The 72,089-nt window shown below is 43.6% G+C and overlaps 2 protein-coding genes across 2 annotated transcripts; both read right to left on the minus strand.

The window, feature by feature from the left end:
• Window positions 1-11,383: 11,383 nt before the first annotated feature.
• Window positions 11,384-23,929, minus strand: C2H5orf15 (chromosome 2 C5orf15 homolog). Its single transcript, XM_063087147.1, has 3 exons — window positions 23,755-23,929; window positions 14,337-14,863; window positions 11,384-12,865 (listed from the first exon to the last, which is right to left on the minus strand). Exons 1-3 carry the CDS (start codon window positions 23,891-23,893, stop codon window positions 12,734-12,736), a joined length of 798 nt encoding a protein of 265 aa, XP_062943217.1. The 5' UTR covers window positions 23,894-23,929; the 3' UTR covers window positions 11,384-12,733.
• A 2,589-nt stretch (window positions 23,930-26,518) lies between these two features.
• Window positions 26,519-52,254, minus strand: VDAC1 (voltage dependent anion channel 1). The gene is made up of 9 exons (XM_063085412.1): window positions 52,144-52,254; window positions 42,196-42,268; window positions 41,528-41,577; window positions 40,687-40,839; window positions 40,539-40,591; window positions 32,195-32,422; window positions 29,681-29,831; window positions 28,377-28,434; window positions 26,519-27,478 (listed from the first exon to the last, which is right to left on the minus strand). Exons 2-9 carry the CDS (start codon window positions 42,260-42,262, stop codon window positions 27,387-27,389), a joined length of 852 nt encoding a protein of 283 aa, XP_062941482.1. The 5' UTR covers window positions 42,263-42,268; window positions 52,144-52,254; the 3' UTR covers window positions 26,519-27,386.
• Window positions 52,255-72,089: the final 19,835 nt, after the last annotated feature.

Raw genomic sequence — 72,089 nt, forward strand, 5'->3', positions numbered from 1 at the left:
CAGCACCTGTGTTTGCACATTCCCTCTGCCCCCATTCTGCAAACAGACACAACTGCTGCCTGCACTGCAAACGTTTGCTGATCTGATTCAGCTCAGTTTAGGCCGAAGCAGACCACAACCTCAAGTGAGCTAACATGACCTCGCTGTTTTCATTTTCATCAAGATAAGAAAATGCCAAGAGAAATATTTGTCAGAGTTAATAATATAACAATGCAATAGACCTTGTAATTAAAATCAAGCCAAAGGAGTCCACAAAGTGATTGTAATAATGTTTCAGGGGGCAATTGCACAAAAACCTCCTCCCCCTGTGCCAGGAGAGCAAGAAGGGAGGAATCAAACTCATCAGGCTTAGAGCAGTTTATGCATCATGAAAATCCCTTTTCTTGAAATCCCGTACATCAGACCAGATTTGGATACATTCGGCCAATACTGGCTCACGTCTTCGTGGATTGCCCCATTTATTTATTCATTCATTCATTCACTCATTCATTCATTCATTCACTTTTGATCAGAAGTAATTATAAACTCCCCTTTCTCCCCTGCCCCTACCCCACCTCCCCTTCTGGTGCATTCCTGAAGAATCTAAACTGCCACTTTGAACCCTCAGCCCCCTCCCTCTTTGGTGAGCCTTGGTGTTATCAAATTGTTTCCTTATTTTATGCAACAAAGCAGATGAATAGAACAGTGTCCCCTTCATTGGCTGACATTCACACCTGCTCTGCTGACAGAATGAGGAGGACTTATAACCATCACCCAGGAAAGTCACAGCTCCAATTTCTGATGGCCCCTTGTGACAGTGGATTAGGCTTCTCTTGGCCTTCCTAACTTCCAGGGCAGGATCCAGCCTCCTGATTCAATAATCCCATAAACTCTGTATGCTACAGAGTCTACATATTTCTGCTTAGAGAACCTCTTCTACACTATATTTCCCAGACCAGTTTTATTTTTAAATTAATAAACTTCCATCATAATTAATTCTGACCATCATATCATAGAATTTTCTTCTCTGAAAAAAAAATCTGTTTCCTCAAAAATCTAAGCCTGCCATGGCAGGGCACTATACATGTGAACATCATCATCATGCCAGTGACAATGGAAAAAAGGTAGAAAAGGACCGTGCAAGCTGGTGGGAGGGGCAGAGAGAGAGGATGGGGAAACTAGGACAAGGAATGGTCAATGCACACAGTTCTAGTCAGTGCCTGAACCCCAAACTGGAAGCTTTATTCACCAGTGTGGCCAGGAGAACCCCAAAACTACACTCAGCAAGACAGCCCTGCCTGCCTTCCCTTATTTACGACCCCAGGATCCAAAACCAGAACATGACCGACAAAGGAACTCAGAGGTGTATTTGTAAAACTAACAACAGGAGGCCCCAAAATCATCTTTGGAAACCTACGAAGTCTCTGGAGTTCTTAGAACCATTAGGCCCTGCTGAGATCTCCCTTCAACAGAAACTGAATTTTCAGAGAAAACACCAAAACTTTGAGTAGATTCACTTAACCAAAGAACAAACAGAACCCCGTCCTCCCCCAAATGTTCACCCTGGTCAACAGTCTCCCTGCTCCACAGTGAGGCTCAGGGCACCAAAAATAGCATTACCCCCTTTCTACCTGTCAGAAACCCACCCACAGTCTGCGGGTGCCAGGAGGGCAGGAAAGGAGGGTCCAGCCTCAGGAGTAACCCAGGGATGGAACCCAAAGGGCCACACCTAATCCTACAATGGGGGATGGGTCACCTCAAGCTCAGAAGACAAGAAGGAAGAGGAGAGCAGGAAGGAGTCCTCCAAAAAGGCCAGACAGAGCTCGTTCTTATTTTCAGCTGTGGAAACATAACCAGACATGAACTCTTAAGAGGACCATTCTAAGACTGTAGGTGGGTTAGGGAAGGCCAAGGGTCCCCCTCAAAGAGGCCCAAGCTCCCAGCTCCAAAGCGAAACCTCTGGGTCCCTTTCCAAATAATAAATTTGATTTGTATGTTCTTTTCTTCAAATGTGTAAAAGATGAACTCATTTCAATTTTTTTCTTAATTTTCTTTGGAAACTAGATTTGACCTCAGGAGCCAACTCAAGCACCATGTCCTTGATAAATCTTTCTGTCTCCCTGTATCCCCAAAACCCAGAACAGGGCCTGGCTCAATGTAGGCAATCATTAACTGTCTCTCGAATGAATGAGTTGCCTGTGGGCTCCTGGAGCAGGGTGAAATGCCAGGCTTCACATTTTTTATAGGCATAGCATGTCTCAGAGTAACCTCTATTCCAGTATTTGACTTGGCTGTGCCTCCTTCCTAGTGGGCTGAAAGACAGCCCCTGTGTGTCCCCCTCTGCTGGAACAGTTTGCTACATGGCTTTCTGCCTGTGGCCCAAGGCTGAGAGTATGGTCCATATGTTAATGACTTTCAGCAGCAAAGAAGACCTTTGAAAGGGTTATGCTCCCATCCACCCTCAACCAGGCAGCAGGGCAAATGTAACTTCCTTGCTACAAAAGGGCAGGCTGACACAGGCAAAACTATTTTTAATGAGAAATGAACACACTATTTGGTGGCAACAATAAGGTAAATGATTTCCAGAATCCAAAAGGATCTTGCCACCAGTGCTCATGTGGTAGAAGTCTCTTCATTTGGAGTATGCTAAAGACAAGTGGCTGCAAGATATCACACCTGCGCACTTGTATTGCCTAACAAATGATTGCCATATTGCACATAAGAGGCTTGACAAAGGCAGAAGGTCAGAGAGAGTGGCTGGCTCTGCCTGGTCTCTATCACCACATCTTTGCCAACACATGCTTCACTTCATCAAGAGAGAGAGCTGAACTTCTGCCTCTAACTATGATGGAGTAGCTGGTATCAGTCCAGACTTCCCACCATAAACAACTATAAAACTTTAAACTATATAAATATACATAGATATGACAACTATGCAGGCAGGGACAGCAAGCAGTGTAAGACCATGATCACTGAGAGAAGGGGAATTCATGAGGAAGTTGCACAATCACCCAGCCACCCAGCTCTGTGCTTGGGGACAATTTCCCAGTCATGTTTAGAAGAGCTGGAGTCCAAACAGAGCATGACATTACCACTGAGCTGAGGATGTAGAGATCAGAGTTGAAATGGCTAAAACAGCTGGAATCTGGGAGGCAGGGCATTGGAGAGAAGAAAACTGTGCAGACCAGGGGCCCAATAGGTTGATATAGGAGTTCCTTTTAAATCTGTGTCTGAGGGCTGGGCTCTAAGTGTGCAGAAAAACACCACCTGAGGCTTGCCAAATTGTAGCTGCTCCTGCAGAGGGAAATTAGAGTTATGGCCCTGCCATAGTGAAGAAATCTCATTAACACATGTTAACACCACATTATTACTCCTGGAACTCAGCTGAGATATCCAGAAATTCTAGAGCTGAAAAGTACAATAACTGAAATGAAAAATTCATTCTAGGGGTTCAACAGCAGATTTGGACAGGCAGAAGAAAGAATCAGCAAACTTCAAGATAGTAGATTAAAATTATCAAGACTGAAGGGTAGAAAGAAAAAAAAATGAAATGATCCAAACCTAAAGGACCTGTGGGACACCAGCAAGAAGACCAATAAACACATTGTGGGAGTCCCAGAAGAAGTGAGGAAAAAAGGAGGAAGAACAAACATTTGAGGAAATAATGACCAAAAACTTCCCAATTTTGATTAAAAACATGAATCTACAAATCCAAGATTCCAAGCAGCTAACAAATTGCAAGAAGGACAAACTCAAACACCAACCCCACATTATATAACTGAACTGTCAGAAGACAAAGACAAAGAAAGAATCCTGAAGCAGCAAAAAAACGCACATACAAGGGATCCTTAAGATTAACAACCAATTTATCATCAGAAACTAAGGAAGCCTGAAGACAGTGGAATAACATATTTAAAGCACTGAAAGAAAAACTGTCAACCAACAATTCTAAATCCAGAAAAACTATCCTTCAAAAATGAGAGATTAAAACATTCCCAGACAAATAAAAGCTGAGGGAGTTTGTTACTATGAGACCTCCTCTACAAGAGATGATAAAGGGAGTCCTTCAGGGTGAAATGAAAAGATACTAGACAGTAACTCAAAGCCATGTGAAGAAATAAAGGTGTCTGGTAAGATAAATACATGGGCAAATATGAAAACAAGTGTTATTGTGTTTTTGGTTTGTAACTCCACTTCTCACTTTCTATAGGATTTAAAAGACAAACACATTTTTAAAAAATTGTACATCTATGCTATTGGGTGCACACAATGTATAAAGATATAATGTGGAAATGTGGTAAATATACACAGTGGAATATTATTCATCCTTTAAAAAGAAGGAAGTTCTGTCATTTGGAACAACATGGATGAACCTGGAGGACATTATGTTAAGTGAAATAAGCCAGGCGCAGAAAGATAAATACTACATGACCTCACTTAGATGGTGAGTGTAAAAAAGTTGAACTCACGGAAGTGGAAGGTAAAACAATGGCAACCAGGAGCTGGAGTGGAGAGGAGGGGGATTAGAGAAGTGTTGGTCAAAGGACAGAAAATTTCAATTAGAGGGAGTTCCAGTCAAGATGGTGGAATAGACAGTACCCAGCATCACTCTCTCCTGCCAATCAACCAATTTACAACTATAAAAACGTAACGACAGCCAAGCTGGGGCTGCTAGAGCTCAGGGGAAGAGGAGGAGAGACCTATAGAGTTCATGAAGGGGAAGAAACCATGATGAGAGAAAGAAAAAACTGCTCAGAGCACTTCGGGCCGCAGCTGCTTTAAGGCTGGCACTGCTAAGCGCATGGAGCAGGAGCCAGCAGAAGCCACAGGTGTGCCCTTCAGTTGGAGTTGCTTGAAGGTGGCAGGGGAGAAGAGGGCCTTAGTGGCCCCCAGGCCAGCAAGACCACTAACGGTGTTCCTATTGACCCACACAGGAGCGAGGAGCCAGAACAGCTGAAAAAGGGGAGCCATTCAGAGGCCAGTGAGTCATCACAAGGGGCCAGGGCAGGGCCCATCCCATGGGAAGTGTTTGGAGCATAGGCAGAGGGGGAGACAGGCCCACTGGGAGAACACTGGGACATAGCAAGGACAACCGATTCACCCCCCAATCAGCACAGGACCACTCAGAGGAAACTGGTCAGGAATGCAGAACTGCATGGGGTGCAGTTTGATGAAAAGTTTCAGGCCCAGATCAGAGTTTCTTTTTTTTTTTTTTTTTTTTTTCGTGACCGGCGCTCAGCCAGGGAGTGCACCAGTCTTTCTTATATAGGATCCGAACCCGCGGCGGGAGCGTCGCCGCGCTGCCAGCGCAGCACGTTACCGAGTGTGCCACGGGCTCAGCCCCCAGATCAGAGTTTCTGATCACAATCCAGGTGCACTGGGTCTCTGGAGAGCCAGAAGTACCTATACATTAAACCCAAGCTGCACAAAAAGCCTTCCCTAGGGAATCAGCAGCAAAGCAGCAATTTAGTTCAACCACACAGCTCAAGAACTGGTTCCCACAGGAAGTTCCCGCATTTTATAAGTAAGCAAAGGACAACAAATTAGTTCCAGCCCAACCAGGCACACTGCCAGCACCTCGGGGCCCTGCTTGGGGGCCCAGGATATGGAACCAGGGACCAGACCCCCAGGCCACAATGAGGCACATCACCAGGCCCAAGGATCATGCCAAAAACATCACCTCCATGTGGGTGGCCCACCACAGCCACCACAGTTACCACAGCTGCTGCGCAAGTGGCTAGATGTCACAACCACCCTGCAGATGGTCCACCAGCCGCTGGAGTGCATTGACACAAGGAAAGTCAGCAGCAGAGATCAAAGAAAAGAAGAGGATATCTCTCTCCACAAAGCCCATTCCAGAGTGACAGAAGAAGCATCTGCCCTATGATAATATTGGGGGACCTGATCACACCTTCAGCATTGGACAGATCATCTAGGCAACAAATCAACAGAGTAACCATTACTCTTTCAGAGGGAGAGAAGAAATCTAGGGTTATCAGTGGTGGGAGGTGGGGAGGGAGAGGGGGACAGGGAGAGATTGGACAAGGGGCATAAAGAATAAGTACAATTTGTAACAATATAATACTAGTAATATTGATTTGATCAACATATGTCAACATTGAATCCCAAAAATATGTATAATCAATTATGATTCAATTAAAAAAGAGAGAAAATTTCAATTAGATGGGAATAAGTTCAAGAGATGTATTGTACAACATGGTGACTATAGTTAATAACAATGTATTGTATCCTTGAAAATTGCTAAGAGGATAGATTTTTAAGTGTTACCACAAAAATGGTATGTGCGGCAATTCCTTGAACTTGTTAAGACAAGTGAACAGATATGATGTTGATGGGCAGGCGGGGGGAGAAAGAGGGGTGAGGGAGGAATTGGTAAAGGGACATGAAAATCAACTACATTGTATATTGATAAAATAAAATAAAATAAAAAGGACATGATGGAAAAATAAATAAAAATAAAAATAAATTTTTAAAGAATGATGTGAGGTAATTCATATGTTAATTAGCATGGTTTAGCTATTTCATAATGTGTACATATTTTGAAACAACATTTTGTACACAATAAATATTTTTATATTCATCAGTTTTTAAAAATTGACAAATCTTTTGCTAGACTAACAAAGGAAAAAGAGTGAACTTGACCAGTTAGCTCAGTTGGTTAGAGTGTACTGTTGTAACAACAAGGTCAAAGCTTCAAATCCCTGTACCAGCCAACACCCCTCCCCCCCAAAAAAAAGGAAAAAAGAGAGAAGACACAAATAACTAAACTCAGAAATGCAAGTGGGGACATTACTACTGACCTTACAGAAATAAAAAGGATTATAAGAGAATACAATGAACAATTGTATGACAACAAATTGGATAATCCAGGTGAAATGGACAAATTCCTAGGAACACACAAATTACCTAAATGACTCAAGACAAAATAGAAAATCTCTACAGACCTGTAACAAGTAAAGAGATGAAATCACTAATCAAAACTTCCAAGCAAAGAAAAGCCCAGGACCAGATGGCTCCACTAGTGAATTCTACTAAACATTTAAAGAAGAATTAATATCAATCCTTCTCAAACTCTTCTCAAACTCTTCCAAACATTTCCTAACTCATTCTGTGAGGCCAATATTACTACAATACCAAAGCCAGGTAGAGACATCGCAAGAAAAAAATTACAGACCAATATTCCTGTGAATATAAATATATAAATACTCAACAAAATCAAACCCAATGGCATGACTATGTACCATGACCAAGTGGGATTTATCACAGAAATGCAAGAGTGGTTCAACATAAGAAAACCAATGAATGTAATGAGAAAGAAAGAGGAAAAAGTACATGATCATCTCAATTGATGCATAAAAGACATTTGACAAAATAAAACAACCTTTTAAGATTAAAAAAACACTCAGAAAATGAGGAATAGAAGGAAACCTCCTCAACATGATAAGAAAAAAAAAATTATGAGAAACACACAGCTAAAACCATACTCAACAGTGGAAGACTGAAAGCTGTCCCCCTAAGATCAGGAATAGAAGAGAAGCCTGCTTTCACCATTGCTATTCAAAATTGTACTGGAAGTTCTAGCCAAATCACTTAGACAAGGAAAAGAAATAAAAAACATCCAGATTGGAAAGGAAGAAGTGGAACTATTTTTAGATGTGATTGTATATATTGAAAATCACAAAGTAGCCACAGAAAGCTACTAGTATTAATAAATGAGTTCAGGAAAGTTTCAAGGCACATGATCAACACACAAAATCGATTTGTTTCTATACACCAGCAATAAGCAATCTAAAAAGGAAATTAAGAAAGCAATTTCACTTACAATAATATCTAAAAGAATAATATACCTAGGAATAAATTTAACCTAGGAGGTTAAAAAAAAAAAAAAAAAAAAACTTGTACATAAAAAACCACAAAAAATTGCTGAAAATTAAAGAAACCTAAATAAATAGAAAGATATCCTATGTTCATGGGTAAGAAGACTTAATATTGTTAAGATATCAATACTACACAAAGAGATATACAGATTTAATACAACCCCTATCAAAATTCTAACAATCTTTTTTGAAGAAATGGAAAAGCCAATACTCATATTCATACAGAATTTAAAAAGAACCTAATAAGCAAAACAATTTTGAAAAAGAACAAATTTAGAGGACTCACACTTCCCAATTTCAAAAATTATTACAAAGCTACAGAAATCAAAACAATGTGGTACTGGTACAAGGACAGACATATAGACCAGTGGAATAGAACTGAGAGTCCAGAAATAAACCCATACATCTATAGATTGAGTAAAAGGTGCACATGACCTGTGTATTATCTCTTACAACTGCATGTGAATCTATAATTATCTCAAAATTAAAAAGTTTAATTATAAATATTTATATTTACTATATGTTAGATATTAAATATTATTAAATTATTAAAGTATGTAATTAATTAAAATATTGATGTTTATAATATACATTAAATCCAGGTATAGATATATATGTATCTATCTCAAAACAACACAAATGTCCATTAATAGGAGAATGGATAAGCAAATTGTGGTCTATTAGTTCAATGAATACTACTCAACAATAAAAAGGAGTGAACTACTGATAATGAAATAATATGGATAGGTCTAAAAATAAAAAACAAAAACATTATGTTGACTAAAAGAAACTAGATACAAAAGAACATATACCTTTTATTCCCTCTATATGTAATTCTAGAACAGGCAGAACTAACCTATGGAGATAGAAATCAACAAGTAGGTACCTCTGGAAGGTGGGTGAAGAATTGCCTGGAGAGAGGCACTAGGGAATCTTCTGGGGTGACAGAAATATTTGATATGTTGTTTGGGGTGGCAGATACACAGATACATACAATTGTCAAAACTGATTGAACTGAAATCTGTGGATTTATGTATGTAAAATATACTTCAATAAAACAACTATAATTTCCTCAAAAAAAAATGTAAGAACTTCTGTTGTCAAAAGACAGCACCCAGAGAGTGACAAGGCAAGCCACAGAGTAAGGAAGCTATTGGTCACATATACCAGTAAAACCATATCCAGAACAGATAACTCCCAGAAACCAGTAAGGAGAAGACAGACACCCCAAAAAGAAAAATAAGCAAAAGACTTGAACAAGCACTTTCCAAAAGATGATATCCAAATGTCCAAATAAACATATTGAAAACATGATCAATATGATCAATCATCAGGAAAAGGCAATACCAAACCACAAGGAAAGACCACTGCATATCCACCAGAATAGCTGAAATTAAGAACACTAACAATGCCAAGCATTTGCAAGGATGTAGAGCAACAGGAATTCACACAGGCTAGAAGGAATATAAATTGGTTCAATCATTTTTAAAAATGTTTGGTATTAGCTCTTCAAATTGAACATACACATCCAGCAATTCACTCCTAAGTCTATGCCCACGAGAAATGCAAACACTCCTGCAACAAAAGACATGTGTGAGAATATTCCTAACAGTGTCGTCCATAATAGTTTGAAAGTAGAAGCAACTCAAATGTCCATCAGCAGTAGACTAGATAAATATAATAACTTGTTGAGCTATTCATTTGTTTGACGTATTTTTCTATAGCAATAGGTGGAGAAAGTCTTCCTAAGTAAAGAGCAGGGGCTTTTAAATCTAGAGCCCTATTAGTGGTAGCAGATGGGTCTGAGACTCTTTAGAAAGGAGCTGGAAGAGAGGTGGGATTACAGCTCATGGGGTAGAAACTGCTGCTTACTGGTCCAAAATCAAGCTCCCCTGAGTCATTTAAGCAGAATAGACAGCAGGTCACCACCACAGAGAGTTACTGAGATGCAAGTCAGAAATCACCCAGCTTCACTTCTGGAATTTGTCTGCCCTCCCAACAACTCCCCCTCCTAATGTCAAAGTAAAAACACAAGTGAACAAATCCAGCTAATTGAAGAGAACTGCCCCATATATTCTGGCTCAGGCTGTGCTGAGTCAGGCCAGAATGACCTTAAGCCTCAGAACAGCCTTTTTTCTGTTCCCTGGGGAGACAACTGGCCCTCAAAAGAAGACTTAACATCTTGAACTTCTGCTGGGAAGGACGGAACTGGGTCGTGCTGAACCCAGAAGGAGGCAAACTGTTGCACCACCAGGCTGAGAGAAGGCAGAAGGGCAAAATCGATCAAACACATGAGAGTGGGGGAGAACTGGAACACTTTGGCAGCTGTGCCACAGTGACCTTCACCTTCACCAGGCAGCAGCTGCTCTGATCAGCACCTGGGATTTGGGGAAAGGGATAACATTTCATACAATTATTCTGGGCTTTAGCTTCACGTAGGAATGTGGATGTGCAGATAAAGACAGACACACTGCACCTTGGCTCTGATCCCCTACATGCAGTTGTATGTCCAGATGTCAGTAGTATTATACAATATGCCGACTGTGTGATCCTGTGCAGAGCCTGGGTTTTCTTGGTTTTCTCCTCATCTAATTTCTCAAACACTTCATTGAACAACAATTTAAAGGGGCGTCATAGACACTAGGCACAATGGTGAGTTTGGGGCTGGAGAGAAGTAAGAGCCAGTTCTTTTCTCAAAAAGCTCTCTTTATGGGGCATACTACACACATTCTACAAAAGATCTTGCATTCTCTCATAAGTTCACATTTAAAATCAAGAAATTCCAGTCAAGACATGCCTGCCTGCATAAATTCTAAATGTCTGTTTCTGTCCACCTCACAAGTTTCAACACATTCCTTTTCAGCTAAGATATGGAAACAGGAACTAAAAGGTAACCTATTATGCTATTAGTACCAACATTTTGTGCAGAGCTCCTAGTTTATCCAGAAAGCGAGTATGGAAGAAGGAAGTAGATACCATCACACAAGTAAGACACAATGGTGTTGTGAGACTCAAATGTGGGTCTTGGGTGCCTAGTCCAGTGACTCGGGTACCTCTGTGAGGCTCCGGCAGCATTTTTAATCAATATACCATCTGACACTCCAAAGGTCAGAGGTTACTGATTGCAGCATTAGGACTTAGGTGGCAAAGACTGTTCCATCAGGAAGTATGCAAGAACCCTATATTCACCAAGGGGGATGATCAGATTGAGGTAGCCTTTCATTCCAGACAACAGGGACCCCAGTATGCTAGAAAGAGCACATTGATTTAGCTACTTATACTTTTCTTTGCCATCCTACTTTGCTACAGTTTTCAATAAACTGCAGCACGTACCAGTAAACTGAACCTAAAGAAGGATTTAGAAGTGTAAGTGGAATTCACAGAAGCAGATCTACCACTGAGAGGGACAACTGCAAGCTAGTCAGGTTAGCTTCCTCCCAAACTACCCCTCTGTCACAGCACCCAAATGCCATCACCGAAATGAAACCCATTTGTAAAATCATGGATTTATAGTTTTGCCATTTATTTTTTAAAATTTTATTCAAAATATTAAATAATACAATTTCAGATATGAAAAAAATTACTGCAATAAAACAGTTCAGGTGTGTTTCCATTGTGCTTCCCTTCTTTATTAGGACAGTACACTGTCCACCGAGAGAAAGGATAGGCAGCACTGCTTCTCCCATCTCTACACAGAGCGCATGCCCACTGGCTCACCTGGGCCTTGGTTAATGTATATTAGGGGTTATGTTTTCTAAAAAGTTGTAGTGACACTTGTAAGTCAACCATGTTTCAAATCACTTATTTACATACTGATCAAATCTTTATTATAAAGAGACAGGCTAAAATAAAATCCAAATAATTTCCAGTTGCTGTAAAAAAAAAAAAAAAACTAAGAAAATATAACAAGTGCAGGAGGAAGGTCATTATACACATATATCCTTTATGTTTTCAAACAACTTCATTCAGGTATAATTTTATTTTGAAAGACTGAGATACAATATTACTAAAGTGATAATGGCCTCTAAGATTCATTCAAACTTACTATAAAATAGTAAACAAAGTGAACAAATCTGATATAATTTTAAACTCTGCCCATTGCTTGAAACCTTTGAGGACCCATGCTACAACCAATTGCTAACCAAAAGCAATTGCACATGTACTTAATAATTTACTAGTTTCTACCTTTAAATTTAATTCAGTAATTCAAACCAAAAAATGATATCTCTATAACATTTTATCTATGGTCCACCGCAAACTGCAGTCTCTACTGCCAGAACTTCTAGACACAGTTAATGTGTTACCTAAAATTGTGGTCAGACTGAGCAATATCGTTATCTTAAATTATGTTTAAATTATCTAAAAGTATCCAAAGCAATTTTCATGGAAGAAAAAAATGTTACTTAAATGCAAAGCACTATCACATATATCCTTATACATTATTGGGACCACAAAGAAATGTGTGCCTAAAAAGTAGTATTTGGATGGCAGAGAGTGAATCTAAGTCAGCAGTACCAGATATGTTAGAATTTAGTTACAAGTTTGGAATCTTTTAAAAGTAGCATCACTAATACTTCCAGAAGAAGTATAATAAATCTAAAACAATAAAAACAACAATGTAAATATAAGGTAATGCTTAACTCACATTTTGGACACCTGATTGAATTCAGCTCCAAAAGTATAGATAAAAAATTATATACTCCTTGTTTGTGACATTTAATTTCCAAAGCACCAAGGCAAAAGAGAGACCCACCTCTCATTTAAGTACCAATTGCCTGTGGCAAACATCTGCACAACATCATATAAAAAGTCAAGCAAATAAAGTTACACAATAAGCAAATTCAAATCACAGTGCTTCAAAAAATATAATCATTGGTAATCTTCAAAGAAGGCATTGCCTCATTAACATTCTGGTCTAGACGATGATATTCCACTGTTTTAGAACAAAGGCCATCACGCCATTTCCTGCTTTGAACCAGAAGGAAAATCTAGAATAAAACAAAATTAATTAAATATGCAAAAGAGAATATGGAGAACTTGGTAAACGTTTTTATAACACGTGAAATATTTCTCTCCTAGTTTCCCAAATACAAAAAATAAAATATTAACAACAAAAAGTCAAATATTTTGCCTTCCATCTTGTAAATAAGGCTAGACAATGATTCTCAAATTTCAAGTACATAGGAATGCTTGTTAAAGATTCCTGGGCTCTGTCTTTAGAAATTGAGTTAGTACATGAGGTGGAATCCAGAAATCTACTTGTTTAACAAGTCTCTCAGCTGTTCATAATAGAGATGGCCCAACACTAAACACTGGGATACAATATCATTGGCATTCAAAATTCTGTCTACATATAAATACTTAAAAAGCTAGTGATAAGTCACTAACTACAAATAAGGGTATGTTTGCTGCTATTTTCTAACAATTATCAGATTCACTGATACTGAAAACTGGAATGCATTTTGAAATTATCTGGTCCAGTTTCGCCATTTCTCAGGTAAGAAAATCAAGGCCCCAAAAGGAAAGATGGCTTGCAAGGGATCACAAAGCAAGTCATACTAAAGTCAAGAACTGAGATTTCCTCACCAGTAAATATTAGGAAGGAAATCAGGTGATTGATGTCCCTTTTTAACTATTCAGCTCTAGGAATACACAGTGCCGAGATGTACCCTCATACTAAATGACCCAGCCAGTCCTAGTAATGCCTCCTTTGCCTCACGTAATCCAACAAACTGATTCCAGCACAGAAATGTTCAGCACAACATTATTTCTGAACCAAACATTGGAAACCATCTAATAGGAAAACAGCTGAATCAATTATACAGCTATTAAATTGTGTTTTTAAAGAACATTAATGATATGAAAAATACTCATGATTTGTTCAGTAAAGAGCAAGATATAAAACTCTATATGAGATAAAATTCATTTAAAAAGTATAACATGCACACATATGTATGATTATATGTTATGGACCAGAAATACACCAAAGTTACTAACGCTCTGGATAGTAGCTTAAATTTTCTTTCCTAAACTCTGTGTTTTCTGAATTCCCTAAAATAAACATGTAATATTATATAGCCAGAAAAAAGTCATTAAAAAATTAAGTTCAATGCTCAATAAAGTAAAAGACAAAAGTATTAAATTAACACTCTTTCTCCATAAATATTCCCATTGAAGTAGTGATGCTAAATTAAGGTATAAAACCTTTAAAAAAAATTCTCTAGGCTTTGGTTTTGCTCATTAAGAAATAATTTGACTACTTTTTTAGAAGCAAATATAGTCAAGCATTCTGTTCTGTCTGTAATTTGTTAAAATACACAATAGATTTATAAACTGATTAGACATCTCAATCATCAAGTTAAACGACTAAAAATGAAAAAAATCCTCAATCATCAAAAGCATGAATAAGAAATATGACTGCAATAGGGCAACTAGAAGACTGAAAAATCCCAAACTTACCTTCCTTTTGTTGTGATATATAACATAAACAACAACAGTACAAAAAGCAAAAATAATAAGATGAAAAAAGAAATGACTGTCTTCCTCTTCTATATTTGAGGATGGGCTCTTAAAAGACTTCACTGACTGTTCAATTTCTATGTAACCCCTGTTTTCTTCCAGGGTCTCATCAGACTCGTCATCCCTAGGGTTCATGGTCCAATCATAGTCTGGTTCTCCGTAATCTCCATTGTCCAGAGTGTCTTTGGCTGTAGACGGAGAACTATTCAGTGTGAGAAGATCCTCCTCCTCTATGCTAGGATCTTCATTGTTATCAGCTTCCTCTCGGGACAGGGAAGTAGTAGGTGAGGGATGAGGGGCCACAGATGCTCTTCCACTTTTCTCTGTACTAGATGTGGGAGGGAGAGTGGTACTGATTTGGGAAATAGAAGGTTTGGTTTGGTTTTCCTGTGTTACAGCATTCATATTTAAAGTAGAAACATGTTGGTTGAGTACAGTCTGGCTCAGTGAATCAGTCTTCGATGCAGCTGAAATAAATGAATACAGAACATTAAATTGAAATCACCAACCAAACTAAAAGCACCAAGCTAAAAGCATATTTGCCTAAATTTTTCACTAAGCATCTCTCTGCTAAATTCCAATAACTTTCTCTTGAGAACTGTTTATTAAGTCTCAATAGCCAGCAATCAGTTACATTTCTTCTTATTCAATTATTCATCAGCTAACAACTGCTCTGCTGGATAGTAACAACTTAAGCAGCATGAAAGACCCACTGAATTACATAGCCTGCCAACAAAAGAAAAGAGAAGGGTCTGACTTTAGTTCACAATGGCAAAATCACACACAGCCCTTACCCATACCCTCTGTGTTCATTTCACAAAGAAGTTGGGCACACACCCTTGTCCATACTAAACCCCATCCCCAGAACAGAAAGATAGGTGGCTCATTTTGGTTCAAGTAGGTCACAAAAAAGATAGAGAATTTAGACCTAAATACTTTCAACACAACAAATTCAAGACAGGCTATAAGCAAGCTATAAACAGTATTTCTGAGTAATACTTCAACTGGCAGATTCCCTCCCCCAAATTAAAAAAAAAAAAAAAAAAAAGTATCCTTAGGAAGAAGAAAGGGAAAACTCCTAAAAGACAAGAATTAGAAACTGGAACTTGAGGGCCGACCCTGTGGCGCACTCGGGAGAGTGCTGCGCTGGGAGTGCAGCAGTGCTCCCGCCGCGGGTTCTATATAAGGATGGCCGGTGCGCTCACTGGCTGAGCACGGTGCGGCCGGTCACAAAAAGACAAAAAAAATAAAAAATAAAAAATAAGAAACTGGAACTTGAAAACTAAGTGACAACTATTTTAAAGATTGGGGAAGGCAATCTAGGTATGGAAAATGACAACAAAACATTCCAATTTTTATTTCCCTATGCTACTACCTACTCAGCACGGTTTACTAAAGTGAAGGTAAAATTATTTACATAAGTAACTCCATATACCAAGAAGAATCAATAGAGGAAGATTCAACAGAGGAATCTCTGTTGAAATTTAACAGTGTTTCTAATTTATAATCTAATGTAGTATCTATTAAAGAATTTCAAGGACATCTATTACACTTTTTTTAAAAAAACTCTGTTAGGGCCGACCCCGTGGCTCACTCAGGAGAGTGCGGCGCTGGGAGTGCCGAGGCCGCGGGTTCGGATCCTATACAGGGATGGCCGCTCACTGCGCTCACTGGCTGAGTGTGGTGCAGGAGACACCAAGCCAAGGGTTATGATTCCCTTACCGGTCACAAAAAAAAAAAAAAAAAAATCTCTGTTATGTGAGATCTAAATATATTCAAATAATATTTTTAAGTCTATCAAATTAAAGTAAAATATTTTCCAGGAATAAAATTAAAACCAAGTCATTCCAAGGCTTTCATAAATGTGTGCATGCACACAAGTTAACAATTTAAGACAACTCTTTGTTTATGTGAATACACTCTGGTTTGTGTATCACAGTTTGATATCTATTTCGAGTAGGAAAAAGAAATAGCTTGTATCAACTGCACTAAATAGAATCTCCCAGAAAAATAACTTAGTAAATTAGTAAAATTCTCTAAAAACATTTTCATTAATTGAGTTCCCTGAAATTTTTAACTGGAAGAAAAATAAACAGGACCTACAACTGAGTACATTATTCAGAAAACTATTAACAAGAATTTCTAAAAGAAATTTTTACATTTATCACTTCAACTTCGTTATGATTCAGGAACTTAAAAATGACTATTTCTCTGATACATTTAATTTCCCTGCCAAAGTGTAGAAAAACAAATTTTAAAATAAAATTAAAAACTAAAATAACTGGGAGCCAACTAACATTGACTTTTAAGAGAACTGTTTTTCTATAACGTTTAACCTTTGGGATAATCATGTACCTCTAAAGGACACAGGCAGATAGGGGTGGGAATGATTATAAAGAAACCCTTCCACCGTGCACTCAAGAATTCACAGTCATCAGCAAATGCCTTCTTTTACCTTTCACTTTCTTGTTAAAACTGAAATCTGAATCTCCCTTAAGGACTCACTTTCCCTGCAGCCCTTTCAATTAATAGCTGTGTTTTTTCCCCACACCCTTGCACCACTGAATCTGGAGGAGGGGGAACTATCCTCTTCTTCATTGCCCCTTCCCTCATTCCTCTCCCTAAGTGCCTCTAGTTTTGATTCTCATGCCTTTAGCTATCACCCACTTTCATCTACCAATTCCAAGGTCATGTCCCCTAATTCTTAATTTTAGCTCCTGGCTCTATAGTTCACGCTACCCAAGATAAGTACGGTAGTCCCCCCTCATCCATGGTTTCACTTTCCGAGGTTTCAGTTACCCGCAGTCAGCTAAGGTCTAAAAACATTAAATGGGAAATTCCAGAAATAAACAATTCATAAATTTTAAATTGCATGCCCTTCTGCACAGTGTTATGAGATCTTGAGCCATTCCACTCCATTCTGACTGTGTGGATCCACCCACTCAACCACACCAGCAAAGGCTGACTGGGAAGCCTAGATTTCCACACTCACCATGCCAGGGGTGGTATCAGAGAAGACCAAGTAGGAGCTGGGACCTTCTTCCATGCCAGCCAGTAACAAGAGCACCTCTCCCCCATGGTGTCAGTAGAGACCATGTGGGTAACACAACCTTCCATCCCACCCGGAAGTTAATATGGTTCTTCCTCTTCTTAATGGGACAGTGTCAAAGAAGGCCTAGTGGAGAATCAAGACTTTAACCATTGCCCAGAAGTAATGAGGCCATCCCCACCACTATGTCAGTGCAGACCATGAGGGGGAGCCAGAATTCACACTTCTGCCAGAAGTAACAAGGAGACCATCACCTTTTGGGTGTCCATAGATTTCCATGTCTACCTCACAGTAATGTACAGCAACTCACCTTCCCTGCCACAGCAGTGTCATAAAAAAAATCAACTAAAAGACAAAGTTTAAATAAAACCAGAGTCTCATAACATAGTATAAAAATATCCAGGATTCAATAAAAAATCACTTATCATATCAAGAACCAGGAAGATCTCAAACTGAATGAAAAAGGAAACCAACAGACACCAACACCCAATGATACAGACATTAGAATTATCTGACAACGATTTTAAAGCAGATATCATAAAAATGCTTCAACAATTACACACATACTTGAAATAAATGGAAAAACAGAAGCCCCAGCAAAAATTTGGAAGATATAAAGAAGGGCCAAATGGATATTTTAGAACTGAAAAATAAAATAACTAAAATAAAAAGCTCAATGGATGGGCTCAAGAGCAGAATGGAGGAGGTCAGTATAAAGAATCAATGAACTGTAAGATAGAACAATAGAAATTACCAAATTTGAACAACAAAGTGAAAATAGACTGAAAAAAAGAAAATAGACAGAGCATCAAAGACCTATGCAGCAATAACAAAAGATCTAACATTCATTAGATGGAAAAAACAGAGAAAGAGGATGAGCTTGAAAAGTCAAAGAAATAATGACTGAAAACTTCCCAAATTTGGCAAGAGAAACAAATGTACAGATTCAAGAAGTTTAGAGAACCCCACACAGGATAAACCCAAAGAGATCCATACCCAAACACATCATAAATATGAGGGTACCTCAAAAAGTTTGTGAAAAAATAAGATTAAAAGATAATACAAATTTTTCCAAGGACTTTTTGAAGTACCCTCATAATTTCTGAAAACTAAACACAAAGAAAAAAATAAAATGGCAAACTTAAGCACTAACATAACAATAACTACATTAAATGTAAATGGCCTAAATACACCAATTAAATGACAGACTAAAAGACCCAACATATGCTCTTCCAGAGAATAAAAGAAACACTTCCAATTCATTTTATAAAGCTAGTATTAATACTCTCATACCAAAACCAAAAACAGAAAAAGAAAACTACAGATCAATCTCTCTCACGAATATTGATGCAAAAATCCTTAACAAAATATTAGCAAATAAAAATCAGCAATACATATAAAAAATTATATATCATAAACAGTGAGGTTTATTCCAGGACTGCAAGACTGATTCAATATTTTTAAAATCAATCAACATAATCCACCATATAAACAGGCTAAATGAACCTCAATCTAAGTCTCACACTTTATATAAAAATTAACTAAACTGGATGACATATTTAAATACAAAATGTAAAACTATAAAACTCTTATAAAAAAGACATAGTAGAAAATCATTGGAATCTAGGGCTAGGCAAAGAGTTCTTAGACTCAACATGAAAAGCACAATACATAAAATGAAAAACTGATAAATTGGACTTCTTCAAAATTAGAAACTTTTGCTCTGTGAAAGATCCTCCTATAAGTTTTATAAGATCTTCCTATAAAAAGACAAGCTACAAAGTGGGAGAAAATATCTCTAAGTCCCATGTCCAACAAAGGACTATCATCTGGAGTATATAAAGAACACTCAAAAGGAAAAAGGGAAGAGGCAAATGATCCAGTTAGAACATGGGCAAAAGACAGGAAGAGACACTGAAGAAGATATACAGATGGAAAATAAGCACATGTAAAGATCATTAGCCTTTAGGAAAATGCAAATTAAAACTGCAATGAGATATTACTACACATCTATCAGAATGGCTAAAATAAAACATAACGACACTGCCAAAAGTTGGTGGGGATGTAGAGAAACTGGATCATTCATATGGTGCTGGTGGGAATGCCACCCTGGAAAAAAGTCTGGTGGTTTCTTAAAAACTAAACACACAACTACCCTATGACCCAAAAATTGCTCTCTTGGGCATTTATCCCAGAGAAATGAAAACTTATGTTCACACAAAAATCTGTACACAAATGTTTACAGCAGCTTTATTCATACTGGCCAAAAACTGGAAACCACCCAGACATTCTTCAACAGATGGATAAAGTGTAGTATATCCATACTATGGGACACTACTCAGCAACAAAAAGGAACAAACTACTGATGCATACAACAACCTAGATGAATCTCCAGAGAATTATGCTGAGTGAAAAAAGCCAATCCCAAAAGTTACATACTACATAATTCCATTTATATAACATTCTCAAAAATGACAAAATTATACAAATGGGAAACAAATTAGTGGTTGCCAGGAGTTCAGGAGGGGATAGGGTAGGAGGGAAATGGGGATGGCTTTAGAAAGGCAACATAAGATATCCTCATGGTGATGGAAATGCCCAGTATCTTGATTGTATCAATGTCAATATCCTGGTTGTAGTATTGTATTATAGATTTGTAAGATGTTACTACTGGGGAAAATTGGGTAGAAGGTACTCAGGGTCTCTATTTTATTTCTTACAATTGCAAGTGAATCTGTAATTATCTCAAAATAAAAAGTTTAAAGAAATGAATTTCTATGCCTCACTCAAAAATAAAAATAAAACAAACTTGCTCTATCTACATTCTCCAACTCAATTAACAGCAATTCCAACTTTCTAGTTACTCAAGCCAAAAATCTTGGAGTTGTCATTTTCTTAAAAGCCCACATCCAATCTGTTACTCTACCTTCAAAATATATTCAGAATTTGAAGGCTTTTCACTCCTCCACTACTACTGCCTGGTCCAAACCACCATCATCTCACCTGGATTATTACAATAGCCTCCTAATTAATTTGCCTACTTCCACCCTAACCCCTATTTGCCATGCTCAACACAGAAGCCAGAGGTATCCTATGAAAACTTAAGTCAGATAATGTCACTCATCTACTTAAAACCTTCCAGGAGCTCTCCATTTCTCCCCAAAATCAAAGTCTTTATTATAGCCTACAAAATCCTACATGATCTGGTCCTCATTACCTCATTATGATTATCTCTTACTAATCTCCCCAACTGCTCTATTCCCATTGCCTACTTAATAGATAACAGGCATTCAATAAACATTTATTGGACGTGCTCTCAACCCAACTCTCACCACAAATCCAACACACATCCCAAGAAGCATCATTGCACCTATTGCACCCCCTGAAAAGTCCTTCCCATGGTTCTCAGACAGGCAAAACCCCACTCATTCTAAGGATACCTCCAAAGCTACCCTATTCATTGTTTAACTCCAATACCTAGCACCAAGTAGGAGCAGAATATGTACCGTTTATGGAATAAAAACTTATAAGTAACACACGAATATAACACAAGAAAATAAACTAAGAATTCATCTGAAACATTTGATGTAAAGTAGATCAACCTCCTTGACCTCCTCTCCTTCAAATCAGAGAAGTCGATCCAGTCAGATATAAAGAGTATTCAGAACAACTAAAGTGACAGCTCTGACTTTATGGATTCAATTGTTGCGCTTCTACAAACATATACATTACTTTAGACTTCTAAATCTTCCATCTCTACTCTTTTCTAATTGATATTACCTCTCTAATTAAAACTTAACATTTTAGTGTGGTGCTGATAACACTAAGGTCAAGGGTTCGGATACCCTTACCAGCCAGCTGCCAAAAAAAAAAAAACTTAACATTTTAAAAATAACTCTTTCTAAATTTAATTCTCCTCTTCTACTGGCCCCTTTTTAAAAACTGCCTTAACATAAAACTATGTCAGCATTGCTCAAACTTGAGAATGCAAAGAACCCTGTGAATTCACTCACACGCTGGTTTGAGAAACACTGCCTTGAAAATTAATTTCATCCCAGGGCCTGCCCATGGCTCACTCGGGAGAGTGTGGTGCTGAAAACACCAAGGCCACGGGTTCAGATCACTATTCAGGGATGGCCGGTTAGCTCAACTCGAAGAGCGTGGTGCTGACAACACCAAGCCAAGGGTTAAGATCCCCTTACCGGTCATCTTTAAAAAAAAATGCATCCCGCATCAAATTTAGGTGATTGTTTGGGAACAATACGATGGCAAATGTAGAGAAGCAGGCACTTTTGAAGTGGCACGGTAAGTCTTGGTCATAAGGTGGTCATCTAGTGGTCCAAAATTCTTATGTTAATATTTTGAGACTTTACAGAAACAAAAACATAAAACATAAAAATTTTTACTGACTGCCAAGAATACACCCAAGCACTAAATTTTAACAAACCTAATATGGAACAAGTTTAAAAAAATCTAATGTACACTTACTTGAAATTTGGAACTCAATACATTCTAGACTAATTTTCTTATTACAAGAGTGATTACTTTGAAATTACTCCACCATAAGGCACACTTACGAAAAATACTTCTATTACCCCAAGCTTTACAAATGCCACACTGTACTGCAATGAAGCTGCTCCTCTATTAAAAGCATACATATCTGTTTTCATTTAAGTTATTTTCAATAGGGGATAATCTAAATTTATAACATTTAAAATTAGTATATATAAAGATTTAATAAAAAAAGATAAAGTTTCCTTAAAATGTCCCAGTATAGCTGCAGCAATACTCACAGGACTCTAGCACATAAAAACAGAGGCAGAAAGACACCTTAATACTCCACACTCCCGCTCACTTACTTGCCCTCTACCCCATTCACAAGATTTTCAACCACCTCTTAGAGGAAAAAGCTGTTTCTAAAACTACAATTAGCAGATATATATCCCCCAAACCATATCTCTTAAACATTCCAGCAGGAAATATAAATGTTTAAATGTCATTTTTTTCTTAGATGATTAAATGACCAAAACAATTAAATACTTTAGGAACAGGGATATCTGCACCAACCAGGGAAATCCTCATTACATTTTACTAATGGTGAAAGGACCTTGAAAAAATGGACCACAGTCCTCACAAATTTACAAATACTTCTGGGGGCGGGTGTCCAGTTACCAACACTAAAGTGTTGCTGGGGAAACACAGTATGTACCAACAGCGCTGTAGTAGAATATAGTGCTGGACAGCCCCTGTTGGCAAGTAAGAAACACTACCCTGGTTCACACTGTTTTTCATACAAAATCACACACACAAAAAAAAAAATTTAGCGAGAAAAGGGTCTTGGCCTGAAAGAAAATGAAACTACTAAACAAAATACTATTTAATTATTATACATTCTTATTCATGGACTTTTCCCACTGTCTCAGGCCCTCGTTTACAGATTTCCTCATTTCTTAATAAAGCCTTCAACATCTTGATTCAGAATGTAACATTTGCACACACACAAAAAAATCCTTTCACAATCAAATCCTACGGATCCATTAATATAAGACAGGGTTGCCCTGGCTAACCCAACACACAGGGAAGAAGAACTACGTTTACAAAGAATCTCCCTTTTCCCCAAACTCCCCCTTCCAAGCCCATCAGGAGTCTAACGTCCCAGTATGTGGATCTTTACCAAGCACCAAAACCTCCAGACCTCAGAGATGCACCACTACCCGAATACAGTTCTTTTCCCTTTATTTTCACTCTCCGAAATACTCAATCAGCTCAGTCCGGTAACTGAGTCATTGCCCCTGCACACCTCGGTCGTTACCGCTGACCGGACCCGTCCTGGAATACTCCCATCCTTCCTTGCTCGTGCTAGACCCCTGAGTCCCTCCCCACGCGACCCTGTCTAGACACCACACCCCCTAACCCCGGCCATCTCTTCAGCCCGTCTCCTCCGCCTATTCTTCTAGACTCTCCTAACTCCCCAGTACAAGGACTTCTGGAGACCCCCCACCGCCATTCTTGTGGCAGCCTATTCTTGAGGACTCTCTAGACACCACCACCACTCCTCCCTCCCCGCCGATCTACGCATCCTGCTCTCCGGGTCCATGCTTCTCTCAACACCACTTCCCAGCCCCCTTGAAGACCCTACCACCTTGGACCCCTTCGCACACCATACTCTCCCTCCTCGGGCCCGTAGAGACCCTGCCCCAGCTAGACATCGCCGTCTGCTCAGCACACTCGGAAGCGCCCTTTCCCCAGCCCGGGCCTGTAACCAGGCCCGCGCCCGGGCCCTCCCCGCCTTCCCGCGCCCCCCTTTACCACTGGACATGGCAGCGGACGCAAGCAGGAGCGCCAGGACCAGCGGCCGCGCCAGTCCCCCAGGGACCTGGATGCCCGGCCTGGACAGCAGCTTCGCTTGCGCGGCCCCCCTCATCCTCCCCAAGGCGGCAGTGGCCATAACGGACTCGGCCGGGAGCCTGTGCTATTGCTAGGCTCTACGTCATGACGTCAGGCATGCGAAAGGCGCCGCCGCTCTAGGCGTCTGCGTCCCAGCGCGATGACGTCACAGGCCGGCGAGGGGCTCTAGAAACGGAAATGAGGGGGAGGGGTAGCTGGAGTTGTAGCGAGAGGGATCGCCCCCCACTCGGTTACAAGTTACCGGTGTGGTGTGTAAGGTGCTGAAGAGGGGGAGCGCGAGCTCCTCCATGCCTCCCACAAGGTGGGATACTAAGCAGCCGATGAAAACGTTTTTAAACATTTTTAAGAGAAAGATCGAGCTGTGCAAGTAGATCAAGAAAGCGAAGTAAATTGCCCTTTCCCTCCAAAGGCGAAGGAAGCATAAATGTTAGCAGTGGTTTTATCTGGGTGGTGAAGTTTTACGTACTATTTCTTATCTTTCACCACAATCATTTATTATTTCAACAAGTATTTAGCACATCTCCATATTTCAGGATACAGCAGTGAACAAAACGAAGCCCCCTTCCGTTGTAGTTATTTACTTGTGAGGGAGACTACAGTGTAGTATATAAGATGGGAAAGATATTATGGGGGAAAGCAGGCAATGTGGCTGGGAAGTGGGGGGAAGGGTTGCCATTGGAAATACCTTCCAGATTTCCTAAAATAAGCTCTTTACTTACTTTTTATTACTTTCTATTACTTTTTATATTTTGTAACCCAAAACAAAACCCCCATATGAAAATGCAAATTTAGAAACTTCCAGGAAGTTCTCTTAAGGCCCTAGCACAACGCTTTGGTCTGTGTATACATTCTGTGAATGTTCCCTTAAGAAACAGCTATAGGCTTCAATTCGTAAAAGTTCCACTTGATCAATTTTCAGGAAAATCAGTGTGGCATAAAGCAAGACATTTATTGCTTCACCACTTTGGTCTCTGATTGCCTCGGAAGATGGCTGGTATCCCTCAAAGACACGATTGAACAGCCTCCCTGAAGAGTAGAGAAGGGCCTGTGTTCTACTCCTACATCTAGTTTTCCTGCAGAATTTATCTGGCCCAGGTAAGGTAACAGTTCAAAAACACACAAAACTCTGTGTTAAGAAAACTGAGAAGTCATTCATCTGTTCATTTCCTGAAGTCCACCACAAGCCCATATAAGACTGAATGGTGCCCTTATTGCAAACGTTCCAGGTTAAACAAGGTACAAAGTCCCCCAGGAGCTTTGGCTTCTGTGAGTACAGAAAAGACCACTCAGTTTAACAAATAAGCCTCTCAATCCTAGCTGATTGTTTAAAATTTACTTCAGACTTATACAGGACCTTTTCTATAATAAACACTCTTCCCCAATTCTTTGCCCACTTTGTCTATTTGTCCTCTCAGTTCTCTTAATTGATGAGATATTACGAACTCAAGGCATTTTGCACAATAATATTCCAACAGGCTTTATATAAGATGCAGACAATAAGTAACTAGTGAGGGAAATATTTCCTCATACTCAGAGGGCCCTTTTATATATTTCAAAATGTTTTAATATTGTATCTGGCATGACTGGATGTACCCAGCAACCACTATGTGCCAAATCTCTGGACAAATTATTTTTTAAAACCATGCTTTTGTGTGTCACAGGGGCAGAAGAGGGATCCGAACCCTTGACAATCTCTGGACAAATTATCTAAACATTCACTTAGAAACAGCTGCTGGTTCTTATAAACCTGATAAAGCAGTATGGGAGGCACTCTCTGAGGCCTGCAGTTTCTGGGTTATGTTACACAAAATGTTAAAAAATAAACCTGTTTTTGAATCTCACTTTCAAACATCAAAAAACAAAGGAATTCTGCTTAAAAACATCATGAATGGGAAAAAATGTTCATATTTGTTAAAGGTGGGTAATATAGAGTTCATTACTATTCTTTGCGTTTAAAATTTCCACAATCAAGTTATTTAAAACATAAACATATGGCAGAATTCCAAAATGATTCCCCGCCCCAAAGACCCACAGAGAGGGACCTATGGAGATATCACTCCTGATATTGGTGATATCTGAGGAGATATCACTCCTGTAATCAGTTTTCTTTACCTGCAAACTTTAAGAATGGGAGATTATCCTCAGTGAGCCTAACCTAGTCAGGCAAGCCTTTAAAGGGCTGGGGCTCTTCCTGGAGATTTGTGTGATAAGGATTCAACATGAGTTTTTCTGTTCCTGGCTTTGGAAATGAAGGAGGCCATGAGACAAGGAATGCTGGTGGCCTGTAGGTGCTGAGAGTGGCTCCCAGCTGACAGCCAGCAAGGAAAGAGGAACCTCTACCACTGAACAGAATTCTGCCACAACCATGTGAGTCTGGAAGATGACCCCAAGCCTCTTGATGAGATGAGAACACAGCCTGGTTGACACCCTAATTTCAGCATTGTGAGAACCTGAGCAGAGAGCCCAGGCCCACCTTCCTGGGCTTTTGACCTGCAAAACCGTGAAATAAATGTGTTGTAAGCCACCAAGTTTGTGATAATTTGTTATGCAACGAGAGAATACTAATAATATATAATATACACACACAGAACAAGGGGACAAAGAACAAACCTAAACAAATGCCTGTTTATTTCTATTTTTATTCATAAGGAGAACAGAAGAAGGATGAGGTTTCAATATTTTATTCAAGTTTTATCTTAAGTGATGTTAATTACAGCATTTGACGGGGAGGGTCTAATTCCACACAAAATGAAAGACTCTAAAATGTACCCATTAAACTGCTAAAAAATAAACTGAGTGGTGAGAATACAACAGAAGTCCAATTTGGATCCCGAGTGTTGTCACCATGTGATTACAACCACACAGGCTCTTTCCAGCGTGTAGCTAGAGCACCTGGAAGCTATTTCGTACTCTGGTGCAAGGGCAAAAAAACTACAACACGAGAAGGAATTAAGTCCTGAATTATTGGCTTCATCACATCCACCCTCTCCACCCCAAAATGGCACAGAGGAAAAAACTACCACACCCTGTAGACAACTTTTGTCATAAAAGAGGTGATGATGGACTTGGGGTGGAAACAAGTCATGATGATCTATCTAAAAAAGTCCCTTTCAGATGAGTTTGTACACACCATCAAGCAATGAGCCTCTCTCATCAACCAGGGTTAGGAAACCAAGGTTCAATTCTCAGGAAGTCACAATTTCATTCATTTATTCAATACAAATTTACAAAGTGCCTACACATTATCAGCTTCCACTTGCAGCCATTTCTAGATAAAAAAGAAACCTGGCATCTCTAGAGGGGTCACCAAGTTCCCCCAAGTCTACAGCTAAAAGGACCTTATTTTGGAATCAGGTTTCTTCTGTACCTCTGAAAGGGTAACACCTTAAAGCTGAATCATCTTTAACCTGGAGGTCTAACATGATATTTAGCAATGCTTGCATCCCAGACATACAACATTAAAAGATACACTAAATTCTGAAGGTAGCTATGCCACAAAATAGTTTAAAATTAAACGATTGTACAGAATTCATTTATGCTTGAAATTCCAGTCCTAGACCAAGCTTATGGCCACCAGCGTTGACATTCTTGCCATCCAACAGAGCTGACAGTGTCAGTTTGATACCTGCAGAGTGAAAATCCAGGGAGAGGAAAGGGGGAGGGATGGGGAAAAGAGAAGGAGGATTAACACCAAAATCAGAACCTGTTCCAGGTATTATCAGCAGAGGCCACACTACACAGCCCTTCAATCTTCATTACTTAACACCATCTGACCAACAGGTATCTTAGAGTGAGCTTCTAAGTCAATCTATAATTATTCCACAGACCAGACAGCCTACCCAAATCCACTTCTGGAACCCCACTTTCCTTTGTCTTCTCATTGCTCCACTGCTACAATTAATCCTTCTACTGCTGATATCACACACTAAGCTTCTTCAGCAATTGTCCCTTAAAATGAAACCCCAATCCTAAATCAGACCTGAGGTCTTCCATTCACCTTCATAGCATGCACACACACACATGCACACAACGAAATGATTTTCCCTGGAGTAGCTTAATTCCAGGGAGTAGTTTGATTACCTTAAATTTCCAGGGTTCAAAGGTGGTATATCTCCTGGAGCTCAAACACACCACAAACTGACCTAGCTGACCATGCAAAAGAAACCTGAAAACTACTTTTCCTATATTTTTGTCTTTTTATAATGCAGATGATTTACAGGCTATTTTTGAGAACATGCTGGAAATAAGAATAAAGCATTATGTACAAACTGAACAAAAGAGCCTGAAGGAAATAACCAAAAATGTACTATATGTCACCTTGGCCTTTTTTCCTTCTGCTTACTACCTCTCATATTCTCCGAATGTTTTATAATAACCCTACACTCCTTTATTAATTATAAAGCTGTATATATAATCATTTACAATGTACTATATAAGCATTTTATAAGCAATAACATAAATCAGCAAACCAGCACAATTTTTTTTAAGACAAAAAACTGATTTCACATACAACCAACACATACCTGGCTTTAGGGTCTGAGTGTATCCTAAACCTATCAGGCTGGAGTTGTTCACTTTAGCCTAGTAAGGAAAAGATAAAACAGTAAAAATGTTAAGTACTTCACACTTCCACCTGCAAAATGAATAACAGCTTTTTAATCAACCAACTCTGGACTTCAGAATCAAATTGTTTTTTTTCATGCCCACCTTGTTTATAGGATTCATTAAATTCAATATGAAATACAGACAGTCCCTGACTTACAATATTTCCACTTAGACTTTTCAATTTTACGATGGGTTTATCCAGCTATTAAATGCATTTTCAACTTATGATATTTTCAATTTACAATGGGTTTATCAGGACATAACCCCATCTTAAGTGGAGGAGCATCTTTATATCAAATTTAGGTGTATGTTTTAGGCCCTGCTCAAATAGTGTTTTGAGATCTGACATCCTTCAGGAGAACAAAGCAAGGAGGAAGGAAGGCCTCTTGGCAGCCAGTGTCCCTTCTAGCTGTTCCTTTTTGCTTATACTATCCCAACATAAGGCCCCTTTCCCTGTTTTTAAGTGCCTAACTTAGTTAAGGGAGCCAAATTCAATTCCCATTTCAGGAGACTTAAAATGGGATGTCTGCAAATTACACAAACCAGTACAGAAACCATTATGCAACATATTTCCTCATTCCACCCCAAAAGGGGTGCAGCCTACAGTGCCCTGTGACAACAGAAATGAGCCCGACATTATTTACTGCAAAAACTGAAGCAATCCAAGGGCCCATGAGCAATGCTAAAGGGTCTGCAAGATAAGATGCCAGCTGGCCACTGATTTCTTAATATGCAATGTGGGGGCTGAGAAAAACAATGAAAAATGAGGGGGAAAATGAACATTTTAAAACCCTAGGTTGCAGGGTACCCTTTCTTCTAGTCTGTATTACAGAACAGGGATTGGTTAAAGGAAAAGGCTCAACAGCAAGTCAATCTGGGTCCAATCCCAGCCCTACCACTTGCCTGCTGTATGCCTTTGGACAAGTTACTCAACCTCTCTAATCTTCCAGTTCCTCATTTGTAAAAACAGGAATGATTTCTTTTTTTTTTTTTTAAAGCACCTGCCTATAATGGGATTAAATACAATAATCCACATGTAAAAGACTCCACACAGTGTTTGGTACCGATAGTAAGTACTATCACCATTATTGTTGTACTCATTTAGAACTCTTTTCAAAGTGAGAAAACGTCAAAGCCAAAGCACAGAACTCCAGCAGTCCTGAAAGATTCCAACTTAAGAAGCAGGTGAGCTTGTGAGATGCATAATTCCCCAGGTACTCACTGAGAAGCAGGCATCAGGGTCGATCTGATACTTGGCTGCTATTCCAAAGCGAGTGTTACTGTTTCCTGCTGTCCAGGCAAGATTGACAGCAGTCTCCAACTTCTTGTTCACCTTCTGGTAAATAGAGCCACCAAACTCTGTTCCATCATTCCTGCAAAAAAGCAGAGCACAGATGCCACACTGCCCAAGGAGGTGGGCTAGAGCCCAGGCAGACCACAAAGCAGGCATGCTGGAAATGGACTGAGCAGATCACTGGTATTGAGAAGGCCAGAAGTTCACCAAATTTCACAAAACAGGTGGTAAATTATAGGAAGTCTGATAATAGCGGAGCAGACACCAAAGTCAAGAAAGTTCAGGAGAGAAAAGTACTTTCAACCATCACTGGGAATATCTGAAGGCAGCCCAGTCAACCACTCAAGCTTCATGGAACCTGAAGTTTGTTTCCAAATACTCATTAAAACAGAAGCAGCAACTAGGGCATTGGGATTCTGAGTGATTTCTTTTTTCTGCTGCTAATGTTATTACTTTTATAAATGATTCTATCATAAAAATGGTATGGGAGGAGAAGCAAATGTAAAGAGAACACAGCCAGAAATGGTGAGAAAGAGTGGGCCACTGGTGTCCCTCAGAAGGCAGGTGACAGCCCTCGGGACCACCTGCTGCAGCCACTGCTGGGGAACACAGCCAGAACCCACCCAGCACTGGGAGGAGCACTCAGAGCCCATGTGCTTTGGAACCCAGCAAGGGGCTTAAGGACCTAAGAACAAATAACTGCTATTTCACTGAAGTATATGCTCATTAAATACATTTTAAATTCTTACGTTTTCCCCTAAATTCAGCTGGACACACATTGTGCTTTCAGAAAGTACAGGTGAGCCCAGGCACTGCCTGACTTGCAGGGAATCCTGTCTTCTTCAGACAGTCCCAGCATATTACAAAAACAGCAGCTTATAGAAACTAATAAGAGTTTTGAGTGACTTTAGTTTTAAAAAAGTCAGATTTTTCAGAATATTCTAAAAGCAAGAACACAACACTGCTTTCCTGTACTGAGCTTTAAAACCCACAAACAGAGGCAGCATACTGTTCAAGTTCACCTACATGAAACACAAAGAACATCTGTTATACATCTGGGTCTCTGCAAGCCCCAGGGCAACCGAGATGAGCTGTGTCAGCTGCCTCAATGCCAGTTCCAAAAATAAACCATGTCCACTTGTTACTTATTAAAAATATTGAAGCTCAGGTATGTGGAGGAAATGGCTCCTCCGAGAACTGGTGCCAATTCCAAATTCAAATCAAGAAAGCACTTCCCACTCCAGTCAGAATCCTAATTTTGGCGGCTGGCAGGGGATCTGAACCCTTGACCTTGGTGTATAAGGCTGCACACTAACCAACTGAGCTAACCGGCCAGCCCCTGCTGGTCAGAACTCTAAATTAAAAAGCCCTTCTACCTGTGGGATATTTTTCCTTTGACTTTTCTGTATGTTACCTGTTTTACATTAACATACAATAAAACTGATGTTTTCTTATTGTATGTATCTGTGAATTTTAACACATACAGATTCATGTAACCATCTCCACAACAAGGCTACAGAATGGTTTCATCACCTTAAACTCACTCATACTACCCCTCTGTAGACACACCTTCCCCACGTCCTGGCAACCAGTGGACTGTCCGTCTCTATAATTTTCCTGTGACCTTTTAGTAAAGACTCAACATTTTTAATTAATGATAAAAATTCCTCAAAAAATTTTATTAATGGAAATAGTTTGCACACATACTATTTACTTGTCTTAAGTTAAAGAAGTCACTTTAGTGACCTCTAGTGGAAAGAAAGAAACTTGGTAATGTACCCAACTTGTGCCACAGGTTAATTCCTCATGGGACTAATTAAAATGAGATTTTTATGGATAAAATTTTTGTTTCCCTTAATCTAAATCATCATTCTTCAACTCTCAAGCTTGATTACAAGAAGCTCTCTCAAACATAATCCGTAATCAAATCTCCTCCCTTTACCATACTATCCAGTAGTTAATAAACTTTTAAATGTCCCACCATGCAGACACTTTGTATTTAAGTGAGACAATCATCTCCTAATTTGCCTACCATGTCTACATTTCATCAAGCGTAACGAGCTGATCCTCAAGCATTATACAGAGAAAGAGAGCTGCACCTTCACCCCCAACCCCCACCCCCATTTTGTTAGCTAAAACTGAAAAGACCTCCAGGGTCCAGAAAACTGTGGGGAAGGGACACTCCTCTGGACTGATACCATACACCTGTTGTAATTAATCAGTCACTGTGTGTTTACCAGCAGCAATATTTGCTGCTCACAGTACAGTAAGAACCTAAGACACTTCAGGAAATGGTGGGAAACAGAAAAATACTAGCAGGCCATTGGCCCATCTGATGCCAACAAACTCACTTTACGGTGATTAAAAATTTAGTTTAGAAAAAATAAATAAATAAAAACAATCCTCCTACCACACACACTCGAACCCCACACACACACTTACACATTAGTGTGAAGCTGGAATTCATCAGTCTTGTAGCCAACCGCAAAGTTGCTCTGGGTCACTCGGGACTTTGCGGTCTCAAAATTCATCTGGTAACCAGCCAGCCAGCCCTCATAACCCAGCACCAGAGCACCTCGGATTGAAGGCCCAGCGATGTCGAAGTCCACGTCGCAGCCCAGGTTGATGTGCTCCCGCTTGTACCCTGTCTTGATTTTAGCATTTTTTTTCCTGAAGGAAAAGAAATTGCACTAAAATCAGAACTCACCTTGGTACATCAATGCCAAGAAATGCAAAAAACATTTTTAAATCCCGGTTTAAACAGGGGGTAGGGGTGGGGGTGAAGTCTCCCTTAAGCAGCTGCTGTGCCACAGTGGGCAGGACCCAAACGCTCTTCAACTGGAACCAGTCTGCAGAAATGCCACAATGAAATGAGAACACAGGCAGGAAAAGCCTGAAAAATAAGCACTAATTCTCTTTTACTATCCTTTCCATATGCTTAATGTAGCAGCCTACATAGGTATTTATTAGGTAGAGCACGTAATTATAAAACAGATGTATCTTTGCTGTTTTCCAAACCTGTGGAAAAGATTTACCTTGTCATGAAGGTAGCTACCTAAACAAGTTTAAGGAGATGGTCATCTTACTTTGAGGCTCACCCACAAATACTAGATCCCTTCTAAGTGAATACAACAGTAAGATGGTTTGTAATCCTGTATTCATGAGAACCCAATGAGTACATTTCAGAGACTTGGGTACTGATGTGGAACCTGGGGCTCTGCAGTCATGGGGGCCAGGAAGTCCTGCTTGGCCAGACAAGACCCCAGAGCCAGGCTGATGATCCCACATTTGAGTCTATGACCAGTTCAGTGCCTCCACTGCCTGTTCCTCAAGACCCAGCATCCATCTGGAAGGGTAAATGAGTAGTGACACCTACAAACATATTACCACCATGTCTTTTACCAAAAGTAACACACTGGACAACATGATCACATCTATCAAATAAATTTGGACTATTCTCATCTGATTGTTTGTCATTCAGCTACAAAATGGACTCCTCCCACAGCAAACTGCATTCTCAGCAGAGACCCCAGGAGGAACCAGATCTGCTCAGAGCCCCAAGGACTATACAGCCCTGCCTACTAGCTTTATTCGCATTGAGATTAAAGCTTCGTCCCCATCACCCAGAGTGGGGGCTCTAAATACCATTCCATCCTGAAAGGAACCAGTGATCCTTGGAGAAAAGGACAATTACAAGGTCCAGGGCAGGAAATGTACAAGGTGTGTCTGAAGCATCTATCAAAGCTATCAAAGATTACTGGTGTTAGGGCAAAAGGACTTCATGAGCTAACCCAAAGAGGCTCCTAAGAACTTCAAAGATGGGGCAATGTGAGCATTTAATAAGAATAATACCAACAATAGGTTCAGGCTGGAGCTGCTGAGCACACAGAGCAGGAGCTGGTAAAAGCCACAGCTGTTCCCTTCAGATGAAGTTGCATGGAGGCGGCAGGGGAGAAGAGGGCCTTGGTAGCCCCAAGGCCAGCAAGACCACTAATAGGGTTCCTGTGGGCCCACATCGGAGCAAGGAGCCACAACAACTGAAAAAAAGGAGCCACTCAGAGGCTGGTGAGTCATCGCAAGGGACCGGCATACAGCCCATCCCATGGGAAGTGTTTGCAGCACAGGCAGTGGGGGAGACAGGCCCACTGGGAGAACACTGGAACACAGCAAGGACAGCTGATCTGTCCCCTAATCAGCATAGGACCACTCAGAGGAGACTGGTCAGTAATATAGAATTGCATGATGATTAAAAGACTCAGGCCCAGACCAGTGTTTCTACACAACCCAAGTACATTGGATTTCACTAAACCCAGAAGTCCTGTAAAGTCAACCATGAAAACCTGAGCTGCACAAAAAGCCTTCCCCAGGGAATCAGCGGCAAAGCAGCAATTTAGCTCAACCACAGAGCTCAAGTACTTCCCCACAGGAAGCCCTCCCACTTTAGAAGTAAGCAAAGGACAATAAATTAGTTCCAGTGCAGAGTTTAAGTGGTGGGAACAGCAAATAACCTAACACAGGACTGAAAGAAAAAACAGTACCCACAACTAGAGACAAAGTTTGATATTAACTAGTAAAGGTCTCATTTCACCAAAGAACACCTGTAACACCTAGAAGGACCGGAAGTACCCTGGGCTACCAAGCCAGAAAGGGGGGACAACCAGGCATACCACCAGTGCAACAGGGCCCGCCTGGGGTCCTGAGGTCCACAGCTGGAGATCGGACACCCCCCACCCCGCCCTCACCCACAACCAGGCACACTGCCAGCACCACAGGGCCTGCCCGGGGTCCTGAGGCATGGATCTGGGAATCAGACCCTCCACCCACAACCAAGCACAGTGCCATCGCCACCACCAACTAGGTAACGAGCATGCCAAAACATCACCTCCATGTGGGTGGCCCACTACAGCCACCATAATAACCATGGCTGCCGCAAAAGTAGCTAGATGCCACAACCACCGTGCAGATGCTCTGCCAGCCACTGGAGTGCATTGATACAAGGAGAGTCACCAGCAGAGACCAAAGAAAAGAAGAGGATGTCTCTCTCCACAAAGCTCATTCCAGAGTGACAGAAGAAGCATCTGCTCTATGATAATATTGGGGGACCTCATCACACCTCTCGACACTGGACAGACCATCTAGGCAACAAATCAACAAAGTAACCATTATTCTTTCAGAAGGAGAGAAGAAATCTAGGGTAATTAGAGGGGAGAGGGGAGAGGGGAGAGGGAGGGGGAGGGGGAGAGATTGGACAAGGGGCATAAAGAATAATTAAGATTCATAACAATATATATGCTAGTAATATTGATTTGATCAACATACATCGATGTTGAACCCCCAAAATAAGTATAATCAATTATGATTCAATAAAAATTTTTTTAAAAAAGAAAAAAAACAATACTTTGAAATATACCAAATATATTTAATCTTTAAATTCATAACAACACTCAAAAAAGAAATCAAATATTTATTCCACCTTTCCTATACTAACTATACTTCAAAGTAACCAAATAGTGGATGAAAAATTTCTTTTCATTGAAATATTACAGCTAATAAATGAAGAAGAAATTATAAAAGTGGAATTATACCACAGGAGGCAACCTGGGTCCTGAGCCAGGGCAGCGGGGGGCCAAGGGCCTCAGCCACACACCCCAACATCCAATGATGACCCAGCTGCTGCTGGAAGCCCCCTCGTCTCCCCTGCCTGAGTGGGAGGTTGGGGGGACAGCCACGGGCCTCGATCACACTTCCCCTTCTCCTCTCCCTTCCCACCTTATTTCCCCTCCCCCTTCCCTTCTCCTTCTCCACACCAACTACTCTGCAACAACATCTTAGAATGAGACATGGGACCGAGGAAGCCAAACCCAGCTGCAACTAGGCAAGCTGCTGCCACAGCCCTGGGGCCCAACAGGGCCCGGAGGTGTGGAGCTGGGGAAGCTGAACCCAGCCACAACCAGGTAAAGAACACACCAAAAACACCATTTTCACACGAGTAGCCCTCCACAGCCACTGCACTTGCCATGGCTGCTGCAAAAGCAGCTAGTCTCTATAGCAGTGGTCATGGCCACCATGCAGATGGCACACCAGACTCTCAACTTCATTGACACAAGGAGAGGCATCAGGAGATACCAAAAAAAAAAAAAAGAAGAGGTCCTCTCTCTCCACAAAGCACACTCCAGAGTAATAGAAGCATCTGATTTACGTTAATAGGGGAGGACTTGATCACACCTGTCTCAGTACCAGACAGATCATCTAGGCAACAAACCAAGAGAGGAATAGTTTATCTATCAGATGGAGAGAACACATCTATGGTTATTAGAGGGGTGAGGGGGAGAGGGAAAAGGAGAGATTGGATAAGGGGCATAAAGAATATGTATGATTTGTAACAATGAATATGCTAATAAAATAAATAGACTTTTATTAAAGGCAAAATAAATAAATAAATGAATAAAAGTGGAATTATCACCATTTTGTAATCCCTAATGAGTCACTGGATCACAAATGGCATTGACATCAGAGAGAGAAAACCAGGTCTTACGTGTGCATTGCACTGGAAGCATACAGCACCACCTACACTTCAGCCCCCCACTCCATAAGAGAATCTAAATGTCATGAAGTCTCTAGACTTACCAATTCACAGAGAACATTGGGGACAGGAGAACAAGTTAAATGATACCAAGGAGACACAAACAGTAAAATCCAGTCTATATGTAACTCTATAAAACAAATAACCTGTTTCAACAAATAAATGGCAAAGAGGGAAAAAGAGTGGGAAGGAGAATCTGAAAATGAAAAAATTTAGGAGCCATATGAATCAATTTTTCCAATTTTATATGGACAATTTTAAATTCTGTAAAAAAGAAAATCATGAAACAATCATGTAAATTTGGAACAGACTGGAAATTTGATAATATTAAGGAATTATGAATACTTTTTTCAGTGTAATAATGATACTGTGGTTATATTTCTTTAAAAAGGAATCCTACCATTTAAAGATACATACTAAAATATTTACGGATGAAATTATGTTCTGTTATTTACTTAAAATAATATGGGGGTGGAGGAGAGTTAAATTATGCCTACATAAATAAAACATGACTGGCCATGGATTTACATTATTGAACCTGGGTGATGGCAAGATGATGAGGTTTTAATATACTTTTCTTTATACTTCTGTATGTTTGAGATTTTCTATAATAAAAATAATAATAAAGTTAAACATTCCATGTTCTCTATGAGACAAGAATTTTAGAGGTCATAGTTGAAAATAAAGTCAACAACCTTCCTATGTGACAATGAAATTTGCATCTTGGGACCTCAATTTTGTTCAAGTTGCATCTGTACATTTTGGCAAACTTTGAAGGGAAGGACTAGCAACCAAACAAATTCTCTCTCAATAAGAAAAATTCAAAATAAGCCTATTTGGGTCCGCCTGCTCTTTATGGGAAGGAGCCTGGGTTTTGGCCAAGTATCCAATTGGCACTAAGCTGAGTGGGGTGACTGATGATGAGACAGCTGCTGAGTGGCTGACATTTAGAAAGAGAGGAGACCAAGAAATGTAAAAACTGGGCATCTTATAACCAGCAGATAAAAAGCTGCTGCTGACCACAAAGTCTGATGCCTGGGGCAGGGCCTCTGACCAGTGGCATGCACCACCACACCAGTTTACACGGCGCCTCCACCAACTGTCTTGGATTCTGGCCAGGAGCTCAAGATCCCCAAGAGAAGGGGCAGTGCCAGGGCAATGGCTCAGGCTTCTCTCCAGGTTTCTGCTTTTCCTAACGCAGCACACCACATCTGTGGAGCCTAATCCTCTTATTAGGATTTTTTTAAAGCTATCTAAACAGTGGTGTTAATTTGACAAGCACCTGAGAGAGACATAACTCTGATTTGTGGTTGACAAGCGGGCTCTATCTGTGGTACACACTCAATGTGCATGAGGCCTGCAGCCTCATGAAAATATGGTCTACACTCAGCTCCTTCCAGGAGCCAGGCGTTTCCCAGGCTGCATCTCTCAGTCACTTTGGAAAGCTAGTTTTCATTTCCAATCTCCACTGAAAGTCATCAAAACTTTCCTCAAATACCCAATAGCAATATGTGCACCTAGGACTCACAATCATAGTTTCTAAACACCATTCCACAGTATAAGGAACCAGGGCTCCTTGCAGAAATGACTGATGACAGGACTGGGGAAGAACAAGTGTAAGATGAGCCTGGTACATCTTCTGAAACCAGAAACAAAGACATGTTCCACAAAATGATAGGGGCTTATCAAAAGCATACAAGATGCCAACTTCAAGGAGCTCCCAACAACCATATCTGGGACAATTTGAGCAACAAAATAAATGATAGTAATGGATTATAACCCACAGAATAAATAAATGTCCACAAATCCATTCTAGTATAAATAAATCAGATTAAATTAATAGATGAGAAAGAAGGGACAGCTCTTCCTTACAGCAGAATCCCCAATCAATAACTGAAGGAACGATGGAAACAGAAAATCACCGTTCACCAAACACAATTATTGCAGGGCAGAATCACTAATGGATGCTACCATTTGTGAGCCAAAGTATGAGAAATAGAATATTTCTGTATTCTCAAAGTATTTCCCCACAAGATACTTACAGATTACAAAGAGAAAAATAGTAGTTTTACAGCAAAGAGACCTGGAGGACACCACTTTAACCAAGTCATCAAAGTTAACATCACCAGTAATGAGGCAGATTGACACATTCTTCCTGATATCATCACTGATAAGGACACAACACAACTTCACTTCTATGGCTGCCAAAAATACACAACCTGAATTTAACCATGAGGAAACATCAAACAAATCAAAATTTAAGAACACTCTTTGGGGGGGGGGGCGTGGGGACAGCTGGCTAGTACGGGAATCCAAACACATGACTTTGGTGTTATACAGCTGCACTCTAACCAACTGAGCTAACTGGACAGTCATGTAAAATTTTAAAACATTTTACAAAATAAGTGGCCACCCTTCTTTGAAAATGTCAAGGTCATGGAAGACAGAGAAAGATTGAGAATATGTCCCAGATTAGAGGAAATAAAGGAGACTTGACAACTAAAGGTAATGTAGGATCCTGAACTGAATCAGGGACCAGAAACAAGACATCAGAGGGACAATATATCAGTTAACAGTACATCAATTTGCCAGCTCTGATAAATATAGTATAGTCACATAAGATGTTAACATTAAGGGAAGATGGTAAAGAATATAAGGGATCTCTACATACTATTTGTACCACATTTTTATAAGTATAAAATTATTTTAAAATAAAAAGTTAAATTTTTCAAAAAGCTTCCTTGTGTATATTACTGCAGGGCCTGGAGACTTCTCTGCAAACCTCCCAAACATAATGGGAAATCCCTTACAAACTCCAAAGTGTGCCATCTTAGGGCAGCTAGCAAAGTCCCAGGCAGCAAATTTAAGCATGTGGGCACATCCTCCAGCCTCTCAACCCATCAGAGGGTCTCTCTGGATAACTTCTCACTGACATCATGGCAGGTTGCCAGGGGGAAGTGGACAAGCAAGAAGGCAACACTCCTGGCAGCAGAAACTACAGCAGAGAGGACAAGAGTAAATCAGCCCCTGGTCAATGGTCTTCAGATCACCCATAACCAAGTTATAAAAGGAGAGTATCTCCAGAGGGCAGGAGCCCTGGCTGCACAGTTGCTTGTGCTCAGCCCACACCCAACACAGGGTCTGGACTTAGCAGATCCACCCTCTAATAAACATTTGTTGAAAGGGAAAAAAGGAAGAAGGGAAAGAGGAAAATAATATGGAATGGCAATATGGCATATAATAATGCCATTAAACTGCACACTTAAAGATGGTTGAAAAAGTAAATTTTATATGTGTATTTTACCACAATCTAAAAAAACTAAAAAATTAAAAACTAAAATTCAGTACATATTCTTGATCCCATCATCAGTGCACAAAACAACCTTCCCCAGGTTTAGGAGACCCACCATCCTGAGTGGAAAAAATTAAGAGTGTACTTTAGAAGAGAATGATTCCTTCTAGCCATTTTGAACAGCACCCAGGAGCTGAGGCAGACCAACATGCTGTCCTGCCTCCTGATGTGTCAACAACCAACAAGCCTCACCTGTTTCTGGCCAGATGACCTGAACACAAAGCATAGCCTCAGGAGCCACCTTGCAGCTAAGCCCACGCAGTCTCAGTGTCTCTAAGCAGGAAGCTGGGAGAAAGGCCCTCCACACTGAAAACTGGGACTGGCAACAGTGACCAGTCAGCGCCTGCTTCCAAATGACACCTGCTTCCCCTCAGCCTTGGCCACTTACATTACCAGCTGCCTAACTCACGTGAAACAGAGCATTACTGGAGCAGCAGCCCTGCAGCCTCCATGGCTGAGGCCAGGAGAACACTAACAGACAGTGCAGAATCTTATAATAAAATGCTGCTAAACACTGGTCCAAATCCTCCATTAGAAAGGAAGCTCCTTGGGAGGTAGCAACTATGACCTAGGCACCCTTCCATCTCCAGATGGACACAGGACCAAGCACAGAAGGCACTCCAATAATTTTTGTTATTCCCGAATTAAGGAGTGCTTGTTACAGCACAGTCCATTATGGATTGGATGTGCATGTGTCCTGAGACTGAATCAAAACCAAAGAACTTGAATCTCCAGGTCTCGGAGGTCACCCTTTTAGGTGATGTCTGTCCCAAAACCCTTTGTCACAAAGGGCTTCCACTGCCTGCAATATCACAGAATGTCCTTGTGAAGAAAACAGATGAAAATCTTACCCAGTGTTAGGTGAGAAGGATGAATCAAAGGTCAGCTTCAATCCACGTGCAAGCTGAACAAAAAAGAAATTTGCCAGTAGGTTTAATCACAAGGCAGGCCAGCAGATGTGAATTAATAAAACTGTGTCTTTTCACAGGCAGCTAATACCTGATCTTCCACAGTAATCTCAGTGCCTAGTGTGTTATCAGTGTTCCATTTCTCCGTAAACGTCAGGCCGTATTCCGTCCATCTGTACTTGGTTTCCAGACTGCCTGTTACTTTGGTGGTCTCAGTGTTGGCTGAGCCTGAGCTTGTGAATTCCTTGAAACGAGAGAGAGAGTCACAGCCTATACCCCGGCACTCACCCCACCCCTGAACAGACTGTGCTTGCCTTTGTGCAGGAGGTGAGGCCCTGAACGTGTGGGGGCAAAAGTTAACTCTATAATTCAATTAAATATTTAAAGTATTAAATACTTTAAAGGATCCTCATACTTAAAGGAATCTTATGGTGAACTCTTTGTCAGGATACAGCTTCCTTCCTCCCCTATAACTCTTTAGTCTGGACAAGAAAGCACCCCCCTTCCATCCTGCCTCCAGCCTGGTACAGAGAAAAAGAAATGAGCTAAAAAGCCGATGGAGCAGTAATTCAAACCCGAAACACCTTCCTTCCAACAATCACTGCATGCACAATCTAAGAGAGACTACTAAGTTTTTTTTAATATGTATGTGGCATTGAACACAGGTCAATTTTAAAATAAGAAACACAAGGAAAACTAAAACTGAGGCCTGCCCCAATTATCTTGTAAATATTAACAGCTACTGAATTGGGGACCTATTGGCATGATTTCCCTGACCATCCATCATGCAGAAAATACAGTAAATGTAACAACCACAAACTGCCACAATCCAAAAAGGTATCTTCTTTTGGCTTTGCCAGCCAGGACATGGCAGCTATTTATTTGTTAATCAAAACTAAATACCCATGTTCCACATAAGTTGCATAACTTACCAATCCATTCTCTGATTTTGTTTTCAAATCAAGTTTTATTAAGCCAAATCCTACAGGAAAAAAAAAAAAAAAAAGACAACGGTTAATTGGTTAAATAACCAATTAACAGCACCCCTGCCTCCCTTGTGACTGTTTCAAAATGCTCTTCAAAAGGAAGCACACTCCAGCCATGAGGGCTGAGGGCGCCCAGTCTCTGCTGCTGCCTGCCTATGTGTGGAGCTCAGTTGCCATGGAACAGTGTCAGGCAGAACAGGCACAGGCCCCACCTGGGCCCCACCTGCGCTTCCAGGGTCTGAGAAGAAGAAGCCTGACAGCTGGCAGAGACATATTCATCAGGCTTCGTGGGCACGTGCCTGAGGACAGACTAAATTTAGAAGACGCGCTCCACTGCAGCAGCACCCACAGAACCGCTCCACACTTGGAAGAGAAAATGAGAATGTCCTCTTGTCCCACTGCTGATGGCAATTTACAAGTCAGCCCCTACTCGGGTCATGACCCAAACTGCTTCACTAGCAACAGAAAGCTTATCTTTTTTTCCCCTAACGTGAAATTTCTGAACAGCTGAGTGATCTAGGTCTCTCAAACTGTCACGGGTAAAATCCCAAACATACCAACCCAGTCTGTGAGCTGGAAGCCTCCCCCCTCCCCCCCCCCCCCGCAACACTCACCATAGCCCTTGGTGAAGACATCTCTGGCAGATTTACCAAGATCGACATATGTGGGAGGCACAGCCATCTTCTGCTACAATAAAAGAATAAACACACTGGCAATTATGGAAATTAATTTTCCATCAATAAAAATTATTAGATATAATTAGCAACCAATAAAAACCATCCAGCACCAAAAGTTCCAGGTACCTTATCCTCCCAGGTGTAGGCAGAGAAGCCAGTGCTGTCTTGTGCTTCTTTCTGTGGCCAGGGCTTGAGACACCCACTAAGTCTTTGTTGATAGAGAACCAGCCTGACATTAACTTCTTTTGCTCAGCATCCCAGGACTGAGCAATGGCCCAGAACACAGCAGAAGTCAGTAAATATTTACTGAATGAATTAACTATCAAAGACACATTCCCATGAGCCCTCTACTTTACTAAATTGCAGACTCTTGCCAATTAAACATATCTTCTTACAAAATGTCGCCTGCTAGTGCATCAAAGGCACTGAATAGGAATCAGAACTTTTCATGGCAACATACTTTCCATATGATTCTGATTTCATTCATTCAACAAATACTTATGAAATACCTACTATGTGCCAGAATGCGCCCAACTTTTCACAAACCTTTTGCACAGAAAAATTTTTTTTCACAGAAAATACAGTAACTCTTCACATGGAAAGAAATCCAACCACATCCTCCAAAAAAATTCAACTTAAAGAAACATTTATTAAGTTCCAGTGTGACTTTATTTTTAAAAACAACTGTCCAAGTACTACTTGAGATTGTTGCCTATCACTAAGTCGGTCAACAAACATTTATTAAGCACCTCAAGGTTCTTAATAAATAAGGTTCAAGGAAGGAGAGTAACTCAATTAATCCTTGCCATAAGGACAACATTGCACCCCTGGAAGGCTTTGCTTTGAAATGCTGTGTGCACAGAATTGAAGTCCTAATCCAGTACAACTCATGCTATGTGCTCCACCCAGGAGGAGAGGGTGTCAAGCATGAGAAAGAACCATCCCCCTGTACCTTCTCTATCCCCAGAATCATTAGTCTCAATTAACCCGAAGGATGGTTCCGTTAATTTTTGAAATACAGTACACCTAAATTACCAAACTGAATCTGCATACGACCCATTCGAACATATATATGTGCTCACACAAACACATTTAAGGCATGTACCTGGCAAGTGCGGGCCCACTGAAAAGTGGTTCAAGTGATCCCAAGGAACAATATCACAACTGGAAGTTGCATTCCTGATTAAGGCCTTAACTTCAAACACACTGCAGGGAGCCCACCAAACCACTGAGTACCTCATAAAAGACACAACTATAAAACTCCACAAATTTAAATTGTGAAACTGTCATCAGAGTCCTACTGAACCTTTTTCAGATGCTTTGCTACTTTTGCCACAGCAGAGAAGAGCAGTGAGCTGTTTACTCTGTCCTATTTTTGTTGCTTGCTCTTGTTATTTCTTGCACATGATCGGGCTGGAACCATGGGCACCTCAGCCCATATTAGCGTCAGGACACAGAGAAGAGCCTGGAGACTCCCCTCTTCCCATTTGTTCCTTCCTCCCAAATTAACCCTGTAGGCACACCCACCCCAGGGGCAGACCAGGTCCTGAAGAAATATCCCCTGCCAAACGGGGCATGCCTCAGCCACAGATGGGCCTGGCTCCTTCTGAAGAGAAGCCAACACGAAACAATCTGGATTGAAAGCTGGAGTAATGCGGCCCCAAGCAGACTTGCAGCACATCACAGCCAAGGGCCATTCTCTATCCCTGCCAGACTTAAGCCATCAGTGGGCCCCCTCCCCAGCTGGGACACCAACAGCATGAGGGCAAGAGGAGCAGCAGTCCAGTGGCAATATCTCTGGGTCAGCTAAGACCTCCCTGGATCTCAGGAGTCAGGGCCTTCCCTGCTCCTCTCCTCTGGCCCCACAGGAGAAATGCTCCAGGACCCGTCTCCCAGACACAGTAGCCTTCACATCTGGACTGGTCTGTCCCTCTGGGAAAAGACAGAACACTCATCATTTAATGTTTCCCAAATGCCCTCTCTCATCACTAATCCCCAAAACCCAACAAGCAAAGCCACCTGTCAAAAATACTCCACCCATAGCCAACATCAGTCTAATGTATGAGGCCACTAAGGAGATTACTATCCAAAGACAAGGGAGTCAGAGGGCAGAACTCAGAAAAGCATTAGGAGCCCACCTGGGGTCTTGAGGAGCTCAGATGAGGCCGGGGGCCACAGGCTCTCTTCCTTCATTTATTCGGCATTTAAGTGGTTAACCAAAACACATCCTCCAGTGCCAACGCTTCACGCTTCATTCTAACCTTTCCAAATGCCCGCTTTCCCCCTCTCCTTAAACACAGACAATGGAGCATAAGCTGCCCAGTTATGGGCCCCCGGGCATGCGTGCTCCACACTCAGGTAAGTGTGTCCCCAGCACAGGAACCACTGGCTGAACAGTCAAATCTGCTCTGGACCTGAGGTAACACTACCAAGGAGAGCAAAACGCTGGCTTACCCTTCACTAAAGGTCCCCAACTGCTGTGTACTTCCAGTTTCCCCTCCTGCTTTTTGTGTGCCTCCCGCCCCGTCCCCTGCTGCATTTACCTGACAGGACTAAGGAAAGGCCTGAGACAGCTCTGCCTCTACCCAAGAAGCTCAGCTTTCTTACAAGTGCAGACAGCACCCAGAAAGCATTTTTACACAGTTCTCAGAATGCTTCACAGACAATTGTGTACTAGAAGTCATGATCTGCACTATGTTTTCTCAGGTAGGGGTTAGAGGGATGCGAACTCGGTATTAACTTCTCACTTAATACCATGCCAGGGCACTGACTTGGAGTTGAACCCTGGCCCTGGCCCCTGCCAGGCCCTCCTCCCACCAGATCTGCTCCAAATCACACACTGTCTGTGCAGTACTGATGCACAGCTGTCTCTGCAGCACCCCACACCCTGTGCCTTCAAACGACTGCCTCTCTAGAGGCAAACGACCGCCTCTAGAGCCTGAGCATGAAGCAGGGCAGTATAACATGGGCAAGACGGCCAGCCCAGGACAGACAGAATCAAAAGGCAGCCTAGGGAAGACAGGACTACAGCTCTCTCTGCCTGGGTGATGGCTTCAGGGCAATACCTGGGGGCTTCGTTCCCACTGGTGAGTGGGAAACAGGGATGGGCAGGGCCAGGCTGAGCAGACATGCTTGCAGTCATTGATGACTTTGAGGGCCAGTATAAGTCCTATCAGGAGACAGGAGTGCCTGGTTCCCCTCCACAGCCTGCCAGCCTACCTACCCAATATCCCCCTGGCTGACCTTGATCAAATTATGCAAGCTCCACTCCAGCTGAGGAATGAAAATCCAGCCCATACTGGAAGCTCAGAGGGGAAGGACAGTACATCACCCAACATGGTCTGCATAGCACTTACATAACCTCCGTCTTGGGGGGACACATCCTCCTTGACTCATCAGCTGCATGGCAGTGGCAGCTGCTCTGTTCACAGTGCCCCCACTCCTCCCACACACACCCCTACCCCCAAGTCACACCCTTAAACTCAAAGCACTCCAGAGCCTGTCATGCACAAATTTATCCAAAATACAGAAAAAGCTATGTGTATAAAAATGCCAAGGCCTGGCACATAGTAGGCGTTCAATGTAAATGTCTGTTTAATGAATGAATCAGCAATGAGCATCAAAATATTATTGTAACAGGGAAAAAATGTAGAAACATATATCTAACAGGGACTAAGTAAATTACAATGTAACCGGGAAGTAGGAGCTCCTTCTGCAGGGCAGCTGCAACACCACCAGGATAGGCAGTGGAGACCCACCTCTAGCAACCCCGCCCCCCGCCCCCACCTTGGCCTAAGGAGAGCTGAACTTAGGTTGAGGAGACCAAGTCCATTAAGAAGTAAGCACTGGCTTCTTCTGACCTCAAAACCAAGAAGGGACTTTATCCTAAGGGCCACAAGGAGCCACTATCTGTATTTGTAAAGCTTACTTAACCAGCAGATTGGCAAAAATGTAAAGGATAATATCCATTGCGGGTTAGGGTGTAAAAACAGTCACTACCATTCACGCCAAGTGGAAGTACTACAGGTACTCACACTTTTTGGAGGGCAATTGCTGGGCAATTAGCTTATCATTAACCCTAGTGGCAATTCCACTCCTAGGAACCCACCCCACAGTAGTATCCAAGGCGCCCAAAGATGCGTACACAAGGATGCTCACTACAGCATTATTTGTAACACAAACCCCAGAAGCAACTTAAATGTCCATCAACAGGGAAACGAATGAATGAAAGTTAAGGTACTAACAAAGTAAGGAGTACCACATGGTAATCAAAAAGAATGAGATGGATTTACGTGGTGGCATAGAAAACTATTTATCATACAGTTAAATAAAAAAAGCAAGTCAAAGAAAATTTGTAATTCCATGTAACTAGAGGAAAACCTTTTTACACACACATTTTTAGATGTTTGTGTATTTGGAATGGATGGAAAAGCACGTGGAAAGATACAAGCCTATCTGTAAAATGTGGCTGCCTTGGAACTGCTTCTGAAGAGGGAAGGACGTTTAGGGAAGGAGTAGAATTCAATAGGATTTTCAACTTTATTCTACTTCATTATTTAAGTTGTTTGTGTATATTGATAACTTTTTTTAAGTTAAGGACAGAAAAGAATTTTTATAAGGACAGAAAATTTTAAAAGCCAGCCACTGTGTCTGACATGGAGCCATGTGGCGTCAACAAGTCACATTCCAACAGGCTCTTGCAGTAGAGATGTGAAAAGGAAAAGCTATCTAGAGAGTGTCTATACTGGTTCCAAGAACAGATACAAACTACGCTGAGATGGCAGGGTTATCAGGCAAGGCCTGTGGGGGCACATCCCACTCCCGGGTGACCTTGGAGGTTTGGCCACCCTGCCCAGAAAGCAGGAGTAGGGCAGACCTCCCTAATTTCAATTTGTATGAGAATCACCTGGAAAATGTGCATGAGAATCACTTGTTCAAAAGCCTCCCAGAGGAGGCAGGACTCCTCCTGCCCTGCCTCTCAGCCTTTTGCCATCTAACAGGAGTGGGCTTACTCCCTGCACCAAGCACCCATCTGAACCTCCACCTTGACATACGCTCTTTTCTCTGGGGAGGCTCCCTCAGGAGAGGACACTTGGCATCCCAAGAGAGCCAACAACCACTGTTGACACAGGGAATGGGGTAGCCATAGGTAGCCAGAGATCAGCCAGGAAGAGCTGGGAGGAAAAGTTCCTTGAACACAGAAAACACCCCAGCAGGCCAAGACATCACTTTCAAGGGCAAGGGTGTGGCAGAACCAGGACCTGAAGACCAGGAGCCACCCTGCCGTGGCATTTCCCAGCGCATCCAGGGGCCCAGGCAGCAGGGCACAGCAACTACTAGCTATGAGTTTCACAGATTTTCTAGCCCTGGTTCTAGCCCTTACCAGCTGTGTGACTTTGTACAAGCCACTTCTCTCAGCACCTCATTTTGCTCATCTATAAATGGGGCTAACAATAGTGCCTTTCTAAGAAAGTTGTTGCAAGGAATGAGTAATGACACAGGTAGAACACTTAGGAGTGTCTGGCATAGGGTTAGTGCTCTCAGTAGTAACCATAATCTATTACACTGTAAGGCCCAAGGCCACAACCCTTATTGAGTACCCTACAACTTGCCCACATCTTTTCAAATGATTCCTTCATTAAACACTCTTAGGTTACCACATTTAAGTGTGCACCTGATTCATGCAAGGACACTGACCAACACAGCAATCATCCCCGGATGCCCCTCAGGAAGAGAGAACTGTGGAAAAGCCTTTGGCTCCACTGTTTCTCCAGTACCATTCCAGGTGGTTTGCCAGGGCAAAACTGGGCCAACCTATGGTAGGGGCATCAGACCAGCCAGGGATTAGAGCAAAAGCACCTCCCACTAACCCTGGGGACCAGGAAAAGCAATTTCCCCAGCAGCAGCCAAGCCCAGCTCTGAAAGCCAATATGTGGGGGCAAACAGAAGCAGGAGCCACCCCCACCCCCAAACACATATACATGCTCTTTTTCACCAGGAAGAGGCAGCTCAGGGGAATAGAACAGTCCCTAGGTCGGTCTCCAGGATGCCTGCAAAGCCCACAGCCCTGTGCACTGGTAGCAGGTCTGTGTTCCCAATGCAGCTGCCCTCCCCTCCTCTCTTCCACAAATGTCTCACAGGGGGCACTGGCTTTCCTGGGGTCACTTCTATTTTAAAACATCTTGGAAGCTGGTCACCACCAGCAGAGCCTTCCAAGAGACTTGGGGGCAGCCTACCCACCCACTCATCAAGAAGAGAAGGCCTGGGCTGGCAGCCAGCACACCAGAACCTGGGTCCAAGGCACACCCAAGACACCTGCCTGCTCTTAGGCATCTCAGGTTCTCTGGAGCCTCACTGCCTGGCTTGACTCATTGGGGTTAACCCAGACAATGCTTGGGCAGGTAGGCTCAGGAGTCAAGTGGGCCTGAGTTCCCATCCCACTCCACCACTTTCAAGCAAGATGTGTGACCTTGGGCAAGTCACAACCTCTCTGCACCTCATTTTTCTTCAGCTCTAATAAGGGGAAAGAGCTCCTGGCTCAGCATCATTTGGAGGACTAGTTTGTTAATATGAAGCACTTAGTACAGTGGCTGGTACACAGTAAGCATGCAAGAAATACAGCTGGCATTTTATTACAGATTTTCATTTTGTTTATTTCTTATAATGGTTGCTGAGCATATTGCCAAAATGTCACCCTGAACTGCAGGGCCCAGAGTTCTCCCCGTCCATAATGTGGTATTGTTTAACTGAACAGTGTCTGGCCAGGTCTGGGAGGAATGCCTCCCACTCCGTCCCAGGGAAAACCAACCCTTCTAATAGATACTCAGCATCACTGTCCTTGCAACAGACAGGGGCGGCTCCCCTGACCACTGTCCACTGCCAGCTGCCCTACACTCAACCATGCACAAGCTTGTTCTGATCGGTGTGAAAGAATAACATCTCCCATGTGAACAGCAATCTCTACTTTTCCAAAGACATTCACATCCATTAGCTCCTCACAATGGCCCCATGGAGTGGCAACTACAGTGACAGCAGAAGCGATGTAACTAGCTAGACCAGACCTTGAATCTCAACTCCACTCCTGCTGAGCTTTATGACCCTGCAGTGGTTACCTCACCTTTCTGCTGAAGATTCCTGACTGTGAAATGGAAACAACAGTACCTCTCTCTCAGGGCTTGCAGAGTGGTGGACTCAATGCCACAGTACATAATCAAGCCCCCAGGAGGGTGCTGAGCAGGCCTTTGATAAACAACTGTGATGACAATCGCACTTTTATAGTAGAGAAACTGAGGCACACAAAAAAGTGACTTGACCTGTACTAGACCTATGGTTCAGGTCAGACTTGTGTTGTGAGCCAAACTGTTAAGGTCTCTTCCCAACACAGTTCTGGGTCAAGTTCAGATTCCCACGCACACCATCCCCCTGTGAGCAAGCAGTAAAATGGAGGAATGTGCCCAAGCCCAGCTGAGGATCCCACTGGTCACCTTTTCTTGGTGGCTGTCAGAGGAGTCTGTGGGAAGTCCAAAACCACAGACTACAGACTCTATGAGCACCCTCAAGGGCTGCTTCCAGGCTTGGGCTGGCTCTCGGCCACATATGTATCCTCCCAGTCACTACAACCAAAGACATTATACCACAGGAAATTCAAGGGCAGTTGACTTCAGTGCCTCAGGAGCATCTTACTGGTAACACTGGGGGGTGAATGCCTCTGATCACCACCAGCTTGGAATTTGTTGTCCACATCTGCCTCGTGTCCAGCAGGGCCGGAGGCCCACAGGTACCTCCTCACTGTATGGTCCCCCTAAGCCACAGGTTTCTGTGCTACAAATAACCCCTGCCAACAGCCCCATTCTAGAATAGTGGAAATAAAACTAAGTAATCAATTGTGAGCTGTTCCATCCCCAGGGCCAGGCATCTTATTCAGGATAACTCCAACACAAGTTACTGACCCACCCACAATCAGAGAGGGAAAGGGTACCAGGTCTAAGGCCTTTGGTAGAATCCCTTTCACCCATGTCACCCTCCCTTTAACTCCAGAAACACCAGTTCAACAAGTTTCCCACAGGACTTGGAAAGTTACAGAATGAAGATAATACATTTAAAACAGTTATTCCAAATAAGAAAACAGTTTTTGCCTCTCGCTGCTCTAGTGCTGTACATATAGTTGCAGTTCTTTAAATTTAAATACCTGTGACTCTCAGCTAGGCAAGGCTATTTTCTGGAAGTGAGTGAGATGTCTGTGTCCCTCAAAAGGATGTCCAGGATCAAGGAACTATGGTCTGGGCCCATAGTTCCTACAAATGCCCACTCAATAATTCCACAAATACCTAATGAGTTCCTACTATGTGCCACATGCTGGAATCGTAAAAGTAACCCTCTGCCAACAAGGGTGTGTCAACTCTCAGATACAAAGAGTGCATTTACCCCCATAGACCTTTCTCAAGTGCCCACTGTGTGCCAGGTGTCAACACCCCAGGCACTGAAGACAAAGCTGCCATAGAGCCTAAATCTGACCCTCTAGGAGCTCAGTCAGTCCAGAACTGGGGTGGAGAGAAAAAAGGCAGACCCGGTGTAGTCGGCCCTGGCCTTGCCAAGAGCATAAAACTCGTATTAGGCAAAGGAGGATCTTTTTCCTATCTTCTCTAGAGAAGGGAGGTCCGTCAATGGGATGGGGTTAGGCTAAGCCCGGATGGTTCGTCGCATTCAAGGTCTGCACATGCAAACTTATTGCTCCAGCCTGACCTTGTTAATTTGTGAACTTACAAGATTTTTCATAAATTATCCTGAGAGTTACTCAATATCTGATATACAAATGCTTGCTAATAATAGGGCAATAATAATGATTCAAATAACAGGAGCTATCTTTTTTGAACCCTCTCCAGAACACCACGTGGAGCAAAATGGTCTGTGGGGGATGGGCCTGATCCTCCCCAAAAGCCTCAAGGGTAAGTGTCACAGTTTTTACCGAGGCTTTCTCCCTCCAGGCACTGTTCTGAAGGCCTCGTGTTAATCTACTCATTTTATTCTCCCTGAAAACCCAACGAAGGAAAGGTATAACTGCTCCCATTCTACAGATGAGAAAATTGGCATTTGGTATCTTCCCAGCTGTGTGACCTTGGACAAATCACTAGGGCTGCAGGCCTCAAATCCAATGACAAGATCGGAACTAGTTTCCTTAATGCAACACCCATTTGGCGAATGAATGACCACCGAACCAGGAATCCCTGCTAAGGCCAAGGAGACCACATGACTCCCCGTGGGGCCTCCTTTTCCGAAGGTAAACCTCCTTCCCAGGCCCGAGCCCCAGCCCCTACGGCCTAAGAGGACTCTCGGCCGCCTGTTCCTCTCGGGAAAGGCGCTGGCACGCGCGGGCGGTGCCGGGCGCCAGCTTCGGGCGTGGGCCGGCCAGGGCGCATGGGGCCGGGGACGCAGGGCCGTCACATGAGTTCACGACAGTAGCATGGTCCGCACAGTCCCGTGGGCCTGGCCGGTCGAGCGTGGCCGGCGGGCGGGTGGCTGCCGGACCCGCGCTGAAGGGATCGAGGGCCAGAGGGCGCCGCCGGGGAAGGTCACCTAGACCCGCGGCCGGCCGGGCCTCCACGCGGCGGCCCGTGCCCTTCGGCCCGCATGTCCCGACCGCCTGTCGCCCCGAGCCGCAGGCGCCTCTGCACCGTCAGGCTCGCGCTCCCCCGCCCGGGCCCACTCGGCGCCCGCCCGCGCGGCCTCCTCTCCCGCCGCTGACCTGCCAGGCCCGCGCCCGCCTCCCGCTCCCTCCCCCGGGCTCTGCTCCTGGGCCCCTGGCCCGCTCCTCCCCCATCGCCTCCCCAGGGCCCCGGCGTGGCCCAGGGCGCAGGCAGAGCCGGGGCGGCTTTCCGCTGTGCCTACCTCGGAGGCGGAGGCGGCGGGCTCGGAGGCGGCTGCGGCGGCGGCGGCGGCAGCGGCGCGGAGGAACTGAGCGGAACGCGCGGCGGGGCCGAGGGCGGGACGGCGCGGACGGCGGCGGCGCGGACCCGCCCCTGCCCTGCGCGCCCGCCGGACGAGCTCCGCCCCCAGGCCCCGCCCCGGGCAGCGCCCGGGCCAGGGTCACCGTCCCGCTCGCCAGCTGCGCCCTTTCTGGGCCCCTCGGAGCCCGCCGCGGACACGCCAGCCTGCGGGCGAGTGCGGGCGCGCCTAAGGGCCGGCGTGCGCCCGGGGCGGGGGACGGGCGGGCGTGGGACTGACGTGCGCACGGTGTGTGCGTGCGCGGGGACACGCGGGTCACTGCTGGAAACCTCCGCTCTGGCCGGGTGGCGTCCGTGGAGAGGGAGGGGTCTTCCGTCTCTCCGGGCGGTGGTGTGGGGCTCCCGGCGCTCGTAGAAGACGCTCGAGGCTCTTGGGCCTCTTGCTCGGCCTCGGGGCTGCGCGACCCCCCGGGAGTTGATGTGGCCGGTGGCGCTGAACCAGGGCCTAGCCTGAGTGCACCAGGTTGCCCCCGGCCCCCGACACAAGCCCGCGCGGGGTACTGGATCGGGCTCCAACCCCCGAGGGCAGTCCCAGGCCCAGTGGCCGCGGCTGTTGCTCCTGGGCTCCGGGCTCCCGACACGTGTTTTCAGCGGCTCGCGAACCGCGGGGAAAACTCCCCTGTGCGCCGAGTTTGCACAGCCGATTTAGCAGACAGTTTAGCCCCTGTGGCAAAGCTACTAGCGGAGCATTTGAGAAGTAAAAAAAGTAAATAGGGTTTTGGGAGATTCCTGCTGAGTCTCGGGAAGCGAAGAGGTCAGATCTGTTAAGGCTGGCCAGCCGAGGGCGCCTCCGGGAACCCGCGTCCAGCCGGGCCTGCCCTCCCGCGGGGCTCGGTTAATGTATGTGGAGTGAACGATCCTTCACCTTTTCCCCGCTAGGCCTGGTTTGGTCGGCATCCCGCGCGAGGCCTATCTGAAACAGGCTTCGAGAACTAATGAATTTGTGGGTGGATGGATGAAGATTCTGCACACACTTCGCTTTCAACCAACAAAAGTCCTCGAAGGTGTCTAGGGCCCCTTGGAGGAAGCTCCAGGTAATAAAATCAGGACACTTGCTCACAGCCTGCTGTGGCACAAGCTAAAACAGTAGGCAAGTGGGCCTTCGGAGGAGGCAATCAGGAAGGAGGTGCAGATTAAATGGGAAAGTGGCGACAAGTTACAAGTGGTGTTGCAGTGGAGCAGGGTATTGAGGAAGAAGGGAACTGGGAGTGGGGGTGTGAGATGTGGACAGGCTGCCCCAGGCTCTATGAGTAGGAGTGGGAGAGTGCCCAGATCTGACTGAGAATGTGAGGAGGAGCCCTTCAAGAACCTGGGAAGAGGGTGATGGATGCTATGACCTTCCCAGGCCTGTGAGTTGCCCCATTTCTGACTGGAGACTCCGGGCTTCCCAACCTGGCCGTCCCCACCCCCCCGCATAAAAGACCTTCCCACTCCCAGAGACTCGTGGAAAGCTGCTGAGTCACCCACAAGTGCAGTGAGGCAGAGTTTGGGAGGACAGAACAAAGAAGATGGCACTCCAGGAACCTCACATGGGGCTAGGAGCAGATGCCATGCCCTGGGCCGCTGCTCCCTGCTGTGAGGCTGGGAGCAAATGTCTGAGGTGTTCCCTCTCTTCCAGCACCCCCTAACCCCCCTTTCAGGACCCTCAACCCGGAGAGAGTTCCTCATGCCTTCCCTATCCAGAGCCCCTTCCCCAGCTCCCCTAGGTGCTACTTTCAGACCAATCGGGGAGCACCCTCTGAGCCTCTTATTGGCTGTGGGACTCTAGTCAAGAAGTATGGCCTCTCAGTCTCAAGTTTAGAGTTTTGGTGTGAGATTAAAATGAGACTCTAAAAAGTAAGCACTTGGGCCGGCCCGTGGCTCACTCGGTAGAGTGCGGTGCTGATAACACCAAGGCCACGGGTTCGGATCCTATATAGGGATGGCCGGTTTGCTCACTGGCTGAGCGTGGTGCTGACAACACCAAGCCAAGGGTTGAGATCCCCTTACCGGTCATCTTTATTAAAAAAATAAAATAAAATAAAAATAAAAAAAATAAAAAGTAAGCACTCAATAAAAGGTGAAGGAAATTAGCTGGGATCAGCAAGGGACCTGGAAGCACTTGGGTTGGAATCCTAATAGCCCTTGGGTTGGAATCCTAATAGCCCTTGGGTTGGAATCCTAATGCTCTAGAAAGGTGACTCTGACTCCTCCTGGCTCCAGCTAGTAGGAAAAGCAGAGGGAAACCCCTGTTTTATAGCAGGCTTACCACCACCCCTCAGCCCCACTTCCACGCCATCTGCCATAGCTGATTGGGCAAGAGGTGGGCACCTGACCAAGCTGGGCCAATCAGGCCCTCTCTTGTAAGTTTGCACTAAGAAACCCACGATCTGAGTGAGGCACAGGGGAAAAGTCTTGGAGCTCCAACTCTCTCAGGTGGACCTGGGTCTGGTAGCCACGTTAGCCTTAAGAAGCCAAGGATGCACTGTACAGAGCAGAGAATGGAGCAGCCCTGAAGAGAGTGGCTCTGGGCCCCTGTTTGCTGAGCGGCCCCCTGTTTTTTCTGCACTTGGATTTCTCAATGCCACTTCAATAACCCCGCTCAAGCTTAACCCAGCTAGGGTGAGTCCCAAAGGAGGACCCCAGAGTTTTCGTGGGTCGGAGAAGGAGGTTTGTGAGAACACATCGGTCCTAACCAGTTTTTATTTGGGGGAATGACCCTTCTTCCCCTCCTCTCAGTCCATGAGCTTTGATGTAGCTGACTCTGTCCCTGACTCCGGGGTGCTCTTGGGGTGGCCATGTGGCCCAGCCTGGCCAATCAGAGTACTGTACTCCCCTGGCTGCAGGGGTGGACCAAAGAGACCAGGTGAGAATTCCTGAGGCTGTTGAAATAAAGACTTTCCATAAAAATGCAGCCAACCCACAAGAGAGAGGCAGTCATCAGGTCGTGGGACAGTGTGCTCCTGGGTCCAGCCATGCCTGAGCCTGTACCCTCAGTGCTTTCCACCTGTGTAAGCCAATGTTTTCTCCTTTGCCTCATTCAGTTTGGATTGGGTTTTCTTTCAGGTCCTAATTCAGTTCCCCTTCTCCCTTCAAGGAAAACAATGTACAATATCCAGGGAAGATGAGATTTTTCTTTCATTTTTTGCATTGGAATGGGTTACCAGTTTAAGAATATTTCATTTTAGGGAAGTTTTTTTTTCTTAAATCTAACTTAACAGCCATAGGGGTTCTACCGTAGATACAAGTATATATCAAGGTGGAAAGCAACCAATCCCCTTCCTAAGGACATAGGTTGAAACACTTCCCACCCTTCTCTTTCCAAGGCCAGATGTCCCTGGACCTCAGTGTGATTTATTAGTATTGTCTGTGCCAAGTACCAGATCTTGAAAATGAGTCTATGAAGGCAGAAATGGAAGATATAACATATAAATGAATCTTATAGAAAAATATTCTGCTTATAACCAGCATCAATTAATTGGATAATAAAGCTGAATTGTCATAAAATCTAAGCTTTCTCACCATTTTCCAGTGAACTCCTCAGCCTAGAGTTTGGGTAGGAGGAGTCGGGATTGAGGATTTGTGGTCAAGAACCTCAGGCCACATTCCCCACATTGTACCCTGACACTCATCATCCAGGGAAGGAGCTGGCCAGACCTCCAGGTTCTGAGTGACACGGGCCGTAGTAATCAATTGGGAAACCATCCCAAGACAAGCACAATAAAAAATTTTCTCCTTCATACCCAAAAACATTAGGTGTCCTAGATTTAAAACAGTTCCAAGAAGTTCCAACATCACATCAATGTTTTTAAAGAATTTTGTATACATACACAATGTAGTGGATTGAATTATGTCCCCCCCACAAGAACTCATTGAAGCTTGAATTTTGTCTCCCAAGTTTTATGTATTAGAAACTTAGCCCCCACTGTGACTATTAAGAGGGTGGGAAATCCTATTATGGTAATTGAAAGGTGGAGCCTTAAAGAGGTGATTGGCTTGTAGGACCGTGCAGTGGTGAATGGATTAAAAACAGTGGTCAGGGGCGTAGTTCTGAGGGCCTTAAAAGAAGAGGAGTGTCTGTCTTCTCTCTCTCTCTCTCTCTTTCTCTCTCTCTCTCTCTCTGCTCTCTCTGCTTCCACCATCTTGCAATGTGAGACCCCTGGGTCACTGTCACCATCACCAGATGCACATTGTACTTCCCAGCCTCAGAAACTGTAGGCAGTAAATGTCATTTTTCTTTATAAATCACCCAGTTCCATGTATTTTGTTAGAAGCAACAACATACTAATACACACAGAGAGAAATATTTGAAAGAAATGCATTAAATATTAATGAAGTATTTATGAGAATTAACCAATTCTCAGTAATTGAAACACACGTTGTTTCAGTTTATGAGACTATGAATGATTTTTTCCTTCTTTGTTTTTTTTTTTTTTTTTTTTTTTTTTGCATTTCCCAAATATTCTTTAATGAGAAGATAAAACCTTTCTTATAAAAAGAAAGAAATGAGGTTCATCAGGAGAGGTTGTGTAAACTGATACAATCCTTCTGGAAAGCAATTAGGCAATATGTAATATGAACAGACTTACTCTACCCCTTTGACCTGCTGCTGGAAACCTGTGCTGAGTTCCTAAGTGTGGGCAATGCCAGCTGCCAGGAAAATGGATAGCAGCCCAGGGTGGAGCACAGCCTGGTTTCCAGCCTGAGCATACTGAAGCACGTCAACTTCATGGAGCATTCACAGCCTTGAGGAAAGATGGTTACAAAGACTTCCTGCGGGGAAACGTTTCTGTTACAATGTTATGGAAGGCAATCATATATCAGTACTCCTGAACCACATTAAAAACTGTAGAGACGGGCCGAGCCCGTGGCGCACTCGGTAGAGTGCTGCGCTGGGAGCGCGGCGACGCTCCCGCCGCGGGTTCGGATCCTATATAAGAATGACCGGTGCACTCACTGGCTGAGTGCCGGTTACGAAAAAACGACAAAAAAAAAAAAAAAAAAAAAACTGTAGAGACAAACTACGGTAGGTAGAATAATGGCCCCCCAAAGAGGTCCACATCTTATTCAGCGGAACCTGTGAATATGGTTTTTTGTTTGGTTTGGTTTGGTTTTATGTCAAAAGGAGCTTAAACAAATATGATTATGGTAAGGATCTTTAAAAACATCCACACTTTATTGAGGTATGATCAACATATAAAAAGCTGTACATATTTAATATATATGCCTAGATGAGTTTGGGGATAAGTATACACCCATGAAACATACCAGCATCATCAAGACGATGAACATACTCACCACCTCCCCAAGTTCCTTCCCTACCTCTCCCTTTTTTTTTTTTTGTAAGAACACTTAGCAATTTTAAGTATAAAATACAGTATTGTTAGTTATAGACACTATGCTGTGTAGTAGATCTCCAGAACTTATTTATCTTGCATAACTGAAACTTTGTATCTTTTAACCATCGCCTGACCATTTTCCCTTCCCCCAGCCCCTGGCAATCACCATTCTACTCTCTGCTTCTATGAATATGACTATTTTAGATTCCACGTATAAGTGAGATCATGCTGATGTTACAGATCTGGACATGGGGAGATTACCCCGGATTATCCAGGTGGGCCCAGTGTAACCACCAAGGTCCTTACAAGAGGAAGACAAGAAAGTTAGAGTGAGAGAAGGCAATGTAATGACAGAAGCAGAGGTGAAAGAGAGAGAGAGATTGGAAGATGCTATACCACTGGCCTTGAAGATGGAAGAAGAGGCCATAAGCCAAGGAATGCAGGCAGCCTACAGGAGCTGAAAGAGAAGGAAACAGATTCTCCCCTCAGAACCTCCAGAAGAAAATAGCCCTGATGACCCCTTAACTTTAGCCTGGTGAGACTGATTTTGGACTTCTGACCTCCAAAACTATAAAATAATATTTAAGTTGTTTTAAGCCACTAAATCTATGGTAGGTTGTTACAGCAGTAATAGAAAACTAATACACAAACCTCTGGAAGACAACTCTATGAATGATTTATCAGAATGGTACTATATGACCTGAATGTTTGCATCCCCTCGAAATTCATATATTGAATCCCTAACCTCCCAGATGATGGTATTAGGAGGCAGGGCTTTTGGAGGTGCGTAGGATTCTTTCCTCATCAGTAGAATTAGTGCTTTTATAAAAGAGGCCTGAGGGAGCTCATTCACCCCTTCCACCATGAAAGGACACAGTGCCATCTATGAACCAGAGAGCAGGCCCTCACCAGATGCTGAATCTGCTGGCACCTTAATCTTGGACTTCCAGCTTCTAGAACTGTGAGAAGTGTTTCTATTGTTTATAAGCCACCTGGTCCGTGGCATTTTGTTATAGCATCCTGAACAGACTGAGACAAGTGGCAAGGTTATGAGGGGGCTTTTTTCTTTTATTTCCACTACTTCCCAACTTTTTTTGTTGTTTGTTTTTTGGCAGGTGGCTAATACAGGGTCAACTTTTAAATAATGTTATAAATGTATTAACCTCAAACTATCATGAAAAGAGGCAGAGGTTCTTGCTGCATGAAACTGACTGCAATTTGGAGTAAGTGCAGACCTTCCTGTTATTGTACAGTAAACCAGGCCCCGTTCAGGCCCAGCTCTGGTACCTGTGAGGTTCTCTGAGAGCGACTGTGTGTATCTATGCACATGGGGATGGGTGTGTGTGTGTACCTATGCACACGGGTGTAGGTGGGTGTGGGTATGCATGTGCACATGGGTGTGGGTGGGTGTGCACCTATGCACATGGTGTGGGTGTGGGTGAGTGCACCTATGAACGTGGGTGTTGGGTGTGTGTGCATGTGCATGTGGGTGTGAATGTGGGTGGGTGTGCGCCTGTGCACATGGGTTTGGGTGTGTATTTGTGTCTGTGCATGTGGGTGTGGATGGGTGTGTGCCTTGCACATGGCTATGGGTGTGTGTGTGGACATGGGTGTGGTCAAGTGGGTGGATGTGTGCCTGTGCACATCTGTATGGGAGTGTGTTTGTGCCTGTGCACATAAGTGTGGGGGGGTGGGCATGTGCACATGTGAGTGGGTCGGTGTGGGTGTGTCTGTGTACATGAGTGTGAGTGGGTATAGGTGTGGGTGTGCCTGTGCACGTGTGAGTGGGTGCGTGTGGTTGTGCATGTACACATGGTTGTGTGTGTGCACACATGTGAGTGTGAGTGTGGGTGTGCATGTGCACGTGAGTATGGGTGTGCCTGTGCACATGTGAGTGGGTGGGTGTGGGTGTGCATATGCACATGGGTGTGGGTGTACACGTGTGCTCATGTGAGTGGGTGTGTGTGGGTGTGCCTGTGCACATGTGAGTGGGTGGGTGTGGGTGTGCATCTATGCACATGTATGCATGTCCACATGTATGTGGGTGGGAGTTAGTGTGGCAAGCAGAATTGACCTGGACTGGAATCCTATCAGAGACCTCCAAACTGAGAAGGTGAGGGTTTCTCCTTTCCTGAGCCGGGTCTAGTTCCTGAGAAAAGATGGGGGGAAAAAACAGCGAAAAAAATCAGCTGGGATCACCTTTTACTGTAAGGGACATGGAACGCCTTCTCCAGACCCCACGAGTGAATGCACACATGCAGTTTACCCTGCAGACAAAAACGGAACTGCCTCTTCCCTTTGACTTGCATTCACTGCCTAAGTGGCTGAGACTTGAAGAATTTCCCATCTTCTGGCACCATGGCCTCTGCTAATGGGCACAACTTTGTTGTGTCTTGGCACCAGCCTGGTAGAGCTACTCAGGGGTGCTGGCTTTCAGGCACTCTGTCCAAGCCTGCCATGTAGGATCGTGTGGTTTACACACTCCACAAACACAGGCCAAGGAGTTGTGGGGGGCGGAGATCCTGACAAGACTCTGACAGGCCTAAGGTAGGGATATGTTTCTGCTTTCACCATCTGAATAGAAGCGTCAGCTGTCAGCCAAGGCCCAGGCACCCCTCTGCCAGGCATGTTCTTCTGCCACAGCTGGAGCCTTCTCATTCTCTGGGCCTCGGCTTAAATGAGACCTTCTCAAATCTGCCTTCCTTGCCACAAAATCTAAAGCAGATTCTTTTCTCCCCTCCATCCATATTCTGAGCTAAGCCCTTTGTTTCCTTCGCAGCATGTAGCACAATTTATAATTATTTAATCGCTGGTTTGCTTTTTATTATCTGACTTCCGCACCAGAGTGAGTGTTGCATGAGGGCAGGGACTGGCTCTGCCTTGTCCACCCTTGGGTCCTCCCCAGAGTGCCTGTCACGTCACAGTGTTCAGTGAGTGAATGAAATCCTGGAGAGAAGATGGATGGCATCTGGCTTGAAGGCAGGGGACTGACTTGGAGCAGCTTACCTCCCTTCTCTGCAGGTGGCATGCCTTGGGAGCAGCTAGGAATTATGTCCCATAGATTGTCAGTTCCCCAGGAAGAAGGGACTCAGAGCCTCGGTGTGGGCTGGGGATCATTTCATCTGCCAGTGCAGTAAAGGATTTAACTCTGCCCAAGGGGAGGTCTGGCCTTTGCCCTCAGCTTCTGGAAAGTAATCATTAAGCCCTTGCAACATCACGCCAGGTAGGAGTATCTTTATTTAGGGTGGGGGCAGGCCACACCACATAAACTAACACTGTAATTTAGGGTGGGAACTGGCCACACTGGATAAACTAATATGTGATTTAGAGTGAGGGCTGGAGTCAAGCATGATCAGCTGGACCTCCAGAGGACTGGAGACTGATGTCAGCCACATGGGCAGTTGACCATGGAGCCCCAATAAAATCTCTAGATACCGAGGCTGGGGTGAGCTTCCCTGGTTGGCAGTACTCCATGTGTCACACATCATTGCTGAGAGGAGTCAACACCACCCATAACTCCATCAGGAAAGGACAACTGGAACCTCCATGTTTGGAACCCTGCTAGATGCTGCTTCATGAATAAACTGTTAACTGTGGGTATAACAGAGAGTTCACTGAGTTCTGTGAGTCCTTCTAGTGAATTATCAAATTCAAGGGTGGTCTTAGGGGCCCTCAAACTTGTAATTGGTATCAGCAGTAGAATTATCTTGAGGACCAGGCTCCCTCTGACATTGCACTGCCCTACGGCTGCCCCTCTCACACACACACACTCTCTCTCTCTCTCTCTCTCTCTCTCTCTCTCTCTCTCTCTCTCAATGAGGAGAACCTGACTTCTCCTGGTTTCTCCTGTCTAACTGAGGTCTGGTGTCAGACCAGCACCTGCCCTGGCTGAGACCACACTGCCTACCAGCTCCTTTTCCCTCCTACAGGAGCTGGAGAGCACTCGCTTCCTCATTGCCCCACCCCCTCTGCCTCCTCCTCTGTCCTGGCTGGAGGGAAGGACTTTCTGACATGGAAGGTGACAGGTAGACAGACAACAAAAAGTGTCTGTCATGCCACCCTCTCATGCCTCCCATGAACTACTCTGGTCTTTCCTGCTGGAGGAGAGATGGGGAGGAGGGGCGGGCTGGCCATCAGGATTTTCTCTGGAAATGCCATAGCTTTTCCAAAACTTGTTAGGTCCCTCCTTCCTCTAAGGCCACTGTCTTCCCAGTTGCCCAGGCAGAGACTGTCGATCCCCAGATGCAGTCCTTCCTGCCAGAGCCGGCATAGCTGGAGGCAGAGCAGACTCAGATGCCTCTCTAAGTTCAAAAGTTTCAGGTTCAAATCTAAACTTAGCAGCCTGCTGCCCTGAAGTTACTAAACAAGTTCTTCTGTGACTCTTACATAAGATTAAGCCCTTTAGACCTTGCTCACTCCTCCCCAGCTCCTTCTCACCCCTTACCTGTTCTAAGGGCTCTCCCAAGTCCAGACCCCACCCCTCTCTCCCTAAGCCCCAAACACAAACCTCACAATCCTACGCACAGCACATGTGAAGGAGAGAGCCCAGCTTTTCTTCCTCCCTACCTGGTGTGGCTTAAGGGAGATCCCGCCAGCCACCAGGGATTGGACCATATAACCTCTCCATGAGCCTCACAAAGTGAGTAAACATGCCTCATTTTCCAGGGATTATGGAACATCCTGCTTGCCTTCTGGGGAAATAATTAAAGCTACCAAGATCTTAAGAGACACAGGGTGTCCTAAAGGAAAAACCAGCCCAAGAAAATCCAAACTTAGAGCATGGAAGTGGAAGGTGACGATACTCAAAATATGGTGCACATGAGAATCACCTGGAGGGCTGGTGGGGCAAGCGGTGGTGGGGCCTCCCCCCTCAAGGTTCTCCTCGAATATTTCTGGGGTGGGGCTGGCACCTGCGTTTTTCACAAGCACCCTGAGTAATCCTGGAGCGGCTGGCTCAGAGAAAGGCCACGATCTTACATAATATTGTGGAAAGAAATTCAGGGTGTGGTTTCAATAAACACTAGCTCCCTGGAGGGTTAAAAAAAATTAACTCAAAAAATTTTCATTTACACACGTCTTAGTCCATTTTGTGCTGCCGTAACAGAATACCACAGTCTGGGTAATTTATAATAAACAGAAATGTATTGGTTTACAGTTCTGGAGGCTGGGAAGTCCAAGATCAAAGTGCCAGCATCTGGTGAGGGCCTTCTTGCTGCGTCACCTCATGGGGATGAGGGAGTGAAGTGGGGAACCCGCTCCTGCCCCGGCAGCATTAATCCATTCATGAGGACAAAGCCCTCAAGACCTAAACACCCTATAAATGTCCTACCTCTTAATACTGTTAACAATGTCAATTAAATTTCTGCATGAGTTTTGGAGGGGACAAATATTCAGACCATAACAACCCATCTTCTTTACGATCCAGTGTCCGTGTGTTGCAAAGAGGGGTGTCTCTATCAGAGAACGCTTCACTCTTTGGCCTCCATCCTGTGCCTCCCATTCACAGTTTATTCATTCAGCCAATATTCATTGTGGACAGCTATCTTCCAGACACTGCACTAAGAACTGGGGATATAACAGAATGGTGGGTAAAGATAGACACTGGCTCCTCCCTGTGGAGCTTGTAGTCAATGGAGAAGACAGACTTTACTCAAATCACCATACAAATAACTGTGTAATTATGGACTTTGATAAGGGCTATGAAAGATTCTTAGGAACATTCATTCACTCCTTCATTCAACAAATATTTACTGAGCTCCTGCCATGGGCGAGGCACTCTAGGTGTTAGGGACTCAGCAGTACAAAAGAGACATGGTTCCTCTCCTATTGGCACTTACAGTCTAGTAGGTAAGACTGGAGTTGGCAAATAAATATGGAATATGATGCTAGTGCTGGTAAGTGCCACATAGAAAATTAAGGCAGGGTAGGTGTACAGAGCAAGGAGGGGGCTACTCAGGACAGTCAGGGAAGGCCTCTCCAAGGAGGAGACTTTTGAGCAGAAATGAATGAAGTGAGCCAGTGAGTATTTAAAGAGTATTTAAGCCCTGACCTGATCTGAGGGAGGCAGATGTGGTAGGTTGTCTGCCAAGATGATGGCCCATTCCCCCAACCTCTCCTCTCATCAAAAGGTGGAGTCTGGGAGGAAGAGGAGGAGAAAGAAAAAAAAAAAGAAGTGGAGTCTACTCACCCTCCTGTTAAACCTGGGCTGGCCCTGGGTTTGCTCTGGCCAGCTGAATGTGTTGGAAGGCACACAGAGCCAGTCTGGGCCTAGATCTTGGAGGCCAGGCAGCTTCTGTTCTCTGCTCCTGTAGCCCTGAGCCCCACACAGAAGAAGTTCTTCTTCCCTGCTGGAGAGAAAGGCCCAGCTACCTCCCAATTCCCGCCCCTCTCCCCAGCCAGCTGAGCTACCAGACCTGTGAGTGACACCATCTAGAAGGTTCCAGCCCTGGCCAAGCTCCCTGCTGAATGCATCCTCATGCATGACCCTGGCCAACACCATGCAGAACAGAAGAATAGGCCACATGAGCAGATGAGGGTGGCTCAGACAAAGGTGAGGACAGTGGTGCGGGTGAGGAGAGGTAGGTGAACTAGACATATTCAGGAATTAGAACTGGTAGGATTCAGTGACGGAGGTGACATTTCTAGCTGTGTAACTAGGGGACTGCTACAGCCCCTATTGAGTTGGAAGCACTGAAGGAGAGGTGGGTTTAGGAAAAGACGGTGAGTTTGGGTTTGGCCACTGGTGGTGCCAGCCTCTGCCTTCTCTACCAAGCCCAGCTGGGGAGGAGTTGCCTCTAGAATCGCCACTGGTCTGTCCAAGGGGAGCTGTTGCAAGGCAAGAAGCTGAGCATGATTCCAACCCTGAGGGTCCCTGCCCTGATGCAAACCCATAGAGTCAAACCCTGAATCAGAGAGATTCTAAGGAAGAGAGTTCACAGAATCTGCAAGAAGAAGGAGAGGAAGATAAAGTTGGCCAGGTTTTTTGCTGCTATTTTGTTGTTGTTGTTTGTTTTGTTTTTTAAACAACGTTAAACACTGGACCAAAATGATAGGAACATGTCCTGTTCCCACTGATTCCCCTGGCTGATGCACACCCTTACTGGCCCTATTCAGGGCTTTTTTTACCCAATCTTAGAGAAAGGGCTTTACCAGCCGACCCACCTGCATCCCACCTGGCAGGCAAATTGCTTCACTGAGGCCCTGACCTAAATGAGCCACGGGTGAGCTTCCATCTGATCACCAGCAGATGGCAGCACTCTTCAAGTCTGTCACCCCGAAACCTGTAAGGCCTCTGAATACGGATAAATTCTCAAGGCAGCTCTTCTCTTGCGTGGAACAGGCATCAGCCTCCCACATTTACAGATGAGAAAACTGAAGCTGGTGAGGAAACATTTCTAAGCCCGAGCTTATCTTCATGCAAAGATTTCAGACCCATTAGGGTATTGGGCTGGTTTTCTGACCCAGTTCCAAGGGCAACCTGGCCCTTGACCCCCAGGAATCATTTGGCAATTCTAGAGATATTTTGCATTGTCATAACTTGGGGTGGGGGGGAGGTGGTACTACTGGCATCTATTGGGTAGTGAGCAGGGGTGCTGCTATACGTCCAACATAGGACAGCCCCCCACAACAAAGAATTGTCTAGCTCAAAATATCAACAGTGATGTGGTTGAGAAACACTGATTTAATCAGATTCTCAAGAGTCAGTGGCCCATGAAGTGCTTAGATATCCCCAGATCAGGGGCCACTGGACCAGGCTGATCCCCGGCCCCCTGCCCGTCCATCCCCTCACCATCCATGAGAAGGCCTCCCACTGTCTCCTTCGCCTGCAGCATCTCCGTCCTCCTTCTCTCAGATGCCTCATTCAGGCCTCCATTAACAGTTCCTGAGCAGCAGACATGTACAGGGCACTCTGCTGGGTCCTGGAGAGACCACAGGGACAAGAGAGACACAGTCCCTGCCTCCCTTCCCAGGGCTCAGGCTGCAGAGAGAGACTAAGTATGTGACAAATGTGATGTGGGGACCAAAAAGGTGCTAAGACATGAAATAATACAGAGGGACCAACTTTAACAAAGAAGGTTGGAAAAACCTCTGAAAAGGTGACAGTTGAGCTAAGATCTAAGGAAGGGATGGCCCCCTTTTATTGAAAAGACGATATAATCAACACTACCCTGCATTTCTTTAAATGACCCATGATCTTCTCTCCACCCACCTACCACAACTGCAAACGCTTTTGTTTTTGTTTTGTGTAACAAATTCACTTCCAGACTTTGTTCATGTGTTTCTGCAGCATTTCAACCATCCACGTGAGAATGTATTTTGCATCACAAGTTTTTTCTCCCATATTGCTATGTAATTGGAGATGATCGTTTGAGTCCAATGTTTCATTGTGGTGAGGATTTTCTAAATGGTTCCCCAATTATTGCCCATTTATACTGTGGGAAGGATATCCGTGTAATCTAATAGAGCTTTAGGATCATGCTCAGCTCACCGATTTCTCTGACCCGGAGTTGCCCTGCCCCTCGGTCCCTCCTGTGGATGCCTCCTGAGATAGGTAGGATGACCACACTCTCAGTGGGAAGGCAGCTTGAGACCAGGCGACCCGGTGGTAGGCAAACGAGGCTGCACCTCAGGGGACATCAGGGAACTTGATCATGTGCGGATTCCTGGGCCCTGCCCCATCCACCCAACCAGAATCTCAGGTGTAGGACAGTGGGCAGTGTTTAAATACATTCACAAATTCTTTGATAATCCTCCCTTCAGAAGGTGAGTCCTAATTCCCTTTTCCTTGAATGTGGACCAGAGGATTTAGAAAGGTGCTTCTAATGAAAAAATGCAGCAGAAGGATGCCGTGACTTCCAAAGGCAGGTCAGAAATGACATGGGAGCTTCTGCCTTGCACTCTCCAGGATCACCCACCCTGGGGGAAGCCGGCAGCCGTGTCATAAGGACACTCAAGCATCCCTGGAAGAGGCTGGTGTTGGGAGGAGCTGGACCCTCCTGCAACAATAGGGTGACCAAGCGTTCAGTCTGTATAGCATAGTCTCAGTTTTCACACTGGAAGTCCCACATCCCAGGGAACCTCTTAGTCCTGGGCAGACAGAGATGGGTGGCCACCTAACAGCCGGCACCAACGTGCCCATCATGTGAAAGCCACCTTGAAGGTGGCTCCTTCAGCCTCAGCCAAGCCTTCAGATGACAACCCCTGGACAACATCTTGACTGCAGCTTCATGAGAAACTACCTAAAAACACAGCTGAGTGGCTCGTGAACTCCTGACCTACAGAAAGTATGTGAGACAATAAAGGTTAGTCATTGTTTTAAGCCAGTACATTTTGGGGTGATTTATTATGCAGCAATAGATAAATAATATGCTCAGGAATCTGTATTTTGTCACACTCCTGGGTAATTTAGTCTATGATTCAGAATTTGTGAACCATGGATCCGGTCTTATTCCCTGAAGCAGCACTTTCCAATAGAACTTTCAGCAATGAAAGAACAGTCGTATATCGGTGCTGTCTGATGTGATAGTCACTAGCCAAATGTGGCTATTGAACCTTAGAAATGTGGCTGATATGACTGAGGAACTGAACTTTTAATTTGATTGAATTTTAATGAATTAAACTATAAATTTAAATAGCATATACATATGATTCCACTTATATAACATTTTCAAAATGACAAAATTATGGAGATGGAAAACAGATTAGTGGCTACCAGGAGTTAGGGGTGGTGGGGAAGGAAGGGGGTGGGTATGACTGTAAAAAGGTAGGACAGGGCAGGTCTTTGTGGTGTTGGGGTAGTTCTGTATCTTAATTAGGTGGTGTTTCCACAAATCTACACACATGGGAAAATGGCATGGAAGTATACGTGCGCGTTGTACCACTGTCAGTTTCCTGGTTTTGATATTGTGTTATAGTAATGTAAAATGTAACCATCGGGGGAAACTGGGTGAAGGTTACATGAGATGTCTCTGCACCATTTTTTGCAACTTCCTGGAAATCAATAATTATTTCAAAATAAAAAGTTAAAGAAAAGATATTAAAATATGAAATAAGCATTACACAGTGCATGTGGCTAGTGTCTACTGTGTTGGACAGGGAGGCCCTAATAATGCACAGATCCCCTTGTGATATTTTCTGCTCATTCAGAACTTCTAGTGACAGGGAGCTCGCCTTCTCACAAGACTCTGTTTGACAACTCTAATAAGAAAGCTCAGACCAGCAGGTTTCAGGGCAGAAAAATTTTCCCCTCAGTTTTCCATCTGTGCTGGAATCATGAATTATGCTCAGATTTGCTGGAACAAGGCCCCTTCCCTAAGGATTTCAAGGGACCCAACAAGAATAATGTTCCAGCTACCAGTTCCATTCCCGTCACTTGCCATTCATGATGTAGACTACAAGGACCTCACACTTGTGCTCCAAGGCAGTCCCAGATGACCGCCTGGTATGGGGATCGAGGCAGGCTTAGAAGCAGCCATTTGCAGATCATTTCAGCCGATCAAGGGAGAACTAAACACAGGTATGGAGTTCTAGAGAGAGAGAGACCTCAAAGGTCCTCTGGTGTTATTTCTGCCTTTTATATACAGGAAATGAAGACCTGGAATAAGTGTATAGGGATTAAATTCACTTAGTTTTAAAATACATGTATTACCTGTAGTAGACTGAATTATATCACCCAAAGATATACATGTCCTACTCCCTGGAATCTGTGAACATTACATTATATGGCAAAAGGAACTTTGAGGATGCTATTAAATTAAGGATTTCGAGATAGGGAGATTATCCTGGATTATTTGGGTGGACACTAAATGCAACCACAAGTATCCTTACAAGAGGGAGACAGAGGAGATGCTACGCAGAAGGAGGCAACATGACAAGAGAAGTAAGATGCGACTCTGCTGTCTTTGAAGACGGAGGAAGAGGCCATGAGCCAAGGAACGCAAGGAGTGCAGCTCTAGAAGATGGGAAAGTCAAGGGAACGGATTCTCTCTCCTAGAGCCTTGGAGGAAGCATGGCCCTGACAGCACCTTGGTCTTGGCCCAGTGAAACCATCTCAGACTTGTGGCCTCCAGAACTGTCAGACGATGAGTGTGCATTGTTTGAAGCCACTAAATTTGTAGTAATTTGATACAGCAGCATTAGGAAACTAATATATTACCTAACACTACATCTGCACCTATCTTTTGACCCAGCAACCCATTTCTAGGAATTTACTCTGAAGATAAACCTCCAGCAATACAAAATATGCATGCATAAGGTTATTCATTGCAGACTTGTTTATAATTGCAAAATACTGGATATCACCTAAATGTCTGTGCATAAGAAAATGGTTGAAGAAATTATGGTATGACCACACAATGGAGTAGTATGCAGCTGTAAATAAAAATGAGGAAAATAGTACAAATTGATTCCGAGGAGATATTAAGTGAAAAAAAAATACAAAAGAATATTGTTGGGGTTCAGAAAACAATACCCCAAAAGTCTGAAGCTTTGGCATGCTGAACATTTTGAATTAAAATAGAAAACCTTCAGAAATAAGCCTCGGAACCAAGGTCTTTCTCTGACGTCCCCCCCAACCCCTGTTTTTCTGATCCTCTTTCTTTCCCCAAATGCAGGGAGGTACTCTTTCCGGAATTTCCTTATCTGACTAAGGAAATTTCTTTCCAAAAGAAATGCAATTATTTTAAGACCCTGTCCCTAGGAATCTCATCCAATAACCAGGAAAGCTTAACCACTGGAGAAGATGCTAAACATCAACACCACACCCAAATGGACTTTCTATATATTCTTCTGAGGGCAACTGTGGAAAATTACCTGGAAGACTTTATCTGCATAATAAGACAACCTTTGTTCACACTAAATTGCTGCCTTCACCTTCCTGCCCCCTCCCACAGAGCTCAGAGTATCCCCCAAATTAATAATAATTAAAATCAACCAAGATGTAGTGAGCCCCAAATGGAATAAAAATTGTAACAAATGAACCCAGCCATATTAGAAGTAAATCAGAGAACCAGCCATACCAAAAGAGTGGGGAAAAGAAGAGCTAATGTAAGCAACTTTGTAAAATGTTATGTGATTACATATTATAAAACTAAAGACCAAAAGTACACATATATGTCAGTAAATTTGTTTTCCAGAAGAATATGGGTTTGCAATTTGAAACTACTTCATGTGTCCACAAAAAAGATACGTTCAGGTCCTAACCTAACCCCCAGTCCCTGTGAATGTGACCTCATATGGAAATAGGGTCTTTGCAGATATAATTAAGTTCAGGATCTTGAGAAGAGGGTGGGCCCTAAATCCAATGAGTAGAGAAGAGATACACAGGAAAGAGGGCCACGTGAAGACAGAAGCAGAGACTAGAGTGACGTGGTGGCCAGCCAAGGAATGCCGCAGGCTGCCGGCAGCTACCAGAAGCTGGGAAGAAAACAGGAACAGATTTTCTCTCCGAGTCCCCAGAAGGAACCAAATGTGCCTTTTTGGACACTTTGATTTTGTACTAATAACCTTCAGAATTGTGAGAAAATAAAAGTGTTGTTTTAAGCCACCTCATGTGTGGTGGCCCTAGGAATCTGATACAATGTGTGTACTAGGGTTGAGCAAAGAAATGAGCATTGCGGATAATGAGGGAAGGTTTCTCACGACTGCAGAAAGGAGTTCCAAGTAAGGGAAAGGGAAACATTAGAGTGACCCCTGTGGTGCTGAATTGGAGTCAGAGCTCTCAGTATGAATACATGATTTTTAAGATAGAAAGACTGATGGTAGATACATCGAAGTAGATATAGATGTGTGCGGACATGTCTCTATGCACCTAGATTTCCTAGCTCTGTCCACAGAGAGGGCCTAGAAGCAATGACACCCCAGTGACGATGAGCACATCTGGCACCCAGACTTGGCTTTCTAAGTCCTGTGGTCCAGAAGAAAGAACCAAGGACCTCAGAGAAACGGCTGGCCCCTGGGCAGAGGCGGGGAAAGTACAAGGTGAGCCTGGTCCATCTTGTGGTTCCAGAGATTAAGGATGAGCTAAAAGAAAGTGATTGGTGCTCATCAAAAGCACACAGAGCCTGTAGGCTTAGAGGTGGAGAACTGAAGACAGAAGTGCTGGATTTTTTTAATTTACGGCAGCTTGCTATTTTTGCAACACGGCAATTAAATTGAACACAATCAAAATACAGTAGTGACTGGTCTCCTCTTCTTCCCGGATGAGTGATCAGATACTTAAATAATGATGTCAGCGTCCTCGAACACATCCAAGTGAGCAGTGTTTGGCTGCTCCTTCTGTTTTGAAATGATGCTGTGTTTTGGTTGTGGTCCGAAGCTTTGAAGCACTGCTTGGCATCACCTTTTTTCCAAGGAGCTCTCACCATTCAAACATGACAGATTTGGTAAAATACTAGTTAGTTGGAGTCTTGCTTGCCTCTACCTTGTCATCTTTGTATAAATCCAATGTTCTGTGTTTGTTTTACAATTTGTAGCTGATGTTCATGAACAGCACTGAGTCCCTGGGGCTAATGAAAGGAAATCCCATCTAAGAAGGTGCATTTTCCAGCACCTCGGGGCCTGCCCGGTGACCCGAGGCATGGAGAAGGGGATCATACTCTCATCCCACAACCAGGCACATGGAGCCAGCGCCTCAGGGCCCGCCCTGGGACCAGAAGCTTGGAGAAGGGGACTGGACACACCCCACAACCAGGCACACTGCCAGCACCAAGGAGCATGCCAAAAACATCACCTCCGTGTGGGTGGCCCAACACAGCCACCACAGTAACCACAGCTGCCGTGAAAGCGGCTAGACACCACAGCCACCACGCAGATGGTCCGCCAACCACTGGAGTGCATTGACGCAAGGAGAGTCACCAGCAGAGACCAAAGAAAAGAAGAGGATGTCTCTCTCCACAAAGCCCATTCCAGAGAGACAGAAGAAGCATCTGCTCTATGATAATATTGGGGGACCTGATCACACCTCTCAGCATTGGACAGATCATCTAGGCAACAAATTAACAGAGTAACCATTATTCTTTCAGAAGGAGAGAAGAAATCAGGGCAATTAGAGAGGAAGGGGGGAGGGAATGGGGGAGGGGGGATTGGACAAGGGGCATAAAGATATATATGCTAGTAATATTGATCTGATCAGCATATCTTGATGTTCAACCCCCAAAATATGTATAATCGATTTTGATTCAATAAATAAATTTAAAAAAAAAAAAGAAGAAGGTGCATTTCTTTACAGAGCTGTGTCGTACTGTCCTTTGGGGCCTCTGCTGGAAATGTAGAATCGAGACTCAAATTATGCCTTTTTAATTGTATCCTCTAGTATTATAGATGTAAGACAGTACTGTATCGTACCTCTTGATTGTAAAAGATTTTGTACCTGCTTTATGATATGTAGTGGTGACTAGGCTTTATCAGAGCTGTTTTTAATGATGTTTTCTAGAATGTTTTCTTTACAGATGATGGTTGAGAAGCTAATTTTTAAAATGGTGCCAGACACCAGAACAGTGACAGAACTTTGCTG

The sequence above is a fragment of the Cynocephalus volans genome, chromosome 2 (genome assembly GCF_027409185.1).
Source record: "Cynocephalus volans isolate mCynVol1 chromosome 2, mCynVol1.pri, whole genome shotgun sequence".
Classification (NCBI taxonomy): Eukaryota; Metazoa; Chordata; class Mammalia; order Dermoptera; family Cynocephalidae; genus Cynocephalus; species Cynocephalus volans.

Bases quoted from the DNA above. Each gene is read 5' to 3' on its own strand.
- VDAC1 (XM_063085412.1), bottom strand. From the start codon at position 42,262: ATGGCTGTGCCTCCCACATATGTCGATCTTGGTAAATCTGCCAGAGAT. The intron at 40,840-41,527 runs GTAAGTTATGCA...TCTCGTTTCAAG, and splicing joins CAAAATCAGAGAATGGATTG to GAATTCACAAGCTCAGGCTC. The intron at 27,479-28,376 runs GTATGTGTTGGT...TTCACTCTGCAG, and splicing joins CACTCAGACCCTAAAGCCAG to GTATCAAACTGACACTGTCA.
- C2H5orf15 (XM_063087147.1), bottom strand. From the start codon at position 23,893: ATGGCCACTGCCGCCTTGGGGAGGATGAGGGGGGCCGCGCAAGCGAAG. The intron at 14,864-23,754 runs GTAAAGGGGGGC...CATTTATTTCAG, and splicing joins GTCCGCTGCCATGTCCAGTG to CTGCATCGAAGACTGATTCA. The intron at 12,866-14,336 runs GTAAGTTTGGGA...GTTTTATTCTAG, and splicing joins TATATCACAACAAAAGGAAG to ATTTTCCTTCTGGTTCAAAG.